Source organism: Haematobia irritans, chromosome 2 (assembly GCF_050003625.1).
Source record: "Haematobia irritans isolate KBUSLIRL chromosome 2, ASM5000362v1, whole genome shotgun sequence".
Taxonomy (NCBI): Eukaryota; Metazoa; Arthropoda; class Insecta; order Diptera; family Muscidae; genus Haematobia; species Haematobia irritans.
The window spans coordinates 90389301-90461389 of record NC_134398.1 but is presented as its reverse complement, the minus strand read 5'-3'; the positions used below and the strand labels follow the sequence as shown (position 1 = coordinate 90461389).

General features: G+C 35.6%; 6 protein-coding genes and 2 long non-coding RNA genes across 8 annotated transcripts; 5 read left to right on the top strand and 3 right to left on the bottom strand.

Annotated features, from left to right (window-relative positions):
• Positions 1 to 2380: 2380 nt before the first annotated feature.
• On the top strand, positions 2381 to 11701 carry LOC142224764 (uncharacterized). The gene is made up of 6 exons (XM_075294551.1): positions 2381 to 2832; positions 2881 to 3442; positions 3545 to 3644; positions 3687 to 4611; positions 8609 to 9107; positions 11600 to 11701. The coding sequence occupies exons 1-6, from the start codon at positions 2381 to 2383 to the stop codon at positions 11699 to 11701; spliced, it is 2640 nt and encodes an 879-aa protein (XP_075150666.1).
• A 9882-nt stretch (positions 11702 to 21583) lies between these two features.
• LOC142223227 (uncharacterized) lies at positions 21584 to 22764 on the bottom strand. Its single transcript, XR_012718636.1, has 2 exons — positions 22568 to 22764; positions 21584 to 22494 (listed from the first exon to the last, which is right to left on the bottom strand). It is a non-coding gene; the product is annotated as an uncharacterized LOC142223227 (long non-coding RNA).
• A 9080-nt stretch (positions 22765 to 31844) lies between these two features.
• On the top strand, positions 31845 to 32255 carry LOC142223269 (uncharacterized). Its single transcript, XR_012718650.1, has 2 exons — positions 31845 to 31958; positions 32023 to 32255. It is a non-coding gene; the product is annotated as an uncharacterized LOC142223269 (long non-coding RNA).
• A 5804-nt stretch (positions 32256 to 38059) lies between these two features.
• On the top strand, positions 38060 to 40829 carry LOC142224763 (uncharacterized). The gene is made up of 2 exons (XM_075294549.1): positions 38060 to 39784; positions 39876 to 40829. The coding sequence occupies exons 1-2, from the start codon at positions 38060 to 38062 to the stop codon at positions 40827 to 40829; spliced, it is 2679 nt and encodes an 892-aa protein (XP_075150664.1).
• Positions 40830 to 41545: 716 nt separating this feature from the next.
• LOC142224762 (uncharacterized) lies at positions 41546 to 42094 on the top strand. The gene has a single exon (XM_075294548.1). The coding sequence runs from the start codon at positions 41546 to 41548 to the stop codon at positions 42092 to 42094; it is 549 nt and encodes a 182-aa protein (XP_075150663.1).
• Positions 42095 to 50820: 8726 nt separating this feature from the next.
• LOC142224760 (uncharacterized) lies at positions 50821 to 51294 on the top strand. The gene has a single exon (XM_075294547.1). The coding sequence runs from the start codon at positions 50821 to 50823 to the stop codon at positions 51292 to 51294; it is 474 nt and encodes a 157-aa protein (XP_075150662.1).
• Positions 51295 to 61713: 10419 nt separating this feature from the next.
• On the bottom strand, positions 61714 to 62781 carry LOC142224759 (uncharacterized). The gene is made up of 2 exons (XM_075294546.1): positions 62089 to 62781; positions 61714 to 61875 (listed from the first exon to the last, which is right to left on the bottom strand). The coding sequence occupies exons 1-2, from the start codon at positions 62779 to 62781 to the stop codon at positions 61714 to 61716; spliced, it is 855 nt and encodes a 284-aa protein (XP_075150661.1).
• A 481-nt stretch (positions 62782 to 63262) lies between these two features.
• On the bottom strand, positions 63263 to 63676 carry LOC142224758 (uncharacterized). Its single transcript, XM_075294545.1, has one exon. It carries the CDS (start codon positions 63674 to 63676, stop codon positions 63263 to 63265), a length of 414 nt encoding a protein of 137 aa, XP_075150660.1.
• Positions 63677 to 72089: the final 8413 nt, after the last annotated feature.

Here is a 72089-nt window from a genome sequence, read left to right as displayed (position 1 = left end):
TCGAATTACTTGGGTTGTGGTATCTTAAAACTTCTTAACATCGTTTTCTAAATTGTGAGTTAGTCCATACGTGGTATAAATTAAACAAAAAAGTTATGTATAGGTATCTATAAATAATTACGAATCGACATGGACTTTTGCACGGTACGTAGAGAGCCAGAATTAAAATATGGGGGTCGCTTATATCGGGGCTATATAGAATTATGAACTTGATATGGACCAATTTTTGTGTGATTGGGGATCGATTTATCTGAGGGCTATATATAATTATAGACCGATATGGAACTAGTTAGGCATGGTTGTTAACGGCCATATACTAGCACAATGTACCAAATTTCAACTGACTCGGATGAATTTTGCTTCTCCAAAAGGCACCAGAAGCCAAATCTGGGGATCGGTTTATATGGGGGCTATATATAATTATGGACTGATATGAACCAATTCCTGCATGGTTGTTGGATACCATATACTAACATCACGTACCAAATTTCAACCGAATCGGATGAATTTTGCTCTTCCAAGGGGCTCCGGAGGACAAATCTGGTGATCGGTTTATATGGGCCTATATATAATTATTGACCGATTTCGACCAATTTTTGTTGTTTGAGGCCATATATTAACACCACGTACCACATTTCAACTTAATCAGATGAAATTTGGTCTTCCAAGAGGCTCCGGAAGTCAAATCTGGTGATCGGTTTATATGGGGGTTATATAAAATTATGGACCGATGTGGACCAATTTGATTTTTTGGCTTGGCAACTCTGTCCATGCAAGAGTAAATATTTCCATCTGCTGACTAATTTTGGTAAAATAAAATATAACTTGAAGTTGTCTTAAATCAAATACCACTTCAAAAAGACCGTTTGGATATCTAGTGCACGAGTAGCATCGAGTATTTTCAACTCCTCTGGTATTAACAAAAAATATTGCAAAATACATCTTGGACTCTTCTGCTGCCGCTGTTTGGTTTGTTTTGTTTATTGCACACATTATTAAAATGGCACCTACAACAACAATTGCATGCCCTAAATGCAGCGAGAACGTAACCAAATCAACTGGTGGTGTCTGTTGTTACATATGCAACAACTGGTATCATAAAGATCAATGTTCTAATTTATCAACATCTGCTTTTAATCTTTTGACAAAGAATAAAACTATTAAATGGAGGTGTCTTCAGTGTGCTTCATTCAGTATGGTACAGCAAGACGATAATATTTGGAAGTCTCTTGAAAACTTAACTTCGAAGCTGGATAATTTAATACAAACATTGCCGGCAACAATCAAAAAAGAAATTGACGGCAGTCTAGATCCCATAAAAAGGGAAATTCATTCAAAACTAGCCTCAATACAAGCTTCAGTTGATGCAGAAAGAGCTGCTGGTATTGAACATCAGAAACAATGTAATGCTAAATTTAGTGCAATCGATCGGGAAATTCACAAAATAAGACATCTGCAGTGCCGGAACGATATTCTCGTATATGGCCTACCTCCGACCGCAGAACCAATTGTTATGGCTCAAAATATAGCAAAAGCAGTTGGTGTAAATGTGAAAATTGACGATTTTGACAGCTGTTTCTGGTTGGGAAAAACTAAAAAAACACTGTTGATCAAATTCTGCTCTGCGATGAAGAGGGATGATGTTATGAAAAAGTATTTCGCCAAGAGAGATCTTAAGCTGAATCAATTACTTCCAACAGATATAGAATCCAGGGTTTATTTAAATGAAAATTTACCTCCTGCGGCTATTAAGGCTAAGAGTTTATGTCGTGCCTTACAAAAAGAACGTGTAATTAAAAGCTTTCGCCTCATATCATCTATTCCTGCAGCTAATGTCACGCATAAAGATGGTTCTAAAACGTGTAATCTCGAACAACTCTCTACGTTGGCTGGTGAGACGGAATCAAATGATGGCATAATTCGGCGTCGTTTTGGGCGAAGAAGCAACGCGCCAACATCTATAATTCCAACTGGTACGCCAGCTTTTGGTACGCCGCATGCTGCTTTGTAACTTTACCGTTATGGCTGGGTGGGTGGGTTAGTTAACCAGGTTAAATTGCAAAGCAAATTAACCTGGTAGTTATGTACTAGATATTTCTTCACTATTTTTGGTGGGTTAGTTGTCGGATTGCTAGGATTCATAGGTTGTTCATGTTACGATTTTACTCGGGTAATTTTTTTTTTTGGTGGATACTATGTGGGATGCTTGGCAAGGTTGACTTGGCTTTTAATAATTTCATTTGAGTCAGGTCAGGATTGCGGGTGTATTTGTGGTATGAACGGTACGTTGTCCAGGCTATCCGACTTTATTTTGCCATATGTTCCTTCCAGATCCGTGCAAATCCCGGGCTACAACTTTTTTAGGAATGATCGCCTAGGAATGAGAGGAGGGGGTGTCGGGCTATATGTTTCCAAGAACCTACATGCCAAGGTTGTTTCAACTTTATCCGAGCCGAATTCTTGTGAGGCGCTGTTCTTGAAAATAGTGTCCAGCGGATATGAGTTACTTGTTGGTGTGGTGTATTTGCCCAGTGGTAATTTAGATGCCCTGGAGAATTACATTTCAGAATTTATTATACGGTTTCCTGATGTAATTATTTTAGGTGATTTTAACTGTGATATCTTAGATCGTAGAAAGTATTCCTGTCTTAAATTGATGTTAACCCGCTGCAATCTCTCTGTGCTGCATAATAACGTCCCAACGCACTATGATCTCACAAGAAATGTGCTTACAATGATTGACTATACTCTTGTCAGTAATACTTCATCTATCACCCGCAGCAGTCAATTTCACTTCCCTGCTTTGAATTCACGACAAGCATTCATCCTTCTGTAAAATAGGATCCCGACCTATTGTGATAATCTTACTTATGTTTTTAGGGATTATGATTCTATTTCACTGGATGATTTGTCTCTCGCTGCATTGAATACTGACTTTTCTGCTATTTATTTTACTAATGATACTGACACACAACTCTCAATCCTGAGTAATATTTTATATGCATTGTTTAATTACTATGTCCCTTTGAGGTCAAGAGTAATTAGAAATGACAAGCCTATATGGTATGATAACAGAGACATACGTCGAGCTATTATTAATAGGGATCTCTCTCACCGGGATTTTATTGAGAATCGATCCGACGAAAGTAGATCTCGTTTCAAGATGTATAGAGCTATTGCCCGTCGAACCATTCGACGAGTTAAACGTTCGTATGGTTTTCGAATGTTTCAAAACTGCAGGAGTTACAAGGAATTGTGGTCTAGAGTTCGTTCTACGGGAGTTCTCGATTCTAATTTCTGTGATAGCGATAACTGTGATATTGATCTAGATAATCTTAATAATTATTTTACTACTCCTCATTATGTACCTGTTAATAGCTTAGGAAATTTTACATACGAGGATGATCGCAATAACTGTCTTAGTTTTAGAAATATAGATATGGTAAAATTAGAAAGTGCAATATATAGAATTAAGTCCAACGCAGTTGGTTCTGTCGAAATACCTATTAGATTTGTTAAATTGATTTTTCCATTTGTATCACAGCATATTTTGCACTTGTTTAATACTATTATATTGACTAATAAATTTCCTATGGCTTGGAAACTGGCTAGAGTGGCGCCGATGAGGAAAAAGGGTGCTAGTGGTAATGACTGTTCTGATTTTCGTCCCATTTCTATCCTTCCAGCTTTATCAAAGATCTTTGAAATAATAATAATGGACCAACTTATTGAACATCTTGATCGTTACTCATTAATTTATGACTGTCAGTCGGGCTTCAGGAGACATCATAGTACCACATCTCTTATGATTAAGCTAACGGATGACATTAGGCGGGCACTTGATAGAGGTGACCCATGTATTCTCGCGGCTCTTGATTTGAGTAAAGCTTTCGATTCAGTCGACCATATTATACTACATTCGAAGCTCTACCACGAATTTAAATTTTCTTCTAAAGCTTGTAGACTTTTATTGTCTTTCCTGTCTGGTCGCTCTCAATATATTCGATGTGATGGTCGTGTGTCTGGTGTTAATGCAATTTCTGCCGGTGTTCCTCAGGGTACCATTTTAGGTCCTGTGTTGTTCATGTTGTATGTCAATGATGTCCGGCTCTGTGTTCAACATGTAGATATGGGAATTTATACAGGCGATTTTCAGCTGTTGAGTACGTGTACTAGTGGAGGATTACCACGCTGCATTTCACATTTGGACGACGATATTGGGAGGATATGCGACTGGGCCCCTCGCAACCACCTCGACATTAATATTCCGAAAACTAAATGTATAGTGTTTAACTACTCACGTCGCCAAAATACTCCTCAAAGTATAACTGTGCAGAATCATATAGTCTCTTCGAAAGATGTCATAACTTCTCTTGGTTATCAAATTGACTCCAATTTGGTTTTTGCGCAGCATATTGCCCACATCTGCTCCAAACTAAATCTCATCCAAAAAAAGTTGTACAGCATAAATGTGATCTTGCCTACGCAAATAATGTACATGTTGGCTCACTCGTTACTAATGCCTCATATATTGTACGGAGCTGAGGTATATACTGGCACCAATAGGTCAAATATTCGCAGGCTTGAATCTTCATTTCACAGTATTTTAAGGTATGTCTATGGTCGTAACTGCCGACGTAATTATGTGTATTTCACGCATCAGTTCCTTGGCTGTACTTTTGAGCACTTCCTAAGCATAAGATGCCTTAGTTTTTTCTTTAGCATTATAAAACATGGTGAAACCGCTTACCTCCAATGTTTTAATTTTCTAAACTCTACTCGTAATACTCAAATTCTAATAGAGACTTTCTCACACCTTGTTTTTGAAATATCGTTCATAATTCGTTTATCCAGATTATGGAATGCAATTCCATCCGATTATAAGAACTTTTCCGTAAGTCTAAGCGCTTTTAAAAGTAAACTAATTCAGTATTTTAATTATAACAATTAACTTTGTTTTTGTATCATCACTGATGTGGTGTTGCGTTTTTTTGGTGTTTAGGTAAAGAAATGTGCGTGTAGTTTTTCAGCTATTGAGAATATTGTATTCACATTAGTTTTATGTATTACTATGATTTTTTTCCTTTGCATTTGTAATTTCTTTAGCTTGTTGTACTTTTTTTCAAATCTATCAATGTATGGTCCAAGAGGGCTTAATTGATTAAATAAATGTTTTAATTGAATTGAATTTTTGCATGGTCATTAGAGACCATATACTAACACCATGTACCAAATTTCAGCCGGATCGGATGAAATTTGCTTCTCTTAGAGGCTCCGCAAGCTAAATCGGGGGATCGGTTTATATGGGGGCTATATATAATTATGGACCGATTTAAACCAATTTTTGCATGGTTTTTAGAGACCATATACTACCACGATGTACCAAATTTCAACCGGATCGGATGAAATTTGCTTCTCTTAGAGGCTCCGCAAGCCAAATCGGGGGATCGGTTTATATGGTGGCTATATGTAATTATGGACCAATGTGGACCAATTTTTGCATGGTTGTTAGAGACCATATACTAACACCATGTACCAAATTTCAGCCGGATCGGATGAAATTTGCTTCTCTTTGAGCAATAGCAAGCCAAATATGGGGGTACGTTTATATGAGGGCTATACGTAAAAGTGGACCGATATGGCCCATTTGCAATACCATACCATACTTTATGGGGTCTTAGAGCAATATTTCGATGTGTTAAAAACGGAATGACAAAGATAATATACCCCCATCCTATGGTGGAGGGTATAAAAATGAAATAAAATTTTAAGGAAGTCACTATATGTATATCTCTTTGTCGAAAACTAAATTTATGGATTCTAGGTTCTTGAAAACATTATAGAGCTGACCCATGAAAAAACGTTGGACAATTAACTGGAACTGCTTCAAATAGTTTATAATAATTGGTAAGTCAATATGAAAAATTAAATCAACATTTTAGAGAAATCACTAAATTTAAATCTCTTTTCAGAAAACTAAAATATTTGGATGCTACATTCTTGCAAACATTATGAAGCTGGCCGCTGAAAAATGAATGGCTTATCGACAAGAAAAAGTGTCCAGAAAGATTTCAAAGTGAAACCAATTAAATTGCTATAAACTGGATATTATACCATATCATTAACTTCTGGATGAAAATGTGCATCACATCGTCAGTTTAATTTACATCCTTTTATCAGCTTAAGGGAATTAAGTTCGAGTTTAAGGTGGGTATTAAGTTCGAGTTTAGCCGCTAAAATCGTAATTTTTTTCACGATTACTTTTCTTTAATAATCCATTTTAAGGAATATAAACTTTGTGAAAATTTGGTTTGGGATATTCCCCATCAAGTTATAATGAAATCTGCGACAAATATGTATAATTTTATGACGTTTTTTACTCATTTAGTTTTCACTTTAGTGAAAATTAGCGGCTAAACTCGAACTTAATACTCACCTTTAAAATGGATTTTATTTGAATTCCTTCTGCTGGAAATCTATTCTAACGTGCGGTCCAGTACGTTCCTAATTTTAAATTGCCCGCATATTAATTAATTTTAATGCAGTTTTATGACACCAACAGGAAGGAAATCGAATTATCGATGCAAAAGTGTTTACAAATAATGTTTAATATATTTAAAGTTTTGTTGTATTGTTCTTATTTGTTGATATGTTTAATAAGATATTTATTTTTCAATTAGTATTGTAGTGTATTAGCAACACTGGTTGAGTAAACATGTGATTCTAAAGAGCCCTTTAATTTAAACAAAAATAAAAATATATACGTGTTAAATCCAAGCAAAAAACAGTTGTAAGACATAAAGGCCGACACACAATGAACACGCAACTTAATTTTTCACTTATTTCTTTGATTTGGAAAAAGTTGAAACGTTCATAATTATATGGGTGTGAGTACAATAAATATAAGCTTGGCCCGGAAGCGTAAAAATAAATTTTAACTTTTTCGGCTTCTATAGGCTGCTTTGCTTTTGACGTTAAAAACATTTGTTGCTTCCAGGTTTGTATATGGAAATATAAGTTTGTTTATGTTTATGAAGCGACAATAGGTCTGTTCGCGTACTTTTCCAGTAAAAAATATCCAGTAAAAACTAGCAAGAGAATAAGAGTGTATTTTACACTCTTTGCTTAAAATTGCTGAAAAGTACACGAACGGTATCCAGTAACTATTTGCACATTGAAAATTTCAGCTGCTAAAACATTGAAAACAAAAAACGAATCCTGTATATTTAACTTCCAATCGTAGTTGCCGAACATGTGCATTGTATTGGTACTTTGTTTGTTATCATAAACCAGCTGGCAAACTATGCTATGGTTTGCAAGATTTTACTGGGGGAAAAATCTCTAGCAAAAACTTGCAATTTCTCTATCTCATAACTGTCAAATGTAGTCTCTCTCCGGCTCTCTTTTGTTGGCGTTTTGGTGTAAACGAACGACTTCCAGTAAAAATTTGTAATAAATATCAAAAATTATCGGGTTCTCGAACGGAGCTAATTATGCTTTTCAATGTGTGTTGGAAAAAATGAAGCCGCTTTAAAGCAAAGAAAAAAGCTAAAGCATACGCCTGCTTTTTTGGTTGTATTTCGGCCTTAAGGTGAGTACTATGTTCGGGTTTTTCACCAAAACACTAAATTAAAAGTACAAAAATATTTATGAAGACTATTATATTTTTATCAAGTCTTATCAAATAATAGATGGAAAAGATCCAATTAATTGATTGATAATCATTTTATATTTCTAAATTAATTAATTAAGAAAAGTAACCGTGAAAAAGCTGGTTTTCAGCTTGAAAACTGTACATAGTTCTCAGCTTTAAGTGATAACTTTACAAACGAAAAATAAAGTTATCATGTCAAATATATTGTTTTTTTAGTGAAGAAATCAAATTTTATATCGGCAAATCGCAATGGCAGATTGCGCAACATGCAAACTGCCTATGCGAGGCGCAGCCGGGATTGAGTGTGCTGGAACATACAAAAAGGTGTATCATATAAAGGCCGGTACTATGTTCATACTTGCGGAAAAAATTTATAGAAACCATTATTTCGCACATAAGGTTGAATTACACACCATGCGTCAATCCGTGCGTTGATGGAAGGGTTGATTTTTTTCTGTTTGCGGCAGACTATTCGAGCTTTCGATTTCAAAGAGAAATTTCAACTCTTCAATCATCGGACGCATTTAACGCGTTGAACGCATGGTATGTAATTCTACCTATAGAAAGCGGTGTTTATTTAGGTAACTTGGAGCGCTATTTTACAGGGAGCTATATTGAGTTAAGTTGGTGGTTGCTGCTTGCTATTACAAAATTAACATTTTATTTTCCTTGGGCAATTGATCTGCTACTCCTTTGATTCTTTGTATAGTTTCGGAACAAAAATATAATCCGTGTTTGTGTTATAAACCCACACAAATAGTTTTAATAAATAAATTATTTCTTAATTCACATTGCAAATGGCGCCACGCTATAAGCGAAAAACTCGAAAAAAAAAAACAAAGTACCACAAATGGAAAAATTTCGCTAGTTTTTCGCATTTTTTAATTTTGTATGGAGTTTCAACGCGAAAACCGAACAGAGTACCGGCCTTAACATTGGAATGCTGTGATATAGACGAATACGCATGGAAAAATCTAGGAACAAAAAATTTCTTCGTTTCATGTGCGATGAATGCCTAAATTACATTAAAAATGGTGATCGAGCCCTATGTGAAATAAAGAAAAGTGTCGAGATAAACAAACAACATCTCAAAGAGTACAAAGAGGATTTCCATCAATCTCTGGTACAAAGTGGAAATGAAATAAAACAATTATTAGATGCAATTAAAAGACGTTACGAAGAAAGATTTATGAAAATGGAAGAAACACAACAAGTATGTGAAAAAACTATCAGTGAAATTTCAAATTTGTATGGAAACATTGATCGAGTTGATATGTGTAAAGAAATTGATGAGAGCAACAAGAGAATGTGTGGTGAAATCAAGAGAATCGTGATTGACATAAATGTCAAATCTAAATCATATGCTGAAACAGTAGCAGAAAAAAAGAGTGATGCCAGATGTCAACAAAAAATACCACTTATAGTAAAATCGAAAGAAAAACAAAATGTGAAAGTAACAAAGGAAGAACTCAATAAAAAAGTAAATCCAACAGAATTAAAAATTGCAAATTTTGAAAGTAGAAAAAATGGCTCGGTTGTAATAGAAAGTGAAACCCCTGAGTAAAGAGAGAAAATAAAAGAAGTGATTGAAATTAACTTGAGTGATAGCTATGAAATAGTAGTGCCAAAAAAACCACAAATGTCTGTTTTTGTAACTGACATGGTATTCAAACACAACGAAGATGAACTTTATAACAAAATAAAGAAACAAAATCCAACAATTGAAACTGGAGAATTTAAAATTCTAAAAGTATTTGAATCAAAGAGAGGAAATAAAAAAAATAAACAATGTTAAAATGCAAGTGGATGATAAAACATACAATAAACTAATGAATATGGGGAAATTAAATATTGGATGGGAAAGGTGTCGTGTTTTTGATGGAACGAAAGTGCTTCGATGCTTTAATTGTAAAGGATTTGGTCATAAAGCAAATGAATGTAAAAACTCAGTTGTGTCCCAATAAACACAGGATGAGCGTTTTTCAAATGTAACAACTTTTCAGTTTGAGTGTAAATATAATTTTCGACATAAATTCAACTTGACTTGAAATAGCTCATCTTCAATACGTCTTAAAATTGTTTACGAATTACTTCCAATATGCCAAAATGTCGACGAAATCTTTGAAGAGGTGCTGAAGATAATATGAGAAAATTTTGACAAAACACTACCCTAACATGCAACGAAAAAACCATATGGTTTTCAATACTTATTTGTGCAACGAAGTTCGTGGTCAATTGCAAGAAATAAAAAAAATTGAACATTTTAGACAAATAACCAAATAGTTTATAAAAATAGGTAAGTGAAAATAAAAAATGAAATAAAACCTTAAGGAAGTCACTAAATGTATATCTCTTTGCAGAAAACTAAAATTATGGATTCTACGTTCTTGAAAACATTAAAAAGCTGACGGATGAAAAAATTGTGGACAATTAACTGGAACTACTTGAAATTGTATATAATAATTGGTACGTCAATATGAAAAATTAAATCAACACTTTAGAGAAGTCACTAAATTTAAATCTCTTTGCAAAAAACTAAAATCTTTGGATGCTACATTCTTGCAAACATTAAGGAGTTGACCAATGAAAAATGAGTGGCTGATCGACAAGAAACATTGCAAGAGCAACCAATTAAAATTGTTAAAAACAACAAATTGTTAAAATCAACAACTTCTGGATGAAAATGTGCATCACATCGTCAGTTTAATTTATATGCTATTATCAGTTTAAAATGGATATTTTGTGAATTCCTTCCGCTGGAAATCAATTCTAACACGCGGTCCAGTACAATCCTAATTTCAAATTGCCCGCATATAAATACATTTTAATGCTGTTTTATGACACCAACAGGAAGGAAATCGAATTATCAATTATCAATCAAATAATGTGTTTTGTTGTTTGTTTTTTTTTTTTTCTTATTTGTTGATATGTTTAATAAGATTATTATTTATCAATTGGTATTGTAGTGTATTATGTAGTGTAGTGTATTATTATATCGTTACGTTTTTATATTGAGGCGTATTTAATGACCCGATAATTAAAACACAGTTCTTTTCAAATAACAATTTATTTGCTTAACTGATAAGATTCACTTATTTGCTCTACTATGTATACTAAATATATGAATTTTAGCTTACGACTGACTTCACAGCTCCCTTTGTCAGCTCTTTTATATTACTGTATAATAGAGGTGTGCATGTGACACGAAATTGTCGTGACTCACGAAAATGTTCGTGCGTGAGCGTGAGTCACGAAAATAATATCTTCGTGAGTGTGCGTGAGTAACGAATTTCGGAAAAACACGCTCACGAAAATAATCCCGCTGACGAACATAAAATGCTTACGATTTGAATTCATTTATAATTTTAGTGACATCCTAGGTGGTAAGATTTTTATTACGCAAACGATTTTAACCATACTTGTGTTTTCAGTCAGGTTCTAAAGGTAAATCACTCATAAAATTATTCGTGAGTCACGAGGTTTTTCGTGAGTCACGACATTTAAACGATTATCGTGCGTGAGTGTGCGTGAGTACAAATTTTCTTCTCGTAAGCGTGCGTGTGCGTGAGTCCTACCAAAAAATATCGTGCGTGAGTGTGCGTGAATAAGATTTCTCCGTCGTGAGTGTGCGTGAGCTTTCTACTGTCTGGCAGATGTCGCACAGGCATAAATAATTATGGTCATATTACTACAACTATAACAATAAGCAATGAAGATAACAAAACAAAAGGGGTTACTTTAGAATGAACGGTTGGGAAACTAAGAACACAAAAGATGTTTAGAAACGTACTAGACAAAAAAAGAAATGATTTGACAAGTGATGACGTAATTTGACTATTATAATTTGAAATTTTAAATTAACGGAAACTAATTTGAATAATCTAAAATCTAGAAATATCGAATTCGTAACACTGCCTCCCGCTTAAGCCTGTTCGTCCCGAATAGGCACAGAACCCGTCCCGTAAGGGCTTAAACGTTGCAGGTGAACAACTTTCATCTTTGGCCTTGGGCCGTCGTCCTTTTGAATGCGGTATACAACATCATTGATCTTCTTGATGATTTTGTAGGGGCCTTCCCATTATGTTTGCAACTTGGGACACAATCCTTTCTTTCGTTGTGGTTTAAAAAGCAGTCCTTCTTGGAACCCCTCAGTATTTGCAGCACGATCATATCTCGCCTTCATCCTGTTGCTGACCATTGTTATTTTGTTACACACTGATTCGTGAACTTCGCCAAACGTGTTTGGTATGTTGTTACTGTTTTCTTCTATGGCGAGCTCATTAGGTTTAGCGCCGAATATCACATCTACAGGAAACTTCAATTCCGTTCCGAATAGAACCTTGGCCAGTGTTCGTGACGTAGAATCATGTATGGCTGATCTATAAGACGGCAAAAACTTTGGTATATGATCGTCCCAGTCTCGTTGGCCGTTATCCACAACCTTTCGAAGGTGTTCTTCCAGAGTGCGATTAAACCTTTCTACTATGCCATCAGACTGTGGATGCAATGGCGTAGTCCTTGTTTTCTTGATACCAAGGGAGTCACACATCTCTTGGAATATGGCCGATTCAAAATTTCTTCCTTGGTCTGAGTGTATCTCGGACGGCACACCGTAGCGACATATCCAGTTCTTGTCGACTACGTCTACAATCGTCTTCGTCTCTTGGTTTGGAATGGCATAAACATCTGGCCACTTGCTGAAGTAATCCATGACCACAAGGACATATCGGTCTCCAGAATCACTTACTGGAAAAGGCCCTGCAACGTCCATTGCTATACTCTTGCATAAGACCTCTACTTTTTCGTCTTGGCCCTTTCGCCTTATGCACTTCTCGCAATTTGCCACCCATTCAGCAATTGAATTCTGGCATCCAACCCAGTAGAATCGTTGCTTCACTTTCTCGGCTGTTTTGGTTATTCCCAAGTGACCTCCACTAGGTCCATTGTGGAATTCCGTCAAAACATTTCCTATTTTAGAATCCGGTACTATGATTAAATTTCGGCTGCATTTACCATCTTTGCTTTCCCATTTACGTTGCAGGATTTCATTGACCAGACATAGATTGTCCCATTGAGCCCAGAATGATTTCATAAGTGGGCTTTCGGTTGCAATCTCTTACAGTCTTGATTTTGTCTTCATCGGTGGATATGCCCTCTGCTGTCACATGATGACACAGGTACTTAACTTCCCGCTGGAAAAGGGAACACTTCTTTGCGTTAAGTCGTAGACCAGTGGCCGACAGTTGCTGGATAACATCCTTCAAGTTCTTAAGGTGCTCGTTAAATGTTTTGCCCATAACTATGATATCGTCTAGGTATATCAAGCAGGATATGCAAACCTTTAGCACCCGCTCCATCAATCGCTCCAACGTACATTGAACTGCCATAGACCGCCATTAAAGCTGTCTTTTCTTCGTCTTTCTCGGTGCCAATAGCCACTCTGCAAGTCATGTGTGGAAAACCATGTTGTTCCAGCTAGTGTGTCCAACGTGTCATCAATGCGTGGAAGTGGATAACTGTCTTTCTCGGTGACATCATTTAACTTTCTGTAGTCCACGGGTGCTTCCATTATTCTTTTTGACTAGTACAACTGGTGATCACCAAGGACTTGATGATGACTCGATTACACAACTTTCCGCCATTTCCTTAACGAGCTTTTGAACCTCATCTCGTTTTGCTAGAGGAACACTTCGAGGTGCCTGTTTTATGGGTCTTTCTTCTTCAAACGAATTTCTAAAACTATGTCTACTACGTTTAAATTTTGTATAACTGCCACAGTCGTTTTTGACAAAGTAGAATTTTAAATATTACAACTAGAATAGAAAAAAACATATAACAGCACCCGTATCCAACGTCAATGTACGCTTGTCGCCGTTAATAAACCCCGCGACAGTTAAATTGTTATTTTGCTGTTGTACTATTGCTATGGAGATTGTGGGCCATCATATGTGGGAGCCAGCTCTTGCCCCGCTGAGCTGATTCACTGGACTGTGGGTTCATCCACACATGGCTATTGTTTGATGTGGATGGCGATTTCGATCTTGATCGCTTACGACGTGCATTACATGCGCGAGCAACATGTCCAGGCTTATCACAGTTATAGCACTTCATTCTTGATTTTGTTGTCTCCTGTTTCATTTCTTGCATTGCCTGCTTAACGGCTTCTTTCACTGAATCAATCACGGAATTTGATTCGTTATTCTCGGTCTCCACCTTACGTACTTTGTGAACATAAGGACGTGGTAGTACTCTCGCTGTCTTTTGTGCAAGGGCAAATGTTACAATTTCAACAAATGTAGCTTTTTGTGACGCATATGTATGTAGCACATTTTATGTCTGGGTCTCGAATGCCTGGACTCTACCTCTTAATTCCAGTCTAAAGATGTCTTGCTTATGTTCTCCACCGTACTTGCATTGTAGTGCCGCTATTACTTCATTATAATTATTTCTAGAAGTAACGGGAATGCTTTGTATCACATCGGCTGCATTACCCTTCAATGCCAACAGAAGTTCAATTACTTTGTCATCATCATTCCACAAATTTCTACAAGCAACCATTTCGAATTGGAATTTGAATACATCAAATGAAGTTGAACCATCGAAAACAGGAGGTTTGGTTTTGGAGCCCTCGATAACGCGCACTGGACCACCATTGATTCTTATCTAATTCCACAATTTGACTCTCTATTTGGTCCACACGCATCTCCATACCTTCTCATGGAGAATTCTAGAATTTTCGTCCAATTTTCTAGAGTTTGCTTCCATTTTTACGGCATTTTCTTCCAGCAATTTTCTAGAATTTTCTTCCATTTTTAAAGCGTTTTCCAGCAGCTTTCTAGAATTCTCTTCCATTTTTAGAGAATTTTGTTCTATCATTTTTAAAGAATTTTCTTCCATTTTACGAGAATTTTTTCCATCATTTTGCTCAACACATTGAGCATTGATGTGTAATCCACAACATTCGAAGCCACAGATGGAGTTTCTATACTGCTGGTATTAACGAGTATTGATTCATCAATGTCCTCCTTATAATCAAACTCATGCGTTTCGATATCCATTTTGCGCCGTTCGAACTCTTCCAGTAGGCACTTTTGCAGCTGAGCTTTGTTTCCTGTAGTCGGTTGCTCCAGTTTGACTCGTATCGAAAATTGTTTGACATCAGAATGTAATAATAATCCTATTGAAAAATGTGTAAACTGTGTGTTCATGAATAGAAAACGTAGTAAGCTAGATGAAAACCACTCCACCTTTACAAAAAATGCCCAGTGTACCAAAATAAACTGAAAGTAATCATGAAAAAATCTGGAATCAATGCATACCAATCAAAGCCAATATCAATTATCCAAATAAATATTCAGGGACTTATGAACAATTTCAATCAAGTTGAAGTTGTAGCAGAGAAACATGATCACGATTTTATAATGCTTTCTGAGACCCATTTAACAATTGACGTCAATGATAGTGAAGTAGAAATAGCCGCATATAATCACATATGTCTTTATTCAAATTCAAAGAGAACTGATGCAGTGTCATTATTCTACAGAAAAGATTGGGAAGTTAATAGAAAAAGTAAGAGATTTTAGTTATTGGATTATGGCATGTGAAGCAAAAAGGAAAGGATAGAAGTTGAGTATCGTTGCAGTTTACTGATCACCAAGATGTTCGGAATCGGAGTTCATTGAACTATTTGCACAAACGATTGAAGAGATATGTGATATAAACAAAGAAATAATAATCATGGGCGATTTTAATATAGACTGGTCTACAAATAATTTTTACAAAAGAAAAATAGAAAAAATTATAAATAACAATGGAATGAAACAAATAGTTGAAGAGTATACCAGAATAATAGGCAATTCAAAAACTTTTATAGATTATTTTGTGTCGGACATATTAAAAATTAAGGTGGAAATTTATAAAAACAATAAAATATCGGATCATGAAGTTATCAAGATTATAATTAATGAAGGAGAAACTGTGAAAAAAATTTGCCAAAGAAACAGAAATTTTTAAATATGACTAAGAGTATTCAATGAAGAACTTGCAAAATATGTTTGGAATCGAGATGATCTAAATTTTAATGAAGAAATAGAATATTTAGTGTTGCTGGCCGCAATTTAGTCCGGAGGTTTTGCCAATTTAAGAGTTTGAAAGCACAAACAAATTTTAGGTATGAATGTGATTACAAACAAATGGAATGTGTTTATTTTTATAAAATGTAAAATAACGGTAAATAAAATACATATAAAACTAATACAAAATACTCACCGCAGTTTTCCACCTTCCTCTTTTGATTCCAAATGAGAATGATTCGATAACAAACAAGAGGATCAAAGGAGAAACAAAACTACGGATAACCAAACGTCAAAAAATATGATCAATCACAATAGGCGACACAAATATTCAAACATAATTATTCAAACGTAAAGAAAAAATATATTTTTAGGACGAAATAGTTAGTCGTTTTGAAACACCCCCACCCTCGTGGAAGGGTGTGAAGTTAAAGTTGTTTTCTAATGTTGTTTTAGCGAAGACACAAACCACTTTACCTATTTTGGAAATTTTAATTTTTGTTGCTAATTTAAGACTTTTTGGCAAGAAATTAAATATATTTTGCTTTATTACACATATCTTAAACGCAAATACGTGTATTCTTAACATAATTTTGAGCAAAAAATTATTTTGAGTAATATAGATGTCATTCAAAAAATATGGAAAAAGGGATTTTTTATTCAGTAGACTTTTTTAGTCATTTGCAAGGGGAGTTAAAAAAATGGGTATAGCACATAACCCCGAGCTGGGAGAATCCTCTCCTCCAAACCCCAGAGGCGTAGGTCATCTAGTTAATGAGATAAAGGAGGGACAATTATTTAAAGAAAAATAATATCCACATGGCCAGGCAACAACAATGCCTAGTGGTGAGTTCACAAAATTGATAAGCGATGACAACACTACACCATTTTCCGCCAAGGAATTAAAATAGATTTTAGTTTGGCGACACGTTGCTAGCCTTCGCGGTTTTTGGGCTTCCCATAAGAAATACACGTAAATAAGTGTTCGCCTATCGCTATGGTTATATTTACATACTACGGCTGTTCTAGAACGCGTTACGATACACCAGCAACTAACAACATCGAAGCGAAGCGTTTCTCATTTCGTACAGCCCCTTTAGCTGACGTCAAATCTAAACGTCTGACTGGGTAAGTACGCGCATTGTTATTCTTTATCCCATTTGCTAATTATCTTTTTTCTTTTCAGGATATTGCTGCCTGGGATACCTTCCGGCAGTTTCTTTTATAATTGGTTAAGCTACACTTGTTGTTTAGTCAATGCATGGTTTTAAGCTGAAATCAAAAACATCAACAACAAAACGAATTCCCTACTAATCTATTTTTCTCTTTATTTCTTTCAGGATTTCTGACGGGCCTCAAATAGAATGGAAACATCATTGCATCAGCCAGAAGATGTGAACTGTTGAAACCATTGCTAGCTGATGCTATGTTGTTTCTATTATTTTACGCTCGCCGAGAAATTGAGGAGACCTGGGGTGGGAGATGGTATCCCTCCACGGTCAACACCCCTCTCTCCGCAACGGTGGACTTGGTAATAGGGGTGGGATATGGTATTCCCTCACCGGCAAGACCCCTTTCCCCAACATGGCATAGAACGAGGGAAGTGGTCAAAAAGGACTTGTTCCTTCAAATGTTTTGCCCCCCCCGACGTGGGATAAACTATAATAAATAAAAAACCTTTTTTTTTAAGAAAAAGATGGTTCAAGAGGCCACCATAGGGTAAAAACTGCCTCAACTAAGCGTTGGACTACCTGTGCCGCAATAGCCTTAAATTATATCGGTGGACTTGTGACAAAACATACATTGTTGTTCAAAACATTTGCAAATACATTCCCTGTTGAAAATAAACCGTAATTATAATGAAAATAAAATATTAAAACCAAAAAAAAAAAAAACGGAACAAACGTAAAGATTTTGATTTTGCCTGTTCAAAACAGTTGCAACTTATACTAAGTGTCACATACATTTAAAAATAACTAAAGTTTTTGTAATTTTTAACGATAAATGTTAATAGTTGATGCTATAGCAATGCCGTTTCATTACTTCTGCGACTTTTTGCCATTGATTAGGATTAAATGATAAAGAAAAATACCCCCAGACCCTAATATTGGTCCCACCACGATTGACTTTTTTCAATTCTTGGATTAAGGCTTTCCTTGCAGCCTTCGTACTAAATTTAATCCATGCTAGTTAAGCTTTGAGTTGTAGCAAAATATTAAACATTTCTACAGCAGATTTTTGGAAGAAGGAGTGACGAAGTAAATTTTGTGAAAATGAAGCAAAATACTTCGATTGAAGTAGTAGCGGCAGCACTGCTCCTGATGCCATTTGAGGTATTCAAGGCGAGCTAACCTAGTTTTCTTTGAAATAAATGATTTTTGACATTTTAGTATAATCGCACTCCGACTTCTAATGCTCTACCCCTTATCGTTATGGTTGATGTACCCAGTAGAATTTAATTTTTGAATTCTTTACATATTTGATTACATGTTTAGTTGTTTGATTACAAAAAATTTTGAAAACGTGAAAATTCATTTCAATAAACGTTGAATTACACACCATGCGTCAATCCGTGCGTTGATGGAAGGGTTGATTTTTTCTGTTTGCGGCAGACTATTCGAGCTTTTGATTTCAAAGAGAAATTTCAACTCTTCAATCATCGGACGCATTTAACGCATGGTATGTAATTCTACCTTTAAGGTAGAATTACATACCATGCGTTCAATGCGATATTATTGTGTTGTTTTCGCTTAAAATTGACTATGATAACTTAATATTATTCATAAAATTAATTTTAAGTGTAAAAAATTAACCGTTTTTCTACCTGTTCTTGGTACGTTTTTTCAATTTGGATAATCTCCAAAACATTATACGTTGCGTTATGTTACCGCTACGCTACATTTTTAGATGCATAAGCAGGCCTTTAGGGTTTCTTCTACCCCTGCGTACAATTTTGGTGCATCCACAGTTTATAGCTCTAGATGCAGTTGGGTTTTGTACAATGTACTCTTCCGAAATTCATGTTTGTCATACCCCCACATTAAAACCATCGATATTTAGCTTTTTATTGTTGGTTATGCTTATTGCCGGTAATTTTATCGAATTATTCAAAAAATATGTATTAAAGCCATAAAACTGAAATGATCACATTTGTTTGGGTTGCTGGTAACATTTTAAAATTGCGCATTCTGTACAGCCAATTAAACACCTACACCGGGGCTACATTGATAGCTTCCACTGGAAAACTTATGTTTTCCAATCATTGTGAGGAATCTTCATGGCTTTGTTTGACATTCATTGCTACTTTGTATGCAGGAAATAGAGACAATTGTTAAACATATTACCGCGATGTATGTTGAAGCTGCAGAAACAAAACACAAAAACTGAGCATATCTAGGACAAAAAAATAGTGCGCGTACAAATGCATCAACTTACACTGGCAACTCAAAACAGCGATTATTAGGAATATTAAACAATTTTTTTTGTCCAGTTACTCGAAATGAGGATTATTTGCCCCATCAATGATTTTAAGCGCTTTGAAAATACATTAATGTCCCCCTTTTTATCACGTTAACTAGATGACCTACGCCTCTGAGGTTTGGAGGAGAGGACTCTCACAGCTCGAGGCTAATGTGCTATACCCACTTTTGCCTTTTAACTCTGAAGAAATGCCCGAAAATCGACCCACAAAATTGACCTAAATATAACTGACCCCCCTCAGACTTAACACACAGCTACGCTCATGGGATCTCCAGAATAGTCTTCTACGCCCTTAAATCTAATAGATAGAATTATTTTTTTTAAAGTGTGCCCATCAATGATTTTTAGCTCTTAGAAAATACATTAATGTCCCCCCTCCTAGCTCGGGGCTAATGTGCTATACCCACTTATTTTTAACTCTCCTTGCAAATGACCGAAAAAGTCTACTGAATGAAAAATCCCGTTTTCCATATTTTTTTGAATGACATCTATATTACTCAAAATAACTTTTTGCTCAAAATTATGTTAGGGAGCCACCGTGGTGCAATGGTTAGCATGCCCGCCTTGCATACACAAGGTCGTGGGTTCGATTCCTGCTTCGACCGAACACCAAAAAGTTTTTCAGCGGTGGATTATTCCACCTCAGTAATGCTGGTGACATTTCTGAGGGTTTCAAAGCTTCTCTAAGTGGTTTCACTGCAATGTGGAACGCCGTTCGGACTCGGCTATAAAAAGGAGGTCCCTTGTCATTGAGCTTAACATGGAATCGGGCAGCACTCAGTGATAAGAGAGAAGTTCACCAATGTGGTATCACAATGGACTGAATAGTCTAAGTGAGCCTAATACATCAGGCTGCCACCTAACCTAACCTAACCTAAAATTATGTTAAGAATACACGTATTTGCGTTTAAGATATGTGTAATGAAGCAAACTATATTTAATTTCTTGCCAAAATGTCTTAAATTCGCAACAAAAATTAAAATTTCCAAATTTGTAAAATGGTTTGTGTCTTTGCTAAAATAACTTTAGAAAACAACTTTAACTTCACACCCTTCCCCCGTGGAGCGATCAGCTTCACCAGAATCCAAGTCCAGAACGGCTAACTTCGACACGGCACGCTGCAGGCCTCAAGTTGCAGTCTAGACATCAGCTCGTCGTACCACACCATCAGTGCCAGCATGAACGCAAGTGACCAAACCTCTGCGCCATTGACTTTGTGGAAGATTAGGATCACATAGGAAAACCACATCACCAACTTTTATAGGAGTAGTCCTTTCACACCATTTTACTCTTTTTGTCAACGTAGGCAAATACTTAACGACCCACCTCTTCTAAAATCTGTCTCGTAGACTTCTAGCAATTCGCCATTGCTTTTTCAGGGAGAAAAGTATGTCATCCGGTTTATTTACAGATGGAGTTGGTGCAACATTACCACGACCGATTAAGAATGGTTAGGAGTTAGTGGCACTTCTTCGTGTGGACTAATTGGCAAATGTGTCAACGGCCTAGAGTTGACAATATTCTCAGCTTCAATCAGGAGAGACTGTAATACGTGTTCTTTTGGGGCCAAAGATGTCTGATACAAAACTTTTTTAACACACTGTACCATTCTTTCCCATATGCCACCTTCGGATGGATTTCCAGGGCAGTTGAATATCCATTCAACACCTTTCGATGACAGCTCACACTGGACTCGATTAGCATCAAAAACTTCGTTGAATCGTTTAGCTTCTTCGTTAGCACCATTAAAGATCTTTCTGTATCAGAACGGATCCTTGTAGGAACACCTCTTCGATTCATAAAATTTCTCATTGCAATTATACATGAGTCAGTAGATAAGTCGTGCGCTATTTCCAAGCTCACAGGGTGAGGCAGGTAAATAGTGCCACCCATCTTTTTTCTGTTTTTCTAACATTTGCCACATTTATAGGGCCAAAATAATCCAGGCTTGTATATTTAAAGGGATCCACATTGGGTTCCAAACGATCAAGTGGAAGTTGTCCCATGAGTGGAGCTACAGGCTTAGCATTTTTAATTATACAGATCATACAATTTGAAATTATTTTTCGAAGCAGTGTTATGTGCTGTTTGATCCACTGTTCAACATGGCCGTCCGACTAGCTACGCGGTCTCCTTGGGCGAAGTCCTCAACCCGCCAATATAGAACACACAGCACATACATCGAATGATGTAACATAACCTGGGGAAAACATGATATAGAGGTCTTGATGTCCTGACCCCTCGCTCGTCCGCCCAACCTGGGCCGAAAAATGTCCTCATTAGCTTTATTGGACCCCCGCTTACCACAGACTGAACTCACACACTTACCTCATTCCTCCGCCCCCCTTTACTAGACCAATTACCAACACATATTAAATCGATTCACAAATTACAACATACTAGAATTTATTATTTGTTTAAAGATAATTATACTAAAACAACGCTAATTTTCTTTTCGTTTCTTATCCTATTCTCAAAATTTATAATCTTGCAACACCAATGAATTAAAAGACAAAAAAACGAGTGAAGAACAATATCCCTTTTGAAGAATTAAATTTGCAGCTCAATATTTCGGATCCACATAATGATTCCTAAGACCCTTGCTCACAGCGCTAATCCACGCGCAAATAATTTACTCTATCCACTTATTAAAAGAGCTCTCTTAACAGATCCGCACTACACTTCTTATCTTTAGTAGTGACAACCAAAGCTGAACAGGGACTATGAAATCTAATTGATTTCCTAAGCTTTTATTCTAATGAAACCGGCGATATTATTCCTCTTACAAATGACCAGTCAATTAAACCCTAACTTTACTTATACACTAATTAATATATTCCTATCCTTAATATTAACGTTTTTTCTTTTTTCATTTTTTTTGTTTAATAATTTTCACTTATATTTTCTTTATTGTTCTGCTTACTAATTATCCTTTTTCATTTGCTTTCAAGTTATATTGGATCGTCGAACGAGATTCACAACGTATTAACGGACACACACAACAAATTGGTAATATACTTTCTTTACCTGTCATACGGCGGCCAACAACTCAATTATATGGGAATTCTTTCAATTGCCACCAATCGAAACCAACGGCCAAACATCAATTTACGTTGCCAAGAATGATCTGATTGCGTAGTGTCCGTCCACAAATCAGGCAATTATTCATATAGAGTTTTTTTTTTGCGGATACCAGAAATTTGACATCAATCCGCCAATAAAAGATACCACTGGCCCTTTGCATACCAACAAAGGCCAGTGTGAATGCCACAGATGAAGCAGTGATTTCTATTTAACAAAGAACATACATCCACAAATCAATTCATTACTCTTCGGCATTCACTAAGTAACAATTACTCACTTTTTATGTTTTTACCACAAATAAACACTCTCACAAAGTATATATATTTGCCAATTGCTACTGTATTTCTTTTTTTTTATTCAATTTAATTTGACTCTGTTCACTATGTCGCTATCTCGTTCAACAATGGCTAACGCATCCCTTACCATTGGTATTTATACCCCATTTATAAGACGCCAAGTTTCCACGATCCCCCATTTTCCTCATTTTCTTTCGGCCATATTTTCATTTTTCCACAAGAATACAAATGTCTGTCCTAATCATCTTTTTACCACAGGGTTGATATCGTCAATCGTGAATTACCCATACTAATTCAAATTAACGGACAACACCTTCTCTCTGGGTTTTTGTTCAATATACACGCAATAACTATGAAATTATTTACTATAAGACCAGCACTATTGCTCTGAAAATGCTTGTTTTATACTGATTGTACAGGGAAAAATTAAACTCTCAACTTGTCTAGTGTGAACGCCATATAACTATACCTTTCCATATATATAAACCCATTCCTATCTACATTGGAGATTTCCTGGGAAATATATATGTAAATCAGTAACCTACTAACGTTTACTTTACTATTATCATCAGGACTCGCTTTCTCCACCATTTTCTCGGCTTGAATCTTAAGTCACCTGTCCAAGTTTGAAAACATGACGAATTCAAACCTTTTTCACATGTGCCTCAAAAATAAGTTCTTAATAGTATGTTTACTATTAAAATACCAACAATTATATATTTTAATGAAACACAGTATTCACTTTATTTAATATATTGTTTATTAATAATATTTTGTTGAAACATTTATTTTTCATTGAGCACATGTTTTTACAACTCGGAATGTTCTCGTTGTCTAATTGATTGATTGCTCGATGCAATTCCATTCATTACTCAAAACCAACTACTTCATTGATAATTTTGGCACAATTCGACACATACAACTCCCAAAGCCAACAACAACAAAACATAAAGGCACATTGTGTAGAGATATTACTCTTTCGTACTTAAGTCTCCATACGTTGTTGTTCGTATGGGAGTAAGTTAAATTATCAATGACTTCGACAGTGATCATGCTTGTACGTGGTTTAATTACGTAGACCAAAAAGCATTGACATACAAACATATGATATATATGATTAACATACTCATATACAAGAATTGAGACAATAAACAACAACAACAAAGAAAATGTATGGACAAGCGATGATGGTATCAGGAATGAAGTGTCGAATTGTACAATGCACTAATAATAGGGTAATTACTGGTACATAACTCCCCCATTCTTTGATTGAAACTCCGACGAAAACATGTTAAATTATATTTTTTCAGAATTCAATTTGAATAACGAGAAAAAGTTTTTAGTAACATAATTAACAATGATTTGATAAAGAATTAAATACAATTTTATAATTGGTCACTCCGTTGATATTTTTTTTTCAAATGGTAGTGAACATAAATACATTTAAATTTCTACAAAATACTGTTTGTTTACACAATAGGAGAAAGAATATAATTTTTATACCCTCCATCATAGGATGGGTGTATATTAACTTTGTCATTCCGTTTGTAACACATCGAAATATTGCTCTAAGACCCCATAAAGTATATATATTCTAGGTCGTGGTGAAATTCTGAGTCGATCTAAGCATGTCCGTCCGTCCGTCCGTCTGTTGAAATCACGCTAACTTCCGAACGAAACAAGCTATCGACTTGAAACTTGGCACAAGTAGTTGTTATCGATGTAGGTCGGATTGTGTTGAAAATGGGACATATCGGTCCACTTTTACGTATAGCCCCCATATAAAGGGACCCTCAGATTTGGCTTGTGGAGCCTCTAACAGAAGCATATTTCATCCGACCCGGCTGAAATTTGGTATATGGTGTTGGTATATGGTCTCTAACAATCATGCAAAAATTGGTCCACATCGGTCCATAATTATATATAGCCCCCATATAAACCGATCCCCAGATTTGGCTTGCGGAGCCTAAAAGGGAGGTAAATTTCATCCGATCCGGCTGAAATTTGGTACATGGTGTTGGTATATGGTCTCTAACAACCATGCAAAAATTGGTCCACATCGGTCCATAATTATATATAGCCCCCATATAAACCGATCCCCAAATTTGGCTTGCGGAGCCTCAAAGAGGAGAAAATTTCATCCGATCCGGCTGAAATTTGGTACATGATGTTGGTATATGGTCTCTAACAACCATGCAAAAATTGGTCCATATCGGTCCTTAATTATATATAGCCCCCATATAAACCGATCCCCAGATTTGGCTTGTGGAGCCTCTAAGAGAAGCATATTTCATCCGATCCGGCTGAAATTTGGTACATGGTGTCGGTATATGGTCTCTAACAATCATGCAAAAATTGGTCCACATCGGTCCATAATTATATATAGCCCCCATATAAACCGATCCCCAGATTTGGCTTGCGGAGCCTAAAAGGGAGGTAAATTTCATCCGATCCGGCTGAAATTTGGTACATGATGTTGGTATATGGTCTCTAACAACCATGCAAAAATTGGTCCACATCGGTCCATAATTATATATAGACCCCATATAAACCGATCTCCAGATTTGGCTTGCGAAGCCTCAAAAAGAAGCAAATTGCATCCGATCCGGCTGAAATTTGGTACATGGTATTGGTATATGGTCTCTAACAACCGTGCAAAAATTGGTCCACATCGGTCCATAATTATATATAGCGCCCATATAAACCGATCCTCAGATTTGGGTTGCGGAGCCTCAAAGAGAAGCAAATTTCATCCGATCCGCCTGAAATTTGGTACATGATATTGGTATATGGTCTCTAACAACCATGCAAAAATTGGTCCACATCGGTTCATAATTATATATAGCCCCCATATAAACCGATCCCCAGATTTGGTTTGCGAAGTCTCCAAGAGAAGCAAATTTCATCCAATCCGGTTGTAATTTGGAACATGGTGTTAGTATATGATCTTTAACAACCGTGCCAGAATTGGTCCATATCGGTCCATAATTATATATAGCCCCCATATAAAACGTTCTCCAGATTTGACCTCCGGAGCCTCTTGGAGGAGCAAAATTCATCCGATCCGATTCAAATTAGGAACGTGGTGTTAGTATATGGTCGCTAACAACCATACCAAAATGGTTGCCACTAGAGCCAAAAATAATATACCAAAATTTTATTTGTATAGAAAATTTTGTGAAAAATTGTATTTCTATAGAAAATTTTGTCAAAATTTTATTTCTAGAGAAAATTTTGTTAACATTTTATTCGGTTCATCATAAAATTTTCATCATTGTCAAAATTTTACTTCTATAGAAAATTTTGTCAAAATTTTTTTTCTATAGAAAATTTTGTTCAAATTTTATTCGGTTCATAATCATGGTTGCCACTCGAGCCAAAAATAATCTACCAAGATTTTATTTCTATAGAATATTTTGTCAAAAGTTTATTTCTATAGAAAATTTTGTTAAAATTTTAGTTCTGTAGAAATGTTTGTCAACATTTTCTTTCCATAGAAAATTTTGTCAAAATTTTTATTTCTATAGAAAATTTTGTTAAAATTTTATTTCTGTAGAAAATTTTGTCAAAATTTTATGTCTACTTTGTCAAACTGAATTATATACGTATTGGATCGATCTTTCTTGATTTAGTATATATCACGTATGGACTTACATACAATTTAGAAGATGGTGTTAGGAGCTTTTAAGATACCTTGCCATCGGCAAGCGTTACCGCAACTTAAGTAATTCGATTGTGGATGGCAGTGTATAGAAGAAGTTTCTACGCAATCCATGATGGAGGGTACATAAGCTTCGGCCTGGCCGAACTTACGGCCGTATATACTTGTTTTAATTAGCAATTGACAATGATGTTATAAAGATTTAAAAACAATTGTATAATTGGTAACTCTGTTGATATTTTTTGTAATTTTTTTCTTCAAATAGTATTGCACATAAGTACATATAAATTTCTGAGAAAAGTTTTTTTTTTTACATAATACTTCTTATAAATAGAATTAACATTCATTGTTTGTGATGAAATCTTTTAAAAATCTTCGAGATAAAGAAAAAGTGATATTTTTATTTATTATATTTTTTTCTCATATTTTTCATTACATTTTTTTAATGTATTATTTTAATTCTTTTTTAATATTGTTTTTTTTTACAAAATTTTATTTACTATGTTATACAATACTATAATAAAAACTTCATGTATATGAACTGTACAACATTTATTTTTATTTAATTTGTAGGAACTTTCTTCTTTTAATATGTGATTTGTAATATTTGTGTTTTGTGCGTGTGATAACGTGGTCATCATCTAATCTATCTACTTCAGATTTTCTGAATTCGGCATGATTCTTTCCACCACGAAAATTGATAGATTTGTTTTCAAAAAAAGAAAATTTTTCTCACTAATTTAAAATAAAAAATATTTTAAATATTTTATTTGTTATTTATTATATTATTTTACCATATTATTTTTTAACAATCTCTCCGTATACCACAACAACGCGATTCCGACTAAAAAAACAACCCACGCGCAAACATATCGATTACACCCACGCGAAAACGCATCGATTACGATGACAGGTATCGATTACAGGTAGACAGTAGAAATATAGGAAAATTTCCTATATTCTTACAAGTGTGTTTCCTTAAGTTTTGAAAGGATTGCATACTTCTTAGTACGAATGAACTAAAATATTTTTCTATGGCAAGTGTTGTTCGTATGTATGAAAAACTTTCTATTACAAAGGAAGTCGCGATTATCATTTTATAAGAAGTTTTACTAATTTTGAGGAAACTTGGTTTTGGTTCGGATTTTGTTTATTTTTACGAATGCTTTGTTATCGGTGAATAAAATTTTCTTGTTTAGTAGTAAATTCTTATACCCAGCGAAGAAAACTGTATGAGTAAAATTCCATGCCTTATTCTAGTTAATGAACTATTCCTAACTGCTTACAGTTTAGGATTTTTTTACTGAAACAAGTAAATTTTATTATTTCTCAGAAAAATTTACCTTAATGGTAATAAAATGGATAAACCATATTGATGAACATTTTTTCCTTTAGTTTCGAAGGCAGTTTTTTCTGGGTGCATGTAGACTGGTTCAAAGCCTAGCAATATTTTTGTTTCTCTGTTTTAAAAAGGCGTTGTTGTCAAATCTAACGTTAAAAAAAGAACAAACATTTCGCAAATAATCCAATGCTTCTTAACATCTTGGATGGAACGACAATAGCACTATTTGATATGATTTGATGAAATATGTGCTAGCATTTATTTCTGCAATGAAGCTCTTGTATCCGATTCTCTTGAAAGATGGTACAAGAAGCGATTTTTTTTATTAATTTGAATATTAATAACAAAAAATGTCTTGTTTATTTTCAGGCAGTGTAGCTAATTTACGAAGACTAATAACCTCGCTGCTGTTAACCGTTCAAGCGAATCATGAGCAGTTTTGGAATGTGTTCCGAATTTCAACTATGACAACAACACTACAGATTTTTGACCTGTAGTCTTTGGAATGGAGAGGATCACAGAAAATTGATTTAGATTAAGATATTTTGATTTAGATATTTAGATTAAACTATATTTACACTCATAGAAAGAAGTCTGCTAAAAAGCACAGTCGATGTCTGCTGTTATATTTTTTGTACTTCAGGGCCTAATGAACAACAATTTATAAAAGTTTTAGGTTATAAAAATTTCCCCATAGCCTATTTAAGAAACAAAAGTAGTTTTTGGTATATTTTTTACACTGTAATATACATAGAAGCTCCTAAATACGATCAGCAAACATTTTGTTTGCTGCTATGCCTCAATTCGATAAATATTCACATTTTTGGTCAAACACATAGATATTCATAAAATATTATTTTAATTATGTTCGGATAGCTCTCAAGTTAACATTTTTATTTGTTTCAGCCAAATTAATTTTAGTGTAATCGAGCTTAAAAAACAGCAGAAAATGTTTGCTATTTCAGCAAACAGTGGCTGCTGTCCCTTTTTCAGCAGACTTTCTGCTGTTTTAGCAGACCTTTCTGCTGTCCCTACTAACAAATTTCTTTGGGTGTAATTAAAAATCGTCTTACTTAAAGGCACTGTATTGAAGCCTAGGGTAATGTCACATTGAGCAAATATTTGACGAGAGTAAGTTATTGAATGGTATTTTGGGAACACTCCATTTTCATTTTTTTATATTCAATGCGAGCTAAATTTGTTTGTTGGAATGATTATGGCAACGACTTTTGATATCTGTCAAATATTTGTTAAATATGACCATATCCTAAATTTCGATTTTATTTAAGCTTCTTCCACCAAATAAAATAATTGACATGTGATTAAATAATCCAAACCAGGACTAATTATTTTCTAATAGTATTACGACATAAGAAAATGACGCAATTGGTCCTGAGGGAAAACACCTTTTTAAGAGTTATTCTCAATAAGTTATTTATATTATTTGTGAAATATAATGGAAAGGCTGTGAATTTATTTAGAAAACAGTGTATCATACCAATCTTGTACAAAGCAGTTAAAGAGTTCAAATCAAATCACACTGGTAAAAACAAATATATTACTAAGGAAAAATAATCCTTAAAAAATATGATTTTTGCACTAAAACAAGCAAGTTCTCCAACTTGAGGACAATATCTCAACAATAATTATGTTTCCAACGAACTATTTGTAACGCTTCGTTGGTCTAGGAACAAATTAAAAATTCCATAAAAATTATGTGATATGCTTTTTCGACAAATTCAAGAAAATTTATTAGACATAACTAAATTTTTTCAGTAGTTAAAGAAAATTTTGTAGTTTTAAGAGAAATCTTGGTGTTCAAAATTGCAAGAATGTCTTTAGTGACATACGAAGTTCACGATGGACACATTTTTGGTAAAATTTACAAATTTAAAGAAATAATGATCTAACATACGCAAAAAATTATTTGACTAAAATAAACTTTTTCCAAACATAATGATTCTACACTGTTAGAAAAATATGTTTTTCATATGTTCCGATATAAACAAAATGTGTTTCGGGCACAATTTTTAAACACAATATATTTAAGTGCCAACATGTAATGTTCCTAAACTAACACTAAATGTTTGGGACACATATGTTAATATGTTAAAATATATTATGTTTGGGGTATGAATGTTTCATAAAAATAATATGTGTGAATGTAAACATATATAAATTTACAAATTTCGAGCAAACATATATATGTTTACAATTTCTGTGAAACGGTTGTATGTTGTTTCGGAAAACTGCTTTATGATAAGGCCAAATATTTTATATGCTTAAGTCTAAATATTATTTAATTTGAATATTAGAATGAGTATTCGGAGTAAAGAGAATAGACATTCGGAACCAAGAGCATAGAGATTTGAAAAAAAAACAGCATGTGTTTTCGCCTTGAGAGGAGAATTTTATGTATGTGGGGACTGTAAATTTTTAATAACCCACATTTCGAAGTTTCATTATAAAAATTTAATATAGTATAAATGTCTAAATTGCAAAAAAAATTGGTTCGGTCGGAGCAGGAATTGAACCCACGACCCTTTGCATGCAAGGCAGACATGCTAACCACTGCTCCACGTGGCCAACAAATGTATGTTTCTTTTAAATAATGTTATGTTTGCATGGGCTCGTGGGCGCTGCAAAGTATGCTATATAAATGTAACTTGTAACGATAATTGTCTACTGGTGACTATAACTACTACGTAGCCCAGTGTGTTGGCTTACAAACTGTATGGGCCTCGGTTCGATTCTCCGCCCAGGCGAAAGGTAAAATTAAAAAAAAAATTATAAAATTGAATAATTTCTTCAACATTATTTGTATTACAGAAAAAGGTGCCAAGAACTAAAAATTTCGTGGAAGTGAAAATTATGTGAGGGAATGATCACAATCTTCTTTGGGGAAAATTCTTCCAAGCATATAATATTTTTGGGCTCAAAATGCTTCCAAACATAAAATATGTTCACAAAAAACAAACATATTAATATTTCGGCAGTATCCAATAATATATGTGCTTCCTGCAAAATATGTTTGGAACATATGTTAAAGAAGCGATTTTTTTTGAGGGTGTATGAACTAATATAAAGTTAATATGGCTTTAGTGAAATAGACAGTTCACTTTTTTTTTGAGTGTAAGATGGCCAAATTAATTTGTTTTTTTTTGTCTTTGTAGTCGTATATAAATCACTTTTTTTTGAGTGTAAGATGGCCAAATTAATTTGTTTTTTTTTTGTCTTTGTAGTCGTATATAAATTATGATATTTCAAACAAAGAAGAAACGGAAAGCAATTAAAAGAAAAGTTAAAAAAATTTTACAGACGAAATGGCATCATACTTTTTATGTTTCAAAAGGGAAAATATTCGTACAAAATAACTACGACTAAAAATGGCGGTGTTATTATTGTATACATTGTTAAAGTTTAATAAAAATAGTTTCGAAATGTAGAAATTATATATTAAACGAATTGGATTAATATAATAAAGACAACCACAACCAAACAATTAATTCATACCATATTTTTTTTACAAAGTATAAACATAAAAATAAATAAGTATTTGATAACCTTAATATTAATAATAACATAAAATCTTAAAATTTACCTAATGCTTGTGTTGGCATAGAACCAATTTTCAATTTTGCATGTCCGAAGCAATCGTTATGAAAATGACGGCTACATATACGGGAAGATGGTGTTAAGTCTTTGTAGTGCACTTTAATATTATAACACCATTTTTTAATATACCTATTTGGTATTCTGAACATTTTAATGTTTTGAGATGTTTTTCCCGGGCAATTTTTCACTAAACAATTCATTTTTATATATTATTTATATATACGGAGAATACAAAAGCCAAAAAATATTACGACTGATGAAGGGTCGACGATGAAGATGACTAAAATATGAACTTTTGAATGGATATTCAATTTTATTTTCAGTTAAACAGACATCCGTTCTTGTCTATGTAGTAGTAAATTTACAAATACAAGTACGTGTTTTCATATACAAATATGGTATTTTTTATATTCTTTCTTGCTTAAATGATGGTTTCTAAGTGTTTCGTGTATAAATGTTAACTTGCAGTAGGTTAGGTTAGGTATGCATAACCCACCCGACCAAAGTGCCGAGAAATGGCGAAGGTTCGCTAAAGCGAACATTTTTCGAAATAATTTAAAGCGAACATTATTCGAGAAAAGTTCGATAATCGAAACATTTCGAACGTTCGTTGTTTCGAAGTAATAACGAATATTTTTGGCTTATTTGTTGGTGTTACGCCATGTTTGCTTTTGACAAAGACAGCGATTAAAAAGTCATTTCAGTTTAAGAAATTGTTAAGTGCGGTTGAAGTGTCTTAGCGAATCTAAAAGAGGTAAGTAATTTATTGATATATCTTTTAAAAAAACTATAAATTTGCTTTCTTGTTTAATTTGCAGATGTATCCAGGAAAATGTTACTCATTGATTATAGTCCTTTTCAATGGCATAGCCACGATCGGCTTAATAAGAAATTCCGCGCAAAGAAGTCAATGCAGTGCCTTAAATGACTTTAAATATACATTCCAAAATGTAAATATTTTAAATATTTTGTTCGCAACACTAATATCTACATTATTTTGTATTATAATTATCTATATTGTGTTATAATAAAATAAAAACAAACTTGAAAATTTTCTTTTACTACACAACTTATAATGGGAACAAAATGGGAATAAAACAGTATAGAAAACCTACGAAAGCGGAATGATATCGAATGCGAAAACGAATTCGAAATAGATTCGTTAGCGATCAATTATAGATATCGCGAAACCTTCTTTAACGAATCACTAGCAAGCCTTCGAAAACGAAGAGTTTGCTGGCAGTAACAGCACGACAGATAAACGTTTTCCGAAATTTTTTCGAACCATTCTCGATATCGTTTTCGAAAGTTTTATTCGGGAAAAAACCGAGAATATTTCTATATCGAATTCGATAACGAACGTTGTGGTCAGGTGGGAAGGTACATTTTCACACATACACTTCCATATATTGAGAATTAAAATGATAAGATTTGATTTTGGCCGTTTTTTCATGTAAAGCTATTAGCAGTTAACCCGTATATGTATGCATGCATAGTTTCTCAAAAATAACCTATATTATTTTCTGAGATCCCAATATTTTCAATTTCAATCCAATTGTTTTGATGTATTATATACACATAAATAATAGTTATTAGTTATTATTATTATAATTTGGACTGCAATTTTGATTTTTGTTACCTTTATAAAATAAGCACAAGAGAAGAAATGAGAATTTGTAAACCTCATTACTTACTGCACATCCACATATATCCAAATGCAAAATGGGAACATCCCCTTCAAACATTTTCAATCACATTTGACTCATAAATGATTCTTCAAACTGATTAAATCAATCATATACGATATGATTTTTAAGTCAGATATGAGTATTTTGCATAAAGAAAGTATGCCCTCAAAACGATTTGCCTCAGTGAGTCTTTAAATAATCATTTTAGTGATCGATGTAGCACTCCTTTCATATAAACATTTCGGAGTCAAATATGAGTATTCTGTATAAAGAAAGTGTGCCCTCAAAAAGATTTTTATCCATATTACTCTTTAAATAATCATTTTTGTGATTGATTGTGCATTTCGCAGAAATGTTCGTTCATGAGTCTTTACATGTGATGTTTTCTTTTTTATTTTTTTATATTATCTAATAGTTTGCATTATTACATATAAAATAAGAAAAGAAAGTAAAAAATATGGTAACTATTGTTTTGTTTCATGTCCGTAAAATGCATTATAAATGATATGCGCTTATTGTGTTAGCATATTTTATTCAACTGAAAAAATATGTATTCTATTTCTTAGACATATAAATTGTCAAACCAAAGCAAACAATAAACGATGATTTACCAATTACGTGTATGCTTGTTTGATGAGCGTTAGCTTTTTTCTTCTGAAAATCAGCATATTAAAACAAAAAGATTAAGAATACTCTTTAATGTGTTTCATCACACAATCTTGAGTGATGAAGAAAATATTCTACAAAATGAGTTATGAAAGTGAGAAAGTCACATTTTTAAATAACTAAAGAGTAAAAAATTACTCATGATGATAATTAATCCATAATTGAACATCAGTCGAAGTCTTAAAATAGTCATTCCAATGAATCAGCCATCCTAAGACTCTCAGAATGTTTGGAGGGTCAGTAGCAACATTTCATGAGAACTAACATTTCATTTAGTTAATTGTTTCTCATTTTTTTCTATTCTAAGCTATGTTAATGAAATGTATGAAACAAACGACATTAATTTTCTCTAAACCCAAAATACAACACTGTACCCAAAAAGTTACGGGATCCAATGTTGGACTGAGCTCGCAAACTTCGAATTTTCGATTCGAACTTGATGCAATCTCTTTCTAAATATATACTCTTTGCTTTTACCCTTTTTATTCGATTCTGTGGCTGAATATAAAACTTTTGAAGGTAAATTCATTTTATCAGTTTTTTTTTTGTTGAGCAAATCTTTAATTGGCTGAAAATAATTTTCAGATTAACATCAGGGGAACACGTTTCATAGCTTCCCCCAATTTTTATACCGAAAGGGGGACTCCTTATTGCCAGGAGGACAGCCATCAAAGATTTTCGAATTTTCCCAAACTGTACCATACAAAATTGCGATCACTCTACCCACAGGGTAGTAGTGGATCAAAACGTTTTCTGAGACATCTCCCAGGCCTGGAGCAACAAGTCATCCAGAAATACCAGGAGGTTTATTACTTTCAGCCATCATCTTTAATTTAAACTGACACCCTGGCGATCATACAAGCAAACACAACAAGCAAATAATAACCTTGATTTGGCCCAATTCTGTAAACCGGTGTGAACCACTTTTATCACGAAAAGTCGGGAAATTATTTTCCCACAACGAAAAATGGACTCATCGTCTTAGAAATTTTCCGGCAACATAAATTTTTCCAGTAATCATTTACACAATAGTTAAAAATGATTTACAAAACAATTCACAACATACTCATGCATTGCACAAATTTCAATAATTTCTAAATAATATTAAAAATTTTAAATGGCAAGAAGTTCTTTCAAAATTCAAATCAAAATCTACTTCTTCCATTACGTTCAATAATTTAAAATCACAGATTCGATTCACTAAAAAAATTAAATATTGAGAAATGATTTTAAAACCTAAATGATCATTGTTAATCTAAATGATAATGAAATTTACATAAATTTCATCAAATTCTTTGAGTTTTTTTTTGATAATTTTCATAAATTGTAAAATCCTTTCCTTTTGATGGAAAATTAATAATGGAAATTGTCTAGTTTTCAGTCCTACGAATTTTCTATTAAAATCTAAGCGAATTATTTTTACAATTTTCTTCAAGGAATATTTCATTACTTAAAACTTTTGTATTTCTTATTAAAGTGTACATTCAAGCTATATATATTTGTAAGCTATAGTTTCGTGGAGGGGAAAAAATTCTAAAAAGAGTAAATTTATTCAAAAGTAGTAATTCCAAAACATACGATTTACTTTGATCCTCAAGAAAAGAATATTTGTTGAGTGCTGTAAAACCAATTCATCAATGAATGCAGAAAAAATCAATAGTTACACTTGTTGCTTTTTACGCCACAGTGGTAAACTTATGTAATCCATACAAAAATCAACGACAACATCAACCAGCATCCAGATCAGAGTGAAGGCCTTCAACGGATCGGGGAGTGGTGGTAAGCTTTTACTACTTTCATTCATTATGTTTTCTTGCATTCTTTGTATCGTATTCACATGCTTTGGAGAGCCAGAGAGAAGAGCACAATGAAATATCACAATGTTGTTTTGTTGCTATGATTTACTATAATTGTTAAATTTCATATTTTTTTGTTATTCTTATCATTTGTATGTGATCTCTCGCTCTCTCTGTATCTCTCAAGTATCTGAATAGATATTATTGACTATTTGCTTTGGTTTGATTTTTTTTCGCATGATTATTTCGTACAAAACTTTTCATTGATTAACCCCTTAAATTCGTCAAAAATCCCGCGATACGTATGTTTTTATACTTTTATTATACTTTTCCCCCATTTTATTTAGTATACATTTATTTATTTATTTATTTTTTCATAAATTTACTACAGAGAAAAAAAAATGTTAAGAAATTATACTTATAATAGTGAATTATTAATAAACATTTGGAATGAATTTATATATTGAACATAACTTGCGTTCTATTCAATTATGAATTTGTTAAAAGGATAAGGGGCGTTTTCCTATTAAAAGGGACGGTTATATAAAATGGAGTGATTTAGATTTTTTGGGGTCTTAATAAAATAGCAATTTAAGACGAAGGCTGGTGTGGGTTTTGAGGCACTTTCTCAGAACATCCGAGAAAGATTTTGCCGCGGCATGTAAATAGCACATAAATAATAATTATCCATTCCAGTAGAGTTTCTTTTCTGGAGTTTTTGTTGTATTTCATTTATAGTTTCTGGTTCAAATTTTATTAGACTGATTGGGGGTTAAATAAATAGAGAGTCTATAATAATAACTGTGATGGTAACATGGCTTGGCTTGAGAAGGACCGAACCCTCCCCAACGATTGAAGCTAGCGGAATCAAAGGCTCCCGCAGTCCTACCTCACACCAAGATTCAGGATGCTTCCTAATGATTAAAAATGTGCATCAATAGCGAATATAATTCGTGTACATTACATATGATCAAAATTTATTCGTTAGATGGGGACTTAAAATATTGTAAAATGACAATTTCCCCCTCGTTAGAAAATGTACCCTAAGCTCTGGATGCAGCTCTGTGCTTTCAGCAAATTCGTTACATTTTTCTAACGAGTCGCGCCATTACCGTCTTTCGGCGTCTAAGTTTTTGTTTTTATTCGTTAATGGATTACGTCCTTGTAACAACGATTTTGTGAAAAAGGTAAATATAAATCTCCCAAAATTCAATAAAATTACGTTTTATTGAAAGATTATTGAAAAGAAAACTAAATCCTTGTGTTTTTATTTATTTTATTTTTCGGTGCTACGCATTCATTGGTCCAATCGAGCCGGATACTTGCTTACAGCAATTAATAAAGGGTTTTGTTTTTTCTTTTCCAAAGGAAACTGATCACTTCAACAAGCAACAACATAAAAGCAGATAGTTTGCAGCCATATTGGTGGAGAATTTAAATCAAAATTTTTTTTTAAATAATTATTTATCAACATACAGGTGCGTATGTCAGTGTTTTATTAAAATAATTGAGCAAATAGCGAGTGTTTTTAAATTTAAACCGCGGTCGTTTTACAACATTGATTCAATTATTTCGTTTTGCCGACGGCAAATTGCATTTCGATAAACACACATTCGTTGCTAGATACGTACGTGCGTTTCTTTCGTTTGTTTAATTTAATTTTTCTAAAAGATATTCAAGTGAAAGAATAATCAAAATAAAAAGTGAAAAATTCAATGGTATATACTTGTGTTGTGTGGTGAATTTAAACGTTGATAAGTTCTTATTTACTTCAAAACATTATTTGCAATTGCGTTGCCTTTAACTTGAAGTAAATAAAACAATAACAAAATACACACAGACTCCAAAGGCTCTGTTGGTCGTATTACCATTGTAAACATACATCAATCGTCACTGCAGTCAACGTTTGAATTACATACCTACGTATGATCAGTGATACACACACGTATATACATAAATATTTTTTTTGAGCTGTGTTTCTTTGGTTTATTTGTTAACCCTCACGGGGCCGCGAGTCGTAAATATTTTGAAGAAAATTATAAAAATTTTTGAAATGACCCATTAGCGTTACGCGCATTAGTAAAAAATATCGTTTTGGTACAGGCGGTCCGGTCAGTCAGATAAGGGAACGGTAGAATCTGCTGACGGCAAGTATGAGGCAACTTATGATGCCTATATACGTATTGTTTCCTCTATCGAAAGGAAGATAGACGGTCTGAAAACCGTTTCTAGGGCTTCAACTCCTATTCCGAAGGCCGATGAGGCGAATATTTCAGCTCGTTCTGAGAATGGTGATGGCAATATTTCTAGGAATTCCCTTTTGTCAGGTGTTGACCAGGGTGCGGTCCATAGTTTGGCGTTACCACCATGCGATATTGAGGTTTTCGATGGAGACTTTCAGTCTTAGCCAACATTTAGGGATTTGTTCACTGCAGTTTATGTCAGGAATTCCCGTTTGAGTGATATTGAGCGCTTGTGTCATACATAGAAAGACTAGTGGCGACGCCCGTGAAATTGTAAGAAGATTTCCTCTCACCGATAGGAGTTTCGAGTTAGCTTGGAGGACGTTAAAGGAAACTTATGATAATTTGAGGATTTTAGTCAACAATCAGTTGAAGCTACTTTTCGACCTTCCGGTCTTAGACGCTGAGACAAGTTCAGGATTGAAAAACTTGCAGCGTGGTATAACCGCGTGTATTTCGGCGATGGCTGTGAATAACGTTTCTACGAACGATTGGGATCCGATTTTGATATTTTTGTGTGTACAACGTCTACCGAAGATTAGTGTTACTTTGTGGGAACAGGGTATAAGTGATAAGTCTGCGTTGTCTTCTTGGGTGGACATGGATCGTTTCCTTACGGAAAGGATTCAGACACTAACGTGTCTCCGCGATTTGAAGGGTATCGATGCTTCAAGGAAAACTGATGGCAGGAAACTGCGAACGCATTTTACGAATGCAGCTCCGAAATCTTCGCCATCTAGGTCGCGTAATTCGCAATACACTTCTCATTCTTCTAGAGATTCCGTAGATAAGATGTGTGTTCTTTGTCCACGACAAAGCCATCATCTTCGTGTTTGTCCGAGATTTAGGAATCTTTCTGTGAATGATCGGTTGACTGCTGTGAAACGGCACCGCTGTTGTTTCAATTGTCTATCTCGTAGACATGACGTTAACAACTGTGCTACATCTCGCAGTTGTGAGAAGTGTCAAGGAAGGCATCACACTTTGCTTCACCGCGATTCTTCCCATTCTACGAATGTGGCGACTACGTCTTCGACGGTTCCGGCCGCTCGTCCTACGGATTCTAGCGGTTTGATTGACCCGCAGCCTTCCACTTCATCTGGAATTGTGTCTGGTACTTCGGCCAGGCAAGTATTTCATGTTTCCCAGAACAGGTCGGTACTATTAGGGACGGCTATGGTGAACATCGTTCATCAGGGCATGACGTACCCAGCTCGGGCTCTTATTGACCCGGCATCAGAAGCCTCCTTTATTACCGAAAATATGCCAAAGTTGCTTAGAATTTCGACAACGAGTGCGATGTCTTCAATATCGGGCGTGAATCAATCGGTTTCGATAACTTCTCGCGGTATTTGCCCTCTGAGTATAGGGTCACCGATAGATGAGTCGTTCGTGGTAGAGGCGACTGCGTTGGTCCTGCCTAAGATATCTGGGAATTTACCGTCTTTCCAAGTGAGTCGGAATTATATGTCGCGTTTGCCTAATTTACGTTTAGCTGATCCTAATCTTTTCGATAGTGGTCCGGTTGATATATTGTTGGGGGCAGACGTGTATCCCAGAATTATATTACAGGGGGTCCGGTCCGGTATATTAGGTTCGTTGATTGCTCAACAGGCAGTCTTCGGTTGGCTCATTACTGGTTCAATTTCCACTTCTAATGTGACGGTTTTTTCAACGACTGTTGAATTTATGGAGGAAGATGGTCTTGCCAAGACTCTTCTTCGGTTTTGGGAGTTAGAGGACTTACCAAGACGGGCAATTTGTTCTCCCGCAGATAAATTTTGTGAAGAAAATTACAAGAATACCACATATAGGGATTCCGATGGAAGATACGTAGTGACTCTTCCGATAAAACCCGAATTAAAGGGACAAGTCTTGCTTGGACATTCGCGGACAAGTTGTTTGAAGCAGTTTGCTCGTGGTGAGGCTTCGCTTTTACGAAAGCCTGAAACAAAATTAATGTATGATGGGGTGATTAAACAATATTTGGACTTGCAACATATGAGATCAGTGTCGTCGACTTCTCCTTCAGACCAAACTGTGTGTTACTTGCCTCACCACCCAGTTATCAATCCGGAAAAATTGACGTCCAAACTTCGAGTTGTCTTTAATGCTTCGCATAAGACCTCAAATGGTAAAAGTCTGAACGACATTCTTTATGTGGGACCCACATTACAATTGGAATTGGTTTATTTGATTTTGAGGTGGAGATTTTTCAAATATGTTTTTAATTGCGACATCACACAGATGTACCGCCAAATTAGGGTAAATTCTGCAGCGAATTGTCTTTAGGGACTCCCCTCAAAAAGATATGCAGGACTATGAGCAGCAGACCGTGACATTTGGAGAGAATTGTGCTCCCTATTTAGCTATACGGACGTTATTGCAATTGGCCGATGACTCCGAAAATGATTATCCCCACACGGCACATATTCTACGAAGGTGCATATACGTGGGTGATGTTTCCGACGCGTCGGAAAAAGCATACGAGGGAGTAGTTTATGTTCGTATGGTTACGCCGCAGGGACATATCTTCACCCATTTGTTATCTTGTAAGACTAAGGTAGCCCCCATCAAATCTATATCTTTGCCACGTTTGGAGCTTTGTGGGGCAGTTGTGGCCTCGGAACTTTACAAGTCTATAGCCAGGGAGCTAGATATTGAGTTTCGGCGTGTTTATTGTTGGACGGATTCTACGATCGTCCGCTCATGGCTTCGAAAGACGCCATCTACGTGGTCTACTTTCGTGGCGAATCGCGTATGTAGGATTCAGGAGAATACTGGGGGACAGAATTGGTACCATGTTCGCTATGAGGGCAATCCGGCCGACTTGGGAAGTCGCGGAGTGCCGCCTGCGGAGTTGGCGGGTTCGGCGCTTTGGTGGCATGGACCAGAGTGGCTCTGCTCAGTTAGTTCTCGGTGGGATGTTAGTGATTTGACCCCTCTTGAGACTGACGTTGAATTACGGGCGGTCAAGACTCACACATCGATTTTTACTAACTATGAGGACATTTTAGAGAGGTCTTCTTCGTTAGATAGGGCTCTACGAGTCATCGCATATATATTTAGGTTTTATCACAGGACCCATTATTCACATGCTAGTCGAAATGTGTATCACGACACGGCGTTCACGGCAACCGAATTAAAGACAGTGAGATTACGTCTAGCTGTTCTTTCTCAAAGGGCTCATTATCCAGATGAGTACTGTTGTTTGATGGAAAGAAACCGTTAGGTTCCAGGAGTTCGTTGTTGTCATTGAATCCATTACTGGATGAGGAGGGGGTTATGAGGTTGAATGGTCGTTTGAGTAGGTGTCCTACCCTTTAGTATAATGAGCGACATCCAATTATAGTGCCGTATAATAGTAGATTCGCTAGGTTACTGGTGAAATATGTTCACGACATATCTATTCACGGAGGGAACCAGTTGGTTCTACGTCTTATTCGAATTGAGTATTGGATTCCTCGTTTGACATCTTTGATTAGGTCGACTATCAACCGGTGTAAACGGTGTCTGTTGGATAGGAAGAAGTCTTGTACGCAGATCATGGCGGTTCTCCCACCGGAGAGAACTGTGCTTACCAGACCGTTTACTACGACTGGCGTTGATTTTGCGGAGCCTTTCGATATTAAGTCATTTATAGGGCGTGCATGTAAGATAACGAAGGGTTATGTTTGCGTTTTAGTATGTTTTTCGCCGAAGGTCATACACTTGGAAGCCACATCAGACTTGTCTACGACAACGTTTCTGGCCGCCTTTCACAGATTTATATCTCGGCGTGGTTGTCCCAAGACCATTTTTTCGGATAATGGTACGAATTTTGTAGGCGCTTCACGCGAAATGGAAAAAGAATTGAGATGTGTTCTTAAGGAGGGACGTTATAAGGTGTGTTCCGCATACCAGTTTCAGCAGCTTTAATGGCAGTTTATCCCTTCCGGAGCGCCACATATGGGTGGCCTCTGGGAAGCTGCTGTCAAAAGCTTCAAGACGCATTTTAGGAAGCATGCATCAGGATTCAAATATACATTTGAAGAGTTTTCGACTGTTCTTTCGAGAATTGAGGCTTGTTTGAATTCTAGGCCGTTGTGTCCGATGAGTGAAAGTTCTCAGGATTTGGTGGCACTTATGCCTGGTCATTTTTTGGTACGATCTCCGATCCTGGCGCCTCCTGAACAGTTAGAGGAGGAATCCCCACTTCATTTGGTGCATCGATTTAGGAAAATGAAGGCGTTGTCGCAACAATTCTGTTTACGGTGGAAGGAGGAATATTTGAAAGGTTTACAGAGAAGATATAAATGGAAATTTCCGCAGCGTGATATCGAAGTAGGGGACTTGGTAGTAATTCGTGATGAGCAATTGCCTCCTACATCGTGGAAGTTAGGTCGCGTCGATGACTCCCACCCGGGATCTGATGGGCGCGTTAGAGTTGCTGACGTGAGAACGGCAAACGGTGTTGTAAGACGACCGGTGGTAAAATTGGTCATACTGACCGAATAGTTTTCGATAGTTCGTATAGAAGCGTCATCTTCCTTTCGCAGTACAATGGAAAATATGAGGGACATTTTTAAGACTCTTCCTGACTACGAAGATGACGTCCCGATGTCCGATGAGGAAAGAGAGATTATAGAAAGTGATGTTGCACCGGTTCTTCGCGAGCCGTTACCAGCTATCGAGCAGGTCCCTGACGTCGGGATGACCCCAGTCGTCGCCTCTTCACAAGAGGTAGTACCGATGCAAACAGTTGTCCCTCCGTCGGGGGCTGATACGGCTCCAGCTGAAGTATCCGCAACTAAGGCAGCAAAATCGTCGTCTTCCCCTACGGGGACTGTCCAAAGAAATTCGGACTCGAACACCAGGGTTCATTCGAACAATTGTGTACTGTGTAGGCGGAAGCATAATCTACGGTCGTGCCGCAGGTTCTTGAAAATGCGGTTGGAGCAAAGGTTGCGCACCGTAGTTCTTCATCGGGTGTGCTCCAACTGTCTGGGCAGGTCACACATGCGATCGACCTGCAATAGTCGCGAAAGGTGTCGCGAATGCGGAGAGAGCCACCATACGCTTCTGCACTCATTCGACCAACAACAAAGTCCTTCCGCTCCATCGTCCGAGTTGTCTAAGAGAAAGTCAAAATCAAGTTCGTCCGTTAATTCGTCCGCGTACTGCTTTACAAATGCAACTCCCATTTTTAGTCCGCTATTAGTTTTGCAACCAACAGTTACGCTTGGTCCAACTATTGTCTTGATACTCGTCTTGTCCGATCGTCGAATTCCCGTCCGAGCTGTCCTCGACCCGTGTGCGGGGTACAGTATGATGTGCAGTAGTGTTGCCCAAAGCTTACGGCTTACTTCGGCAATGACAGCGCAGAACGCCTTTTGTCCGCTGGTCGTTGTATCCCGGCACAACGCGGAAAATAAATTGATTTTTTTCTGCCCGGGTGACAGATCTATCCAGTGTGGTCACCCCATCGGCGTCGGCTCCAGACTCCATACGAGAGCATTTTGAAGGTCTCGAGCTGGCCGATCCAGTGTTTTATCGTCCTTCCGGGGTGGGGTTGGTCCTAGGGCCCGACGTATACACAAGGGTTATTAAGCCTCAAATGTTTTCGAGTCCGGGATTCCCCTTGGCGCAGCTGATGATATTCGGCTGGGTAGTGTCAGGTCAATGTCACTTGATACTCGTCTTGTCCGATCGTCGAATTCCCGTCCGAGCTGTCCTCGACCCGTGTGCGGGGTACAGTATGATGTGCAGTAGTGTTGCCCAAAGCTTACGGCTTACTTCGGCAATGACAGCGCAGAACGCCTTTTGTCCGCTGGTCGTTGTATCCCGGCACAACGCGGAAAATAAATTGATTTTTTTCTGCCCGGGTGACAGATCTATCCAGTGTGGTCACCCCATCGGCGTCGGCTCCAGACTCCATACGAGAGCATTTTGAAGGTCTCGAGCTGGCCGATCCAGTGTTTTATCGTCCTTCCGGGGTGGGGTTGGTCCTAGGGCCCGACGTATACACAAGGGTTATTAAGCCTCAAATGTTTTCGAGTCCGGGATTCCCCTTGGCGCAGCTGATGATATTCGGCTGGGTAGTGTCAGGTCAATGTCACCCATAAGTGTCGTAGGTCATCCTGGCCAAAAACCCAGACACTGCAGACCCTCCGGGTCAACGGCTCTACGAGCACTTAGTTAAGTTTATGAAGTTTGAAAAGATGAAAATATGGAATAAAATGAAAGAATTGCTCAATTTGAAAATGAAACTGACATCGCATTTTATATTTATTTTGATATTAATATATTGTATGTAATATTCTATGAATTAATGAATTTCAATTACAACATAGCTGGATGTTGCAAGGCGGGCGGAATGTTTAAGTTCAAATTCGTATGATCAAAATTTATTCGTTAGATGGGGACTTAAAATAGTGTAAAATGACAATTTCCCCCTCGTTAGAAAATGTACCCTAAGCTCTGGATGCAGCTCTGTGCTTTCAGCACAATTCGTTACATTTTTCTAACGAGTCGCGCCATTACCGTCTTTCGGCGTCTAAGCTTTTGTTTTTAATCGTTATTGGATTACGTCCTTGTAAGAACGATTTTGTGAAAAAGGTAAATATCAATCTCCCAAAATTCAATAAAATTACGTTTTATTGAAAGAATACTGAAAAGAAAAACTAAATCCTTGTGTTTTTATTTATTTTATTTTTCGGTGCTACGCAATCATCGGTATTGGACCAGGTCATGACACGACGTTTCATATCCAGGTTTAGACCAAAGGAAATCATGAAATCCGCACCTATTATAACTTCATCTACTATATCGGCCACAATGAACACATACTTAACGGATATGTTAGCAATAGTTAACTTCATGGCGACTTCCAATATACTGTTGCAGGTTCCCCTGTGGCTGTTCGTAGTTTGACTCCAATCAATGGTGTAACTTTTTCTTTACTATGTCTGATCTAATGATAGACTTCGAAGCACCCGTATCCAACGTCAATGTACGCTTGTCGCCGTTAATAAACCCCGCGACAGTTGAATTGTTATTTTTCTGTGTTAATATTGCTATGGAGATTGTGGGTCCATCATATGTGGGAGCCAGCTCTTGCCCCGCTGAACTAGCTCGATTTACTTTAAAGGTGATTCACTAGCCACACATGGCTATTGCTTGATGGGGATGGCGATTTCGATCTTGATCGCTTACGACGTGCATTACATGCGCGAGCAACATGTCCAGGCTTATCACAGTTATAGCACTTCATTCTGAATTTTGTTGTCTCCTGCTTCATTTCTTGCATTGCCTGCTTAACGGCTTCTTTCACTGAATCAATCACGGAATTTGATTTGTTATTCTCGGTCTCCACCTTACGTATTTTGTGAACTTGAGGACGTGCTAGTACTCTCGCTGTCTCTTGTGCAAGGGCAAATGTTACAGTTTCAACAAATGTAGCTTTTTGTGACGCATATGTAGCACATTTTATGTCTGGGTGTCGAATGCCATTTACAAAGGTCTCAATCTTGATGCGGTCCACAAGTGGATGACTCTCTCCTGGGTATGTCAATAACACCAACCGCTCAACTTATGTTGCAGTCTTGTAGAGTCTCGTTTGATTCCTGGACTCTACCTCTTAATTCCATTCTAAAGATGTCTTGCTTATGTTCTCCACCGTACTTGCGTTGTAGTGCCGCTATTACTTCATTATAATTATTTCTAGAAGGAACGGGAATGCTTTGTATCACATCGCCTGCATTACCCTTCAATACCAACAGAAGTTCAATTACTTTGTCATCATCATTCAACAAATTTCTACAAGCAACAATTTCGAATTGGAATTTGAATACATCAAATGAAGTTGAACCATCGAAAACAGGAGCTTTAGTTTTGGAGCCCTCGATAACGCGTACTGGACCACCTTTTATTTCTAGTTCTGACATTTTTTCTCAAGGTGTAGAAAATTCTCATCATGAACCACAATTTTTTCTTCCACGGAAGGGACTTACTTATCTAATTCCACAATTTGACTCTCTATTGGGTCCACACGCATCTCCATACCTTCAGAAATTTGTTGTAGTTTCTCATTGAGAATTCTAGAATTTTCGTCCCATTTTCTAGAGTTTGCTTCCATTTTTAGGGCATTTTCTTCCAGCAATTTTCTAGAATTTTCTTCCATCATTGTGCTCAAAACATTGAGCGTTGATGTGTAATCCACAACACTTGAAGCCACAGATGGATTTTCTACACTGCTGGTATTGACGAGTATTGATTCGTCAATGTCCTCCTTATAACCAAACTCATGTGTCTCGATATCCATTTTGCGCCGTTCGAACTATTCTAGTAGACGCTTTAGAAGCTGAGCATTGTTTCCTGTATTCGGCTGCTCCAGTTTGTTCAATTCCTTTTTCAAGTCTTCCACTCGAAGCTCCTTATACATCATTGTAGATTTTTTTTTCGTTATTTCACTTCCGACACCAATTGTTACGTTTTTATATTGAGGCGTGTTAAATAACCCGATAATAAAAACACAGTTCTTTTCAAATAACGACAATCTACAATTTATTTGCTTAACGATAGGTTTTACTTATTTGCTCTACGATGTGTACTATGTTATATGAATTTTAGCTTACGACTGACTTCACAGCTCCCTCTGTCAGCTCTTTTATAGTACTGTATAACGATATCGAAAATTCTCTATAGTCTGGCCTACAACATTCTAGACTATTCTACTACTATCTGATAGATGTCGCACGGGCGATATCGCACATATTTATCGGCTTATGCTCATTGTATTGGCTACAATCATGTAGAACATTCTACTAACTGGCAGATGTCGCTCGGGCGAAATCGCACATATTTATCGGCTTAAACTCATTATCTTGGCTATAATCATCTAGAACATTCTACTATCTGGCAGATGTCGCACAGGCATCAATGATTATGGTCATATTACTACAACTATAACAATAAGCAATGGAGATAACAAAACACAAGGGGTTGCTTTAAATGAACGATTGGGAAATTAAGAACACAAAAGATGTTTAGGAAAGTACTAGAAAATAAAAAAATGATTTTGACAAATGATGACGTAATTTGACCGTTACAATTTTAAATTTTAAATTAACGGAAACTAATTTGAATAAACTTAAATCTAGAAATATCAAATTCGTAACAATAAGATGAGAAAATGAGGTATATGTATTGTTACGAATTTGATAATTATAGATTTAAGTTTATTTAAATTAGTTTCCGTTAATTTAAAATTTCAAATTGTTACGATAAAATTTCACTTGTTGGAATCATCTATTCATTTTCTAGTACTTTCCTAAATTTCTTTTATGTTCTTTTGTTTGCTTATTTTCATATCCAAATGTTAGTTCTTATTCTCTCATAGTATAACAACCCCTTTGCTTTGTTATTTTGCATTCTCATTTCATCTCATTGTCTAATGTCATTGTTATTGTTGTAATGCGAGCATATATCTATGTGAGTGTATATATGTTTGGCAGCCACCAGATGAATAACTTAATGGTCGTACATTCTTCTAGCGTTGTCAAAGAATGTTCTGGCGTTGCCAGAATATTCTCGCATTGCCAGACCGTCATATATAAAAGCGCTCGCATGCTGCTAACTAGTCAGTTTTAATTAAAGTGTCAAACGAATAACGTATTTTAATTGTCGGGTAATTAAAAACGCCAAAAGATAAAAATGTAACAATTGGTGTCAGAAGTGGGAGAACGAAAAAAAAATTTTAATGTTACGTTTAATTTGTTTGTGATTATATAAATTGTATTAGTTTTACATATTATATATAATGGAAGAAAATTATATAAATGGAAGAAAATTCTAGAAAAATGGAAGAAAATTGCTGAAAGAAAATGCCCAACAAATGGAAGAAAATTGCTGGAAGAAAATGCCCTACAAATGGAAGCAAGTTCTAGAAAATTGGAAGAAAAATTCGACGAAGATTCTAGAATTATCAATGAAAAACTACAACAAATTTCTGAAGGCATGGAGAAACGTGTGGACCATATAGAAAATCAAATTGTGGAATTGGATAAGAAAGTTCTTTCGGTGGTTGAGAAAATTATGGTTCATGATGAGAAGATTCTACACATCGAGAAAAAAATGTCAGAGCTGGAAATTAAAGGTGGTCCAATGCGTGTCATCGAGGGCTCAAAAATCAAAACTCCTGTTTTCGATGGCTCAACGTCATTTGATATCTTCAAATTCCAATTCGAAATGGTTGCTTGTAGAAATTTGTGGAATGACGAAGATAAAGCAATTGAACTTCTATTGGCATTAAAGGGCAATGCTGCTGATGTGATACAAAGCATTCCCACTGCTTCGAGAAATAACTATAATGAAGTAATAGCGGCACTTCAACGCAAGTATGGTGGAGAGCACAAGCAGGACATCTTCACAATGAAATTGAGAGGAAGAATTCAGAAATCGAATGAAACCCTACAAGACTTCGCAACAGAAGTTTAGCGGCTAGTGCGTTTGGCATACTCTGGAGAGAATCATCCTCTTATAGATCGTATCAGATTGAGACTTTTGTGAATGGCATTCGAGACCCTGAGATAAAATGTGCAACATATGCCGCACAAAAAGCCACATTCACAGAAACAGTAACATTTGCACTTGTGCAAGAGACTGCGAGATTGCTGGCACGGCCTCAAATTCACAAAGTACGCAGAGTAGAGACCGAGTGTGAAGAATCAAAATCAGTCATCGAATTGGTAAAAGAGGCTCTAAGGCAGATAATGCAAGAAATGAAGCAGCAAGCAAATAAATCTAGAATAAAATGCTATAACTGTGATAAGGCTGGACATCTTTCCCGGGAATGTAAAGCGTGGCGTAAAACATCGGGGTCAATCCCGCCATCTCCATTAAACAATAATCATAGGAAGGCGACCACAAAGCCAAGCGACTCAAATTTGTATTTTGCGGATAATAGAGAAGGTGGCAAACAAGTTATTGATCAAGCCTTGACACGACGGCATTGCAATGTAGAAAGCACACGCTACTCGAAGGCTGAACCAAAGGAGACAGTTGTAAATGTCAGCAGTTACACATCGAATCTGACACAGACTGGTCAACAGAGCAACGTAAAGATCCAATTCTGAAAAAAATTATTTCGGCAAAAGAAGAAAATAAGAAACCCAGTAAGAAAGACATCGCAGCCGAAAGCCCACTTATGAAATCATACTGGGCTCAATGGGATAGTTTAGTTCTAGTGAGAAGGCAAGAAGGCGAAGATGGAAGAGCAGCCGAAATTTGATCATCGTACCGGATTCCAAAATAAGAGATGTTTTGGCGGAGTTCCATAATGGTCCCAGTGGAGGTCATCTGGGAATAACCAAAACAGCCGAGAAAGTGAAGCAACGATTCTACTGGGTTGGATGCCAGAAATCAATTGCTGAATGGGTAGCCAATTGCGAGAAGTGCATGAAGGCGAAAGATCCAACAAGGAAAAGTCGAGGTCCTATAGACCAGGAGCCCCGTTTGAAAGAATAGCAATGGACGTGGCAGGTCCTTTCCCAGTAAGTGATTCTGGAAACCGTTATGTCCTTGTGGTCATGGATTACTTCAGCAAATGGCCGGAGGTGTATGCAATTCCAAACCAAGAGGCAAAAACGATTGTGGATGTGGTCAACAAAAACTGGATATGTCGCTACGGTGTGCCGTCCGAGATTCACTCAAACCAGGGAAGAAATTTTGAATTGGCCATATTCAAAGAGATGTTTGAATCCCTTGGTATCAAGAAAACGAGAACTACGCCATTACACCCACAATCCGATGGCATGGTAGAAAGGTTAAATCGCACTCTGGAGGAACATCTTCGATTGGGACGAGCATATACCAAAGTTTTTGCTGTCCTATAGATCTGCCATTCATGATTCCACCTCTCGAACACCGGCCAATGGTCTATTCGGAACTGAGTTGAAGTTGGAACGATTGGCTCCTTACGGAACAGGTTCTGTGCCTGTTCGGGACGAACAGGCTTAAGCGGGAGGCAGTGTTACGAATTTGATAATTATAGATTTAAGTTTATTTAAATTAGTTTCCGTTAATTTAAAATTTCAAATTGTAAGGATAAAATTTCACTTGTTGGAATCATCTATTCATTTTCTAGTACTTTCCTAAATTTCTTTTATGTTCTTTTGTTTGCTTATTTTCATATCGAAATGTTAGTTCCTACACTCTCATAGTATAACAACCCCTTTGCTTTGTTATTTTGCATTCTCATTTCATCTCATTGTCTATTGTCATTGTTATTATTGTTGTAGTAATGCGAGCATATATCTATGTGAGTGTATATGTGTTTGACAGCCACCAGATGAATAACTTAATGGTCGTAGATTCTTCTTGTCAAAGAATGTTCTGGTGTTGCCAGAATATTGTAGTGCTGCCAGAATATTCTCGCATTGCCAGACCGTCATATATAAAAGCGCTCGCATGCTGCTAACGAGTCAGTCTCAATTAAAGCGTCAAACGAATAACATCAGAGTGAACAAATTGTAAAGTGAAATAGTGTAAAGTCATAGTAAATAAATTGTAGATTAATGTTATTGAAACGAACAATATAGTAATTGTCGGGTAATTCAAAACGCCTAAATATAAAAACGTAACAGTATGTATTTTATATACTAACTACATTAAAGAAAATATTCTTTATTGCGTGTGTTTTATTAAACTAACATGTATTACTAAATTCCGGGTTTGTATTAAACCCAATACCGTTCTGGTATTATTTGGTAATACCGCAATGTTTGTGGTATAAATATTAATACCGCTTAGCTATTATTTTCAATGACATATTGGTATTTTCAAAATACCATATGTTACTTTCATGCTTTGCGTACCGCTTATACTGTTCGGTATTGATATTGCACCATACGGGGTTGGCTAACTATCAATAACGTACGGTATCGATTTGAGCCCGTTGGTAATAATTTTTCCATGGGTGTAACAAAGAAAATAAAAAATTGAGATTGGTTTTTGATGACGCAGCCAAAGTAAACGGAATATCCTTAAATGATAATTTATTAAAAGGGCCTCAGTGTATTTAATCATTGCCCGCCATATTATTTAATTTCCGTAGTAGAAAAATAGTAGTCAGTGCAGATATTCGAGAGATGTTTCATCAAATTATGATCCGGCTTGATGATCGAATATCACAATGATATTTATGGAGATTTGGAAAAACTGATTCCGAGCCAAAGGAATTTGAAATGCTTGTTATGATTTTCGGAGCCGCCGGTAAATTAGTATTACGAAGTATATGGAGACGTGATGTTCGATGGGATGAGCCAATTCCGGAATTAAAAAATATTTCGAATTATCGTTTGCCACGATTTTACTGCCCATATGGTATGATTGAAAAATTACAACTTCATGTATTTGTTGATGCCAGTGAAGAAGCTTTTGCCGCCGTTGCATATTGGAGATTTGAAGTTGCAGATGGCACAATTTGTGTAAGTTGTATCTGTTCTACGATAAAATACTCGCCTTCGAAGAAAGTTTCTATTCCTCGCCTGGAATTACAAGCCGCTGTACTTTGGGTCAGAGTAAAACAAAATGTACAAAGGAATCATAACTTTCTTTCTGAAAATATAATTTTATGGAGTGATTCAAAAACTGTTTTAAAGTGGATTTCAAGTAAACACCGAGCTTATAAACCCTATGTAGCCCATAGAATGGATTAGACTGAATAAAATAATTAGAGATGGATTCCAACTAAAGATAATGTAGTCGATGATGCCACTCGCAACTATAATAATGTTGATTTTTCAGCCACTTCTAGATGGGCAAATGGTCCTGACTTTTTAAAACAAGCAGAAAGCACTTGGTCAATTTTTTCCGGTGAAGAACAATTACACGTGGATAATTATGATGAAGAATTACGCCCTAAAGTTTTATTTGTGGTTAACAAAAATAATTTGATTCAATTTGAACGTTTTTCATCATACATCCGTATAAAAGGTCCATAGCCCAATTGTATCGCTTTATAGGATTGTGCCGCAAAAATTGCAGCGGTTTGGATCGATATGGAATAAAATCAAAAGATTTAGAAAATGCTGAGAAGGCCTTATGCCAACAGGTCCAAAAAGAATCATTCGCTGACTTCATGAGTTATATCGAAAAGGGACGGCCAGTCCCGAAAAATAGTAATTTAGCGAATTTAATGCCTTGTATTGCCGAAGATGGTCTCCTACGTGTATATGGTCGTATAGATACTGCTAGTTGTTTGCCCTATAATTCGCGACGACCAATAATACTGCCTAAAGACCATCATTTGGCAAAATTATTAGTTCTACATTATCATTGTCAAATGAAACATCAAAACAGTGAAGCAACTATTAGTGAAATACGTCGTAAGTTTTGGAAATTAGGAGCCTGCTGTTGCAGGTCATTGACCGTCCGGTCCCTGGGGAAATGATTGAGACACCAATGAATGTTGTTTTTGGTGCAACAATGAATTTGTCCAGGGATGATTGGGCTTGTTCCAGAGAAATTAAGGGTTTGCCTGCAATTCCCAAATTGCACGGCAATTTGTATGAGCCCACACACAAAAAATGATTACCAAAATTTTTTCAATTAAACTCTTAATTGAATTTGGAAACTGATTCAATTAATATGTTAATTGGTTCAATTAATTATTTAATCAAATCCGAATAAAAGCCAATTAAAAAAATGATTGCTATTTGTTACGTTTCCAATTAAAATATTAATTGATTCAATCACTTTGTTAATCAATTCGGAAATAATTTTCAATTACAAACGTGATTGAAATTTTTTCCGTTTCCAATTACACATGTGATTGATCCAATCACCTTTGTGATTGAAATTGAATAATTTTGAGCAATGGAAAGAGCGAAAAGAGAACAAGAGAATGGGTATTTATTCAACAATGTATGATGGAGAGATCAGTATGTGGAAGTAACTCGTAACGAACGGTTGGGTTTTTGTTTTTCGCGTAAATTGAAAAACATGATTGGCGACATTCTGTCTGCTGCATTCAAAATGTGTGCATAAATATTTTGAACGCAACAAAAAATCATAGCAAAGGGTTGAAATAAATAAAGTGTGCAACATCAAACGACCACGTGGTAAAAGTTTGAAAAAAAAGATATGAGAGAACGCATTTGAAATTACCTGTGTTTGTGTTTCGTGGTATTGTAAAAATGGAAAACAATCTACGTTTATTGAAGTAAGAAATTGTGAAATGTGAACACCGTTTTGCATTGAAGCCTGTTTACATTAAACAGACTAAAATAATATATTTTTTATTCATTTATTTTAGTGACCAATTTTTTCGTGAAATTGACCAATCTCCCATCAACTTCATCATTTTATCAAATATATAAGAATATGTTTGCAATAAAAAAGTGGGTACCGTATTGATCCTAGTTTTCTTAAAACCAATAGCGGTATGGGTTTGTTGAAAGATTCACCTTGAAGTTGCGAAATGGCGTTGGCATTAAATTGCATTTTTGTTTTACCTGCCTTCTTCAGTTTGAACCCAAGTAGAGAGCAGTATTTCTGATATATAAACTAATGAGCTGAATTATGTAATGGTAAAAAAGTTCTTTCTTTTGGATTTAAAAATATGAAAAATATCCGAAAATAATAAAAATATGTATTTATATTTTTTTCTATTTCCAGAATTTGCAAAGTATCATCAATATAATACCAAATATTACATTGTTTTCCCATTATTTTTGTCTTTGATTGGTTCAAATTTTGATAGACGATTTCAATGTGTGGATTTTGGAAAGGAATTGTTACTAAAATTAAATTACCGAGCTCCTTAATACACCTTTTTATGCTAAAAGACTACAACTGCAAAAGAAGATTATAAATCTGCAACCTGGAACTAAGAATTGAACTTGATATTCTACGAAGGTAATGTTTAACAAAATTAACTTTTATTGAACAAAATTAAATTCGAATTATTCTGTTTACTTTCAGAAAAACTAATTTATCTTACAGGCTGCTGATTTATTGGAAATCTAGGCGCATCTACATATTAGAAGGAACATGCTAACATGGTTAGTCTTATAAGGAAGATAATGATTTATATAATTTATTTTTTCTCCCTATAGTTGTTATTGATAGTAATTGTATTTGTAAGTTATGTTAGAACAAAACACAAATGACAAGAACCAAATTTATTTGTCTTTTGCATAATTCAAAAAATAATAAAATATTAAATATGTTTTATAAGAAACACATATTTTCTTTTATTTCAAATAAAACTAAATACGATTTTGGGGTCGCAATATATAAATTTGATCGAAATTTATAGCCAATTTCAATTAATTATTTAATTGAATGAGTCAAATAGTTGATTGATTTTTGTCGCAAAATTAATTAAAATTTTAATTGATTCAATTAAAACTGTGATTGAATTTTATGTTAAAAATCAATCACGTTTTTAATTGATTCAATCACACAATTAATTGATTCCGTGACAAAAGTCAATAAAATTTTTAATTGAAAATCGTGTTGGTATTCAATCAAAATGGGTGATTGATACTATCATTTTCGTGATTGAAGACATTTCAATTAAAAAGATGATTGAATCCGCGATTTTCGTGATTGAAATCAAAAAAAAAAATTTTGTGTGTACTAGATCATTTACCATAACATCGCGCTGAGGAAATTTCCATTTATATCTCATATGCAGATTCTTCAAATATTCCTCTTTCCAACGAACACAAAACTGTTGTGCAAGAGCCTGTACCTTACGAAACCGATTCACCAACGAAGGCTGTTCGGTTATAACTGGCTCAGCAGGGGCGAGTAGAGGGGCACCTATAAGAAAATGACCCGGTGTCAAAGCGTCAAGCTCCTGCGGGTTATCCGATTGGGGACAAAGAGGTCTTGAATTCAAACAAGCCTCAATATGAGCCAACACCGTCGAAAACTCTTCAAACGTGAAACGAATATTCCCTACTTGCCTTCTGAAATGCAACTTAAAACTCTTCACCCCAGCTTCCCAAAGGCCTCCCATATGAGGCGCACCAGCTGGGATAAATCGCCACGATAGGCCCTGGTGTGCAAACTGTAATGATTTGATGGGTTTGTGTTTGAGAATATTAAAACACTTTGATGATTTGGTGTCTAAATTGATTCTGTTTATTGTGGGCTCAAGGTCCCTCTTTTATACTCATTTCTTCTTAAAACTATTTTACATTTTTCAGTCTTAAATTTACCAATACATATTTACATTTATGGATTGACCAATGATGTCATGGATTACACACATTCTTACACACATGTGTAAGAATCGCCACGATAGGCCCTGGTGTGCAAACTGTAATGATTTGATGGGTTTGTGTTTGAGAATATTAAAACACTTTGATGATTTGGTGTCTAAATTGATTCTGTTTATTGTGGGCTCAATGTCCCTCTTTTATACTCATTTCTTCTTAAAACTATTTTACATTTTTCAGTCTTAAATTTACCAATACATATTTACATTTATGGATTGACCAATGATAAGTCATGGATTACACACATTCTTACACACATGTGTTTCTTACTTCTTACTTTCACTTTTTACGTTACAATTGCATTTATGCTGACTGCGCAGCATTGCTCTGCTTTGAACCCATTTGCCCATATTCTTGCTTAGTTCAATGTTCTATTTAAGAGTAACAAGAACGGCAATAATATATAGGTCAGTTGGATATATGCATATGTTGATGCAGTCATCGAATACCAAAGTATTTCGATGAATCAACATAGTAAACAAAACAATGTTAAGTGCAGATGCAGCGTATGTTAAAAATGTTTAGAATGTTAACATGCAATTTTATGTACAACAACAAAATGAATGAGATGTGTGAATGATCACACTACACCCTCACCCTAAAGAGAATTGTTCACAATTTGTGTGGTCTATACGAAACAAATTGGGTACAAGAATGTGTCACATGATCTTTCATATCGGTCTCTTTTATGTTGTTTATATTTATATACAATATTTTTGGTTGAAATTTAATAGGTACAATTGTTTAAGTGGTATGTTTAGTGTTTTGGGATTTCAAGTGGTATAATTACAAGTTCCTTAGTATAATTGTTCTTATAGTAATTTGATACAATATATATTTTGACTTATGAGATATTATTTTTGGTATTTCTTTAACAGATTTTTGTGTAATATTTTTTCTTCGTTCTCTATTTTTATTTTTACATTAGGTTCTTTGATTTCAGTTATTTCATATGGACCATGGTATGGTGCTTGGTTTTTCTTTCTATTTTCTTTCCTTACTAAAACTAAATCACCTATTTTTAAATCTATTCTATTTGTATGCAATAATGATGTCTGACTTCTTTTGATTTTAGTCTGTTCTATTCATTTTCTAGCGTTTTCTAATGATATCTTTAATCTTAATTTTAATTCATTAGCTAATTGTCAATGTCGTAGATTTTTGTGTCATTCATCACACTCTCCCCTGGCAAGGTTGGTAGCTTGCCAAATATTAATTCAAAAGGTGAATACCCAGTATCAACATGTGGCGTTATGTTGTATGCGAATGCATAGTAAGGTATCCAATTACTCCAATTATCGTCATTTACGAAAGACAAAAAGTATTCATTCAAAACTCTATGGTTTCTTTCAATTGTGCCCAAAGTCTCGTGATGGTATGGTGTCGAAAGCCTTTGTTCAATCTTTAATAGTTTGCACAATTCGTCCATTAATTCATTAACGAATTCAGTGCCTCTATCAGATTTCAAGGTCTTAAATATGCCATATCGCAAAATTAAATTTTCATTCAAAGTTTTTGCTATAGACTTGGCTTCTTTATTTTCCATAGGTGCAGCTATTACGTATTTTGTCAATTCGCATTGCATAGTCAGAATGTAACGATAATTTTCTGATGGACGTAAGGGGCCTACGGTGTCAATGACAACTGTGCTAAAACTATCTATAGATGTGTCTGTCTTTATTAAAGGTTCCTTAGTATGTTTTGTTTGTTTATTTCTTTGACATAAATCGCATGTAGTAACATATTTTTTTATCATTTGAGACATGTTTTTCCATATGTATTTTTGTCTTAGTTTTGTTAATGTCTTTTTAACTCCAAAATGACCTCCGCATGGTGTATCGTGATATAATTTTATAAGCTTATATTGTTCTTCTTTATTTGTTATATTTCGAGGATTTTCATATAATAATATTTTGACGTCATTATTTTTCAAATATATATTCATTTCTTTTTTAAATTTCCCATGGGTTATTATATTAAATATTTCGTCACCTTTTTCTAGTGCGAAAGTCTTAATACTAATTCTGCTTAACTCAGATGATAGCTTCTCCCAAAGATTACCTGAGTAATAGGGATTATCGCTACACCTTATGGCCAATTCGTTCACAGAAGGGTTATTAAGAATCTTAAATTCATTAGTCGACTTACATAATTCAAATTTTATTTTTCTCGCGAGTTTAATATCTTTTATTGATGTACATTCCCAAACTTTGAGTTGATCAGGCTCACTATGAGAAGACATCTTATTTTTATTAGCATGCATATATTCCTCATTTTTATTATTTTCTTTTATGCGCATTTTATTTTTCATTCCTCGTGTTATCACCAGCGATTTTTTTATTTTGTCATCTATATTTTGAGGTATCATTGTTTTTAGAGTGTCGGAGTTTAATTGTATGCGTGAAAGTGCGTCAGCGTTAGTATTGTTTATCCCTTTTTTGTAAATAATATCAAAATCATAATCAGATAATTCTAACCTTATTCGAGTTAGTTTGGAACTTGGGTTTTTGTGTGAAAATAATGCTATTAGTGGTCTATGGTCAGTTACTACTATAAATTTTCGACCATTAAATAGGGGTGGAAAAATTGAATTCCCCAGTGTATAGCTAATAATTCTTTTTCGATTACAGGTTTATTTTTCTCGTGTTTGTTCAAAGATCTACTAGCGTAAGATATTGCCATGTCATTTTCTATTTCTCCTTGCGATAATACAGCACCGAGTGCGAAATCGGAAGCATCCGTTGTTAATATAAAAGGTTTATTGAAATCGGGATATTGTAGAATCGGTGGTGTTATTAATCTATTCTTGAGAGTTTCAAAAGCTTTTTGGCATACATCAGTCCAGACAAATTTAATATTCTTCTTCAATAAGGAGTTCAAACAACTTGTAATTTCGGCAAAATTTTTAATAAAACGTCTGTAATAATTGCAAAAAGCTACAAATCTTCTTACATCGTCTGAATTTTTAGGTATTGGATAATTGGTAATAGCTTCAAATTTGGTAGGATTTGGTTTTATGCCATTAGGTGTTATTAAGTGTCCTAAATAAACTACCTCTGGTTTTAGAAAACAACATTTATCTGGGTTGAGTTTTAGGTTATACTTGCTAAGTCTATCCAATACTTTTCTAAGATTAGTATTGTGATGTCTGAAACTACATCCGAAGACAATGATGTCGTCTACGTATAGAAAAGCTTCGGAATCTAAACCAGATAGAGCTATCGTCAGCATGCGTTGGAAACTATTAGATGATATTTTAATACCAAATGGTAATCTGGTGTATTGATAGTGTCCATTGGGGGTGGAAAAAGCAGTCAACGGTCTTGATTTACGGTCTAGTTCGATTTGATGAAAAGAACTAGTCATATCTAAGGTTGAAAAATATTTGGCTCTTCCTAATCTATCCAAAATACCATCCAAACGCGTCAACGGAAATTTATCGTTTACGATTTTGTCGTTCAGTTTTCTAAAATCAACTACCAATCTCCATTTCTTTAGATCGGATTGTCCCTTTTTGGGTACAAGTAATAATGGTGCGTTATAGGGACTAATTGAGGGTTCTATTATTTTGTTATCCAGAAGTTTTTGAACTTGATTGTCTATTTCTTCTTTGTGGGTTTGTGGTAATCTGTAATTTTTTATGTATACAGGTGTCTTATCATGTAAATTGATAGTCTGTTTGTAAAAATTGTTCGTGGTTAAATCCTCATTGTCAAGATGAAATATTGACTGATATTCTCTCAAGATAGATATAATTTCTTTTTGTTCTTCATCATTTAAATCTGTTAAATTAGATTTTTGCATTAATTTTTCAAAACGTTCTTCTCCTGTGCTTTTAAAATTCTGATGTACTGTTATTATCTCATAATTATGTAAAGGAATAGTTTCAATTGTTAAGTTTTCTATTAATTTATCTTTATCTGTGGCATTTAGTAATTTAATATGCTGATTACCGTTAGCGGGGATGATAGAATTTGCTATGATATGCCTGGTCTTACTTCGCGGTTTAGAACAACTGCATCATGATTAATATTTATTCTGATAGGAATTATTATTTCACATCGGCTAGGGATAGTAATAGTCTCATTATTAATGTCAAAAGTCAAAACATACTTGTCATAATCTATATTACACCTATGTTTTAATAAAAAATCTCTTCCTAATATACCGTCTGTACTAATGGGTATGTCATTCGTAACTAATTGTATGTTATGTTCCAGAATGACGCCATTAATGTCTATGCTAATAGTGGTTGAACCAAATGATTTAATTACTTCTCTTGTTATTCCTGTTAAGTTGCAATAATCCTCTGTGTTCGCCTGATAATTTTGTAGAAATTGTTCTTTGCATAAGGAGATGTCAGCTCCTGTATCTATGAGAAAAGTAAGTGGTTTGTCTGTATTTGAGATATTTAATCTTACGTAATTTCGTAAGTTAGAGGATAAGCAATATATTTGTTTTTCGTTTATTGGAATATCCCCGAAGATGCAGATGGATCCATCTCCGGTGTATGGAAGTTTCCCTGTTCCTGTATACAATTAACATTTTGGTTCCTTCCGTTATAATTTCTATTGAAACTCCTGTTATTGTAGTTTTTATTAGTATTATTATTGCTATTGTTGTTATTATTGTATCTGTTGTTATTCCTATTGTTATGGTTTTTATACGTATGATTATTGCCTCTGTTTCTATTGCTATTATTATTGCCATTAAATCTATAATTATTATTGTTATTATTACCATTGTAATTATTAAAATTGTCATTTCTTCTAAACGTGTTATTATTCCTGTTCATGTGGGTAGGATGGGATTTCTGATAGAAAATCATATTCTGTCTCACACGAGATTTTCCGCTAATTGTAGGGCCTCACAAAAGGTTGACACCTGACTTGCTTCAATAGTCTGGATGAGAGCTGGATCTTGTAATCCATTCAAGAAGGTGTTGAAAGCTATAGCATTATTGGAGACAATAATACCTGCTCTCCTATCTTCGCCCTGCTGTGAAATCTGAATTTCGTTGAGTTCAGAGACGAGGTTTTCAATTTTCGTAGCAAAACCCGAAAGATTATTATTTCTTTGCCTCAGACCGGTTAACTCGTTGAGTACCACATTGGCATTTCTTGACGGTTTATATGCCCTTTTTATCGAATTTATTAATTCATCAATTGTGGTAGGTATGGACTCCTGTCTTATTCTGTTCTGGACTTTTAAGTCCAATCGAGAATTAAGAATGAATTTGAAGAAAAATGCTTTCTTTTCATCTGGAATGGTCTGAGTCACAATTTCCAGATTAGCGACGAAATTGTGTACTTCTTCTTTCTTGCCACTGAAAATTGGCACCAATTTTGAAATTGCGGATAGTTCTGAGATATCCATGGCTGCAATTTCAGGTGAACTAGTAAACTGATTTGACTGGTCAGAGATTGTCGACTGATCTGAGACTGTTGAGTGACCTCCTTTGGAATGAATTCCCAAAAGTTCTACCGCCTCGTTTCTCAATTTTTTGTATCTAGTCAACAAAATGCCTACTTCTGGGAGATCTTTTTGATCCACTAATTGCTTAAACTCTTCTTGGAGTAATTGCAAATCCCTAAATTTTGAGTCTATAGTTTCCCTCGTATATGGCCTATTTATGGATTTCTTTGCGTTTGTAATAATATTCTCTAACGTGCTAAAAATACTATCCATGCTCCGTTTATGAATTTGTGTATATTAAAAAAAAATTTTTTTTTGTCAACTTATACATTAAAAATTTAATTGAATCTCATATAGTAATTTTTGTTTTTTGATTTTATTATTACAAATTACCCAAGTACATTAGTTCTTATCTGCCTTCTAATTTGCGTTTTTACATATTTTTTTAAATAACGTACAATTAAAGTTATTATTATTGCAGTTACAATGATAATGATAATTTCAAAGCTAATGCATACTGCTTTAGGAGCGTTAGTGTTTGCCTGAATTACTTCGGCAACTTTTGTTTGAGCTAATACATACTGCTTTAGGAGCGTTAGTGTTTGCCTGAATTACTTCGGTAACTTTTGTTTGGGCATTTCCCATGATAAAATTTTTTCTTTAAAAAAAAATATACAGTAAAACTTTGTCTGGCTTTTTCTCTTTTTTTATATATTATACTATAAGTATTATTTTGAAAATTATAATTACGATATTATATATGTATTTTTTTTTATTTTTTTTATTTTTACAACGTATGGCAGGTTGTTAAATAATTATTATCTTTTTTGTTATATTAAGATAATTTGGCTAAGAGCAGCAATGCCTTCTAGCCGCTAGGTTGCAAATTAAATGCAGCCTTGTGAAACTAACTAATATTTTTTTATTATTATTGGGAATTAGACATTTCTTTCTTTTTTTTTGTTTTGGAGATATTGGCGCAACAAGAAATCTATGTCGTCTATGCGACACCAGTAATTTGTTGCCAAATCCCAAGGGGGTGGAGGATCTGCGTTTAACGTCCTTAGTAATAGTGCCTTTTCTTTGCGTAATTTCCACGTATATCCGCCATCGATATGATATACTATTATTTATTATTTTTTTTTGTTCTTTCTTTGCGGCTGTTATACGCAAGAATTTGTTCATAGATATATTGCTTTTATTTAATGCGAATAGAACGCAATGTTGAAATGCGGATAAGACGCATTAATTTGGCAGGATCGCCATGTAATGATTTGATGGGTTTGTGTTTGAGAATATTAAAACACTTTGATGATTTGGTGTCTAAATTGATTCTGTTTATTGTGGGCTCAAGGTCCCTCTTTTATACTCATTTCTTCTTAAAACTATTTTACATTTTTCAGTCTTAAATTTACCAATACATATTTACATTTATGGATTGACCAATGATAAGTCATGGATTACACACATTCTTACACACATGTGTTTCTCATTCTCACTTTCACTTTTTACGTTACAATTGCATTTATGCTGACTCCGCAGCATTGCTCTGCTTTGAACCCATTTGCCCATATTCTTGCTTAGTTCAATGTTCTATTTAAGAGTAACAAGAACGGCAATAATATATAGGTCAGTTGGATATATGCATATGTTGATGCAGTCATCGAATACCAAAGTATTTCGACGAATCAACATAGTAAACAAAACAATGTTAAGTGCAGATGCAGCGTATGTTAAAAATGTTTAGAATGTTAACATGCAATTTTATGTACAACAACAAAATGAATGAGATGTGTGAATGATCACACTACAAAACGTAGAGGACACGACATCACTGCTTCCCTTAATGAAATCCCGGAAATTTCGTTCAAGCTCCCGAGACGCACCGACAAAATTCGTCCCATTGTCCGAGAAAATGGTTGCAGGACAACCCCTACGAGCAACAAACCGATGAAATGCCGTTAGAAAGCTGGCAGTCGACAAGTCGGAAACCGCTTCCAAATGAATCGCCCTAGTAGCAAAACACACGAAAACGCAAACATAACCTTTAGTTATGCGACAATAACGCCCGGTGAACGACTTCACCTCAAAGGGGCCTGCATAGTCTACGCCAGTCGTAGTAAAAGGTCTGTCGAGAACAGTTCTTTCCGGAGGAAGAGGAGCCATCACCTGACTACAAACGCCTTTCTTCTCCAAAAGACAGGGTTTACACCTATGTATAACCGATCGAATAAGATTTCCCACACGAGGTATCCAGTATTCTATACGAAGAATGCGCAACATCAACTGATTTCCTCCATGAATGGAAATCAAATGAACGAATTCCACCAAAAATTTCGTGAATCGACAACCATAGGGCAAAATTATGGGATGCCGCTCTGAATACGAGAGAATAGGCGAGCGGCTCAAACGACCATGCATCCGCATAACACCCATTTCATCAAGGAACGGGTTCAAAGAAACAAGTGAACTGCCAGTACCTAACGAAGACCTATCCATCAAGTCCTTATATTCATTACCATAATAACTATCAAGCGACTTTTAGTTGCCCTAATCTCAGACGATGATAAACTGTGATCCGCATAGCTACAATCACGCCTATGAGCGGGATGCGTCCGATATAAGAATCTCATAACATATGAGATAACACGCAACGCTCTATCCAGAGAAGAAAATCTATCGAGAACATCCTCGTATGAATTAAAGAAAGAAGCATGTGCCTTCACAGACCGAATTTCTACGTCGGTGTCAAAAGAGGAAATGTCACGAACCGGCTATTCCGATTGACTACACGATAGCCACTGGGGCCCATGCCACCAAATCCGAGAGGCGGCCAAATCCGAAGGGGACACACCCCGGCTGCCAAGATCAGCAGGATTATCCTCCGACCTCACATGATACCAATTCGTACCACCGACGTTCTCCTGAATGCGACATACCCTATTCGCGACAAATATTGTCCAAGTCGAAGGCGTCTTTTTTAACCAGGCCAGTACAATAGTCGAATCCAACAATAAATTCGACGAAAATCAATATCGATTTCTCGAACGACCGTTCTCGCGAGTTCAGACGCCAATACTGCACCGCAAACCTCCAGACGAGGCAAAGAAACTGATTTCAATGGAGCAACTTTCGTTTTGCACGATAGCAAATTGACGACATCTTCCCCATTCGGGGCCAAAACTCGAATATATACTACCCCCGCGTATGCCTTAATCGAGGCATCTGAAAATACGTGAAGCTCGGCCGAAGTGCCCGGTGTGTAACGAATCCACCGAGGAATATTTATCGAATTGACATCCGGATAACTATCTACAAATTTTTCCCACTCGGAGGCCGTTGCCGAAGGCAGTACTTCACCCCAGCCGACGCGATCAAGCCAAATCTTCTGCATGATAATCTAACCAACCGACAGGGTCGAATAATTTCGCGATAGCCGACAACACTTCCCGTTTAGTGTATCCACACCTTTTCGCTATAGGCTCGACCGCGAAGTAGAACGCATCCAATTGAGCATTCCATCTCACACCCTATGGTTTCGAATTGCTAGCCTCGACAAATGCCAGCAATTGAGCATCAACCAAATATTCCGACGGCAGAGAATCTAAAATTACGCAATTCAAATTTAGCCGTCGCAAGCGCCGCGATTAATTGATCCCGAGCGATTATCGCGGTTTCAAGGTCATGAGTTCCAGTCAAAACGTCATCAACGTACATACATTTACGTAAAATACCGGCCGCGAGCGGAAACTCCTCCTCAGTATCTTCAGCTAACTGTAACAGTGTCCGTATCGCGAGATATGGTGCACAGTTTACACCGAAGGTCACCGTTTGTCCTTGTCGGAGAATCCCTAAAAACAATTATCTGCAACGGAGCATGAGAAGAGTCCACTCGAATCTGCCTATACATTTGTGTAATATCGCAGTTGAACACGTATTTAAATAGTCGCCATCGCACAATAAGAAGGACTAAGTCCTGCTGCAAAGTGGGACCTACGTGAAGAATATCGTTAAGACTATTCCCGTTGGACGTTTTATTGGACGCATTAAAAACGACGCGAAGTTTCGAAGTCTTCTTCTCGAGGTTAATGACCGGATGATGTGGGAGATAACACGAGAGTGTATCACCTGAAGAAATGGCGGATACTGGTATCATGCGATCTAAATACAAATACTCTTTAACAATACTATCATAAACTAATTTCACGTCCGGCCTTTTCAATAATGACGATTGATTACGATAAAATTGCTTCAAAACAGTTGTTCGGGACTCACCCAAATATCCACAAGGACTTTTAGCGGCAGTGTAACTATATATCTACCTTCCGAATCTCTGCGCGTTATCCGAACATAATTTTCCCCACAGAACTTATCGGAGAGGGACAAAATCCCTTTACGTGGTGTTTCCTCCAACTCCCAAAACCGTAAAAGCGTCCTATCTAAACTTCCCTCTTCATCAACCGCGATAGTCGTAGTAAACGTTTGAATTTGAGATGTAGAAATCGGACCTGTTACTAACCAGCCGAAGACACTGTTTTGTGCTATCAATGATTGAGCCACAATCTGCACGCAACCTTCCAAGAGTAATCTCGGATACAAATCCGCACCTAGTAGAATGTCGACCGGTCTCGACACGAAAAGATTCGGATCGGCTAAACGAATATCTGGAATTTGAGATAACACTTCCTGCGAAACCGTAAAAGAAGGGAAATTCCCGGATATAGATTGGAGCACTATAGCCGTCGTTTCCAACAAAACCGACGCTTTGAGTGGCGATCCGATTTTCAAATTACACACTTTACTCGATTTGGCCGAAATTGCGCTATTTACCCCCGAAATTGTAACATTAGCCGCGTGAACCGGTAGTTTCACCCGATTTCGAAAGCGTTCCGTCAGAAACGAAGATTCTGAAGCGGGGTCGATCAAAGCGCGTGCCGGATATGAACCCCATCGTGCATGATATTAATCATCGCAGTTCCCAACAGCACGGCCTTATTTTACGTCGTATGAAATGCCTGGCGAGGTAGGCATGCCGACGAGGTAGAAGGTTGCGGCTGATCAACCGAAGGCGTAGTTCTCGGTTGAAAACTAGCCGCTGAACTCGACAATGTGTTGGTCGAACCCGTCGCCGAAGTCGCGTTATTAGACGGCGTAGAATCACGATGCAATAGCGAATGATGTCTCGAATTACATTTCGCACACGAATATTGTCTTGGACAATTTAATAATAGCGTCCGAAACGCGAATAAAGCGATCAAAGGGAGAGACAGACATCCTAACTTTAGGTTCAACTACCCAATTGAAGAATGTAACCAAATACGAAATTACAATATAGCCAAGAAGCAACGGCCAATAAAATTACCAAACTCAAAACAAGGTTCCGTTCAATAAAAATAGCAAAATCCGCAGAAGTAAATCAAATTCCGACCAAAATAAAAAACAAAATTCTCGCTATCAATAAATCAATCCGTAGCCAAAATATCAAAACGCACCTTATCGCGAGTTATAAAAACTAATTCGAGGCCACAAACTCGCGAAAATCCGACAAAAAGATCAAACGTTTCCAGAAACCGCAAATACTGAATGTAGGGCGCACAAAATATTACCCCCGAACGCTTGACACAAAAAATTATAATAATAATAAACAAAAGTATAAATAAATCAATAATAATAATAAATACCTGTCAAATAAATATTCAAAATTAACCATATATCTCAACGATCGAATAATTTCTCTCAGTGTGAGAGCGTAAAAATTTCAAAGTGTAACGAGTATTAATTCAAGTCCCGACTCAAACCGGGAAATATTCAAACCTTTTCATTCAACTTGAATTATAATGTGGGTAGTACACGTAGTGTACAGCCCCCTTAAGAATTCAAATGACGATCGATAACCGATAACACGATAGTACGAGAAGTGCCCGATTAGTCACTACACTATAGCAATCGACTAAGAGCGCAACACTTATGAGAACAAAACAAAATAACAGCTTTTGTATGTTCTCCAATATATGTTTGAGTTTGATTGGTATTCAAACATTTCAAATTGATTTTTGTTGATTTGATTTATTTATTTTAAAGACCTGTACAACAAGAATAGTAGATTCTTATAATTAGAGTACAGGAAAGATTATCCGATGTTTGTATAATTGCATAAAAAAAAAAAACTTAAAAGTAGTTGGAAAATAATACTAATAACATAATTTCGAAGTTAAAAAACAGAAGTTAAAGTGACTAACAAAAAAAGATGAAGCAAACAAAGTAAAGGAAACTTCAGAACTGATTGAATAAGAACGTATAAGATATCAATGAAATTAAAGATAATTTAAGTTAACCGACATAGGTACAATCATAAAAAAAAAAATAAATAAATAAATAAATATTACACCCTAAAAAAAAATCGCTTCTTTAACATATGTCCCAAACATATTTTGCAGGAAGCACATATATTATTGGATACTGCCGAAACATTAATATGTTTGTTTTATGTGAACATATTATATGTTTGGAAGCATTTTGAGCCAAAAATATTATATGCTTGGAAGAATTTTTCCCAAACACGATTGTGCTCATTCCCTAACATACTCGTAATTTTCACTTCCACGAAATTTTTTAGTTATTGGCACCTTTCTCTGTAATACAAATAATGTTGAAGAAATTATTCACTTTTATAATTTTTTTAAATTTTACCTTTCGCCTGCACGGAGAATCGAACCGAGGACCATACAGTTTGTAAGCCAACACACTATCCACTGGGCTACGTAGCTGTTATAGTCACCAGTAGATAATTATCGTTTTAAGTTACATTTATATAGCATAGTTTGCAGCGCCCACGAGCCCATGCAAACATAACATTATTTAACAGAAACATACATTTGTTTGCCACGTGGAGCAGTGGTTAGCATGTCTGCCTTGCATGCAAAGGGTCGTGGGTTCAATCCCTGCTCCGACCGAACATTTTTTTTTTGTTTTTTTTTTTTAATTTACACATTTATATTTATACTATATTAATTTTTTTTAATGAAACATCGAAATGTGCGTTATTAAAGATTTATAGTCAGTAACAGTGCTTGATATAAACGAAATTGAATGATTTTTGGATAAAATATTATTTTTTATTGCAAAAATAACAATCTTGTAATAAAAAACTGTTTTTGTACAAAACTTTAAAATTTGGAAGGAATTCAAAAACTAACAAAAGAAGAACGTGGAGTCGAGTATAAACATACATACATAATTTTATAATATAAACATAAATTTATTTAGGAGTGAACAGTTTTTTACTAGCATTTAACACCATCGCTCTAAAATTCCTTTTATTTTTCTTTAATAATTCATTTTAAAGAAAATAAACTTTTTAAATTGTTTTAGCTGTAAAAGTCGAACTTAATGCCCGCTTTTATATTTGATGGTGTCCGTCAACTCCTCGTGGACTACTTTTTAATAAAGAGAAACTAAACTTTGTTTTTTTACATTTTACTGTGTAATTTTTCACTATTTCCTCCTTATTTCATTTTACCGTCCCAACTCTAAAAAGAGTATAGTGCCCTTTCGTTTGTTTTATGAAGACCCCTGATTTCTTTTAACGAACCAAGAAAAAAATAATGCCAAAATGATAAACAAAACACATGTCCACACATACATAAAATGCTGCTCTCAAGGCGAAAACATAAGCTGTTTGTTTTTCAAATGTCTATTCTCTTGGTTCAGAATGTATATTCTCTTTATTCAAATTAAATAATATTTAGACTTAAACATATCAAATTTTGGGCCTTATCATAAAACAGTTTTCCGAAACAACATACAAGCGGTTTCACAGAAATTGTTCTCTTTTGACTCTTTTGCTGTGTTATATTGAAATCTTTAGTCAACTCTCCCGGTTTCCATCTCTATTTCTCTCTATACTCTCTCTGTCGCTTTGAATAAAATATCACAACATATGTATGTTTAGTTGAAATTTGTAAATTTATATATGTTTGTATTCACACATATGATTTTTATGAAACATTCATGCCCCAAACATAATATATTCTAACATATTAACATAGATGTCCCAAACATTTAGTGTTAGTTTAGGAAAATTACATGTTCGCACTTAAATATATTGTGGTTTAAAATCGTGCCCGAAACACATTTTGTTTATATCGGAACATATGAAAAACATATTTTTCTAACAGTGTACAGAAATGAAAATTTTAAAGAGATAGAGATTAACAATTAAACTATATGTTTACTATCATGATTATGAAAATATTAAAAATGGTAAAATACACAACATTCAATAAACAAATTAAAGATTCAAAGACGTTCAGGAGATAGCGAAGTGATTAAACAATTTCGCCTTAAATTTATTGGTGTCACTAACAGTTTGAATATTGATAGGTAGAGAGTTCCAAAGGCGAACGGTCGATATGAAGAATTGCCAGTCGGAAACAAGGCTGCGTTGCACTAATGGTATAATTTTCTTACCCCTACTAGAGCGAGTGAAACGAAGTCTCTCAAATAAATACTCAGGTGCACCGGAGTAAACAATTTTGTGGAGAAAGAGAAGGCTCCTGATTGACATCAAACCATCAAAAGATACACCATATAATCTCCGTGCATATTGGGAAACGGAATCCCGACTATTCAAACCGAAAATATAGCGCGTTACACTATTAAAAAGAACATTCAGTCTTCTTCGACTTGCAGAATCACAGCTAGCGAATAATTCCGTACCATACAGTAGTCCCGGTAAAATGTAAGTCTTAGCTAAAAGACATCTAATTCCCAGGGGAGTATAAGAATGCGTTGACCAGAGTGTTCGTAGTTTCGCATAGCTTTGCCCTATAGCGTAGCAAATATGATTCGACCATGTCAGAGTATCATTCAAAATAACCCCAAGATTCTTTGCCGACTTTACAAGCGATATACTGATGTTATTGATCCTTACATCAACATTATATCGGATCGGATCCGATCTTCTCTTACCTATGATAAGACACTTCGATTTCAATGGGTTTAAGCAAAGACCGTTAGTACTCGCCCAGGTATGAATTCTCGACAGGTCATGGTTCAACCTGCGAACACAATTATCGAGCTCGGATAAGGGACGTGAGATATACACCTGTACGTCGTCGGCATATAAATGCACCTTGGTGTATGAGACATGACGAGGAAGGTCGTTAGAATAGATAGAGAAGAGCAGTTGGCCCAAAATTGACCCCTGTGGGACACCTCTGTTAACGAACAAAGAATTTGACAATAAACCATTTACACTAACAGATTGTGAACGATGACATAAATAAGACCAAACGAGACGTGTTGCGGACGACGAAAAATTAAATATATTTATCAATTTAGCACACAATATGTTGTGATCGACCGAATCGAAGGCCTTAGAGTGATCGAGAAGGACCAGGCAAGTAACATCATTCCTCTCCAAGTTGAGTCTTATATCCTCAGATACGTCTGCCAAGGTGGTGATGCAAAACATCGAACCGTTAGAAAGATAATCAGATAACTGCCTGTGGATTATCTTCTCGAAAGCCTTGGAAAGAAAACACAAAATGGAGATTGGGCGGTATTCACCGCCACTTTTCGGTATAGGGATAACCTTACTATGTTTCCATGTAGAAGGAAAAGTGCTAGTCGTTATAATTCTGTTGAAAAGACTGGTTATATAGGGCAGTAGAAGTGGTAATAAAATCTTCAAAAACCGCGGATCAATACCATCGTGGCCAACAGAATTCGATTTCACAGATGAGATGCTAAAAATCACATCAGCGAAATCGACATAGGAAAACTGAAATCCATCGATATTACTTCCAAAGTCCGTGATATCAACGTCGAAGTTGTAAAAGTTGTCCACTCTTGGAACGACAGGAATATCAACAAATTTCATGTTCAATTCGTCAACATCGACGTTGTCATTACAACCAAAAGTTTTCCCAATACCAATAGACCGTATAATATTCCATGCCTTTTTAGACCCTAAAGCTGACGAGAATTTGTGATAAAAGTAATCCCTTTTGGCGCGTTTTATAGCAACGTTCGCATGCTTTCTCTTCTCGCGAAAGTCGTCTTTCAAAGCAGGGATCTTAAATCGCTTCCATCTGGAGTATGCCCTGTCGCGCTCCGACATTGCTAGACGCACCTCCTCGTCGAACCAGGGCTTGGAGCTAGATTTAACATTCCTCGTCCTTAAGGGGATAGTGAGGTCCTGAAGATGTCTCACATTATTCTCCAAGAAGGTAAGTTGTTCGTCAACGGAGTCCATATTGTAAAACAAGTCCCACTCAATTTGCGAAGCCAATGTCTCTAAGTACGTATAGTCGAGGTTCCTGAAATCTCTAAAGGAAAATGTAGATCGTTTCCTATGAAAATTAAAACTATAACATAAGAATATTAAGTCATGTTTAGAGAAACAAGAAGCAGAAACTTGGTCATACAGTAAAACATTGCTTAGCTCACTAACAAAAAACAGGTCAATTAGGCTACTACTAGAATGTGTGTGATGTGTAGGAAGTGATGAATTTGTTGGCAAAAGACCCAATGATAACATGGGTGATGAAATATTACTATCGACCATAATATTTGAATTGAAATCACCAGAAATCACAATATCGTTGTAAGCGAGTTAGGTTTTCCAACATATCAAAGAAATTAACCATATCTACATGATTGTTAGGTCTATATACGCATCCCACTAGAATTTTCGCGTCAGTGGATTCAATCTCAACAAATACATATTCCAACGTCCCACCTACTTCAGACCGTTGGCGCAGTCTAGACCGCAAATAGTCCCTGACGTAAATTGCAGCACCACCACCTCTACTGGACCTATCAGCTCTATAGACCCTATAACCGTTAAGACTCACAATAGAATCAGGTGTCGTCGAACGAAACCAAGTTTCCGACACACACACGATATCAATCCCGGAATTATTAAAGACAAAACCAAATTCATCAAGTTTGTTGTTAAGGCTCTGAGCATTAATATGGCAAATAGTTAAGCAGTTCTTCTGCTTGCCTAAAATCCGAACCATATTGCCCGTTACATCTTTGGATGAACTATCATACAAACTGTTCATGATGATAATTGTAAATGTTAAGAAAAAGTGAAGAAACCGTTGTGACACATAGAAGATATTGGTTATTGAATGTTATGGAAAAATAGGAAAATGAAAAATCCGTAGAGTAGCCAAAAGGGATATGCATAGAAACCAGTGACAATAGTAAAATGAGTATATAAATAAATAATAAGGTAAAAATAAGAAATATTAAACATGATATATATAGGTATCTAAAAATAAATGTTTGATGATAACAGCACGTAGCTCAGTTGTTCCCGGGTTTATCCAACAAGGTGTTATTCGGCTATTTTGAGAATGTAGGCGAAATCCGTCCAATACATCGTCGTGTACAACACATATTGGAGTATCATCCTGATGGCGCCTTATATAGACAAGTCCCTTAAAGGCATAAGCAGAGTGTATGACCTTACTCTTTTTTAGTGATATAGCGGCTTGTAGATATCTAAAATTTGTATTTGACAGATTCTCATTGATATAATACTGTCGATTTGAATCAAAGCCAATCGTATTGAGCAATGGGTGTTGTTACAGCCCTTTCTATGGCGTGATAGGGATTTTAAAAAGAAGCTCTTATCATATTGGGACATTAATGTTGCAATAATGACAGCATCAGGGGATTCTCTTTCCTTAGTATTGTTTCTATTTTGCAAACGATGTATGGAACTTTTATGTTACAACTATTACAAATACTAGTGAAAATGCTAATTAAGTCCTCATTTTTGAAGATCGGTA

Coding starts and splice junctions, on each gene's coding strand:
- LOC142224764 (XM_075294551.1), top strand. CDS start 2,381: ATGAGAGGAGGGGGTGTCGGGCTATATGTTTCCAAGAACCTACATGCC. Junction 2,833..2,880: donor CGACAAGCATTCATCCTTCT/GTAAAATAGGAT, acceptor TTATGTTTTTAG/GGATTATGATTCTATTTCAC. Junction 3,645..3,686: donor GAGGAAAAAGGGTGCTAGTG/GTAATGACTGTT, acceptor CTATCCTTCCAG/CTTTATCAAAGATCTTTGAA.
- LOC142224758 (XM_075294545.1), bottom strand. CDS start 63,676: ATGCAGAAGATTTGGCTTGATCGCGTCGGCTGGGGTGAAGTACTGCCT.
- LOC142224759 (XM_075294546.1), bottom strand. CDS start 62,781: ATGGATAGGTCTTCGTTAGGTACTGGCAGTTCACTTGTTTCTTTGAAC. Junction 61,876..62,088: donor TGTCCTCTACGTTTTGTAGT/GTGATCATTCAC, acceptor ACTCTTAAATAG/AACATTGAACTAAGCAAGAA.
- LOC142224762 (XM_075294548.1), top strand. CDS start 41,546: ATGGGTGGCCTCTGGGAAGCTGCTGTCAAAAGCTTCAAGACGCATTTT.
- LOC142224763 (XM_075294549.1), top strand. CDS start 38,060: ATGGCTGTGAATAACGTTTCTACGAACGATTGGGATCCGATTTTGATA. Junction 39,785..39,875: donor CCACATTACAATTGGAATTG/GTTTATTTGATT, acceptor TAAATTCTGCAG/CGAATTGTCTTTAGGGACTC.
- LOC142224760 (XM_075294547.1), top strand. CDS start 50,821: ATGCTTGTTATGATTTTCGGAGCCGCCGGTAAATTAGTATTACGAAGT.